The sequence below is a fragment of the Brassica napus genome, chromosome A6, assembly GCF_020379485.1.
Source record: "Brassica napus cultivar Da-Ae chromosome A6, Da-Ae, whole genome shotgun sequence".
NCBI classification, from domain to species: Eukaryota; Viridiplantae; Streptophyta; class Magnoliopsida; order Brassicales; family Brassicaceae; genus Brassica; species Brassica napus.
In genome coordinates this window covers 18,383,256-18,452,222 of record NC_063439.1, presented here as the reverse complement: position 1 = coordinate 18,452,222, position 68,967 = coordinate 18,383,256, and the positions used below count along the sequence as shown (strand labels likewise).

At 37.1% G+C, this 68,967-nt stretch overlaps 11 protein-coding genes, 1 long non-coding RNA gene and 1 pseudogene across 14 annotated transcripts in view; 8 read left to right on the top strand and 5 right to left on the bottom strand.

Annotated features, from left to right (window-relative positions):
• Nucleotides 1–791, top strand: part of LOC125610122 (uncharacterized protein At4g04775-like) — a 1,686-nt gene extending 895 nt beyond the window's left edge. Inside the window, exon 1 of the mRNA XM_048781906.1 lies at nt 1–791. This exon is cut by the window's left edge and continues 895 nt beyond it. Within this exon, the coding sequence (XP_048637863.1) occupies nt 1–401 (401 nt within the window). The 3' untranslated portion in view covers nt 402–791.
• Nucleotides 792–902: 111 nt separating this feature from the next.
• LOC125609979 (glutathione S-transferase T3-like) lies at nt 903–1,693 on the top strand. Its single transcript, XM_048781613.1, has 2 exons — nt 903–1,029; nt 1,137–1,693. Exons 1-2 carry the CDS (start codon nt 903–905, stop codon nt 1,691–1,693), a joined length of 684 nt encoding a protein of 227 aa, XP_048637570.1.
• Nucleotides 1,694–4,713: 3,020 nt separating this feature from the next.
• On the top strand, nt 4,714–5,938 carry LOC106347869 (glutaredoxin-C1). The gene is made up of 4 exons (XM_013787481.3): nt 4,714–4,989; nt 5,313–5,401; nt 5,496–5,594; nt 5,675–5,938. The coding sequence occupies exons 1-4, from the start codon at nt 4,886–4,888 to the stop codon at nt 5,743–5,745; spliced, it is 363 nt and encodes a 120-aa protein (XP_013642935.2). The 5' UTR covers nt 4,714–4,885; the 3' UTR covers nt 5,746–5,938.
• A 295-nt stretch (nt 5,939–6,233) lies between these two features.
• On the bottom strand, nt 6,234–7,554 carry LOC106347868 (diphthine methyltransferase homolog). The gene is made up of 2 exons (XM_013787480.3): nt 7,183–7,554; nt 6,234–7,102 (listed from the first exon to the last, which is right to left on the bottom strand). Exons 1-2 carry the CDS (start codon nt 7,487–7,489, stop codon nt 6,396–6,398), a joined length of 1,014 nt encoding a protein of 337 aa, XP_013642934.2. The 5' UTR covers nt 7,490–7,554; the 3' UTR covers nt 6,234–6,395.
• Nucleotides 7,555–7,652: 98 nt separating this feature from the next.
• On the top strand, nt 7,653–9,000 carry LOC106351852. Of its 2 annotated transcripts, none has more exons than XM_013791577.3 (5): nt 7,653–7,815; nt 7,962–8,066; nt 8,194–8,449; nt 8,555–8,632; nt 8,737–9,000. In XM_013791577.3, exons 1-5 carry the CDS (start codon nt 7,777–7,779, stop codon nt 8,862–8,864), a joined length of 606 nt encoding a protein of 201 aa, XP_013647031.2. In that variant the 5' UTR covers nt 7,653–7,776; the 3' UTR covers nt 8,865–9,000. The 2 variants fall into 2 exon arrangements, with proteins under 2 accessions (XP_013647031.2, XP_022543237.2); XM_022687516.2 differs by having other exon boundaries at nt 7,704–7,815; nt 7,921–8,066.
• A 135-nt stretch (nt 9,001–9,135) lies between these two features.
• LOC125609978 lies at nt 9,136–10,696 on the bottom strand (annotated as a pseudogene).
• Nucleotides 10,697–16,489: 5,793 nt separating this feature from the next.
• LOC106347866 lies at nt 16,490–21,608 on the bottom strand. 2 transcript variants are annotated; one of them, XM_022687515.2, is made up of 9 exons: nt 21,463–21,608; nt 17,931–18,288; nt 17,790–17,823; nt 17,504–17,695; nt 17,334–17,423; nt 17,176–17,241; nt 17,000–17,091; nt 16,871–16,918; nt 16,490–16,779 (listed from the first exon to the last, which is right to left on the bottom strand). In XM_022687515.2, exons 1-9 carry the CDS (start codon nt 21,467–21,469, stop codon nt 16,662–16,664), a joined length of 1,005 nt encoding a protein of 334 aa, XP_022543236.2. In that variant the 5' UTR covers nt 21,470–21,608; the 3' UTR covers nt 16,490–16,661. The 2 variants fall into 2 exon arrangements, with proteins under 2 accessions (XP_022543236.2, XP_013642932.2); XM_013787478.3 differs by lacking the exon at nt 21,463–21,608 and having other exon boundaries at nt 17,931–18,854.
• A 6,940-nt stretch (nt 21,609–28,548) lies between these two features.
• On the top strand, nt 28,549–30,420 carry LOC125609977. Its single transcript, XM_048781612.1, has 4 exons — nt 28,549–28,674; nt 28,741–29,591; nt 29,696–29,721; nt 29,783–30,420. The coding sequence occupies exons 1-4, from the start codon at nt 28,549–28,551 to the stop codon at nt 30,418–30,420; spliced, it is 1,641 nt and encodes a 546-aa protein (XP_048637569.1).
• Nucleotides 30,421–35,900: 5,480 nt separating this feature from the next.
• LOC125609976 (meiosis-specific protein ASY2-like) lies at nt 35,901–38,619 on the bottom strand. The gene is made up of 5 exons (XM_048781611.1): nt 37,659–38,619; nt 37,459–37,593; nt 37,023–37,379; nt 36,651–36,961; nt 35,901–36,452 (listed from the first exon to the last, which is right to left on the bottom strand). Exons 1-5 carry the CDS (start codon nt 38,617–38,619, stop codon nt 35,901–35,903), a joined length of 2,316 nt encoding a protein of 771 aa, XP_048637568.1.
• A 1,263-nt stretch (nt 38,620–39,882) lies between these two features.
• On the top strand, nt 39,883–40,475 carry LOC125610121. Its single transcript, XR_007340139.1, has 2 exons — nt 39,883–40,096; nt 40,174–40,475. It is a non-coding gene; the product is annotated as an uncharacterized LOC125610121 (long non-coding RNA).
• A 12,403-nt stretch (nt 40,476–52,878) lies between these two features.
• Nucleotides 52,879–54,962, top strand: LOC106424821 (dof zinc finger protein DOF5.6-like). The gene is made up of 2 exons (XM_013865570.3): nt 52,879–53,315; nt 53,705–54,962. The coding sequence occupies exons 1-2, from the start codon at nt 53,268–53,270 to the stop codon at nt 54,761–54,763; spliced, it is 1,107 nt and encodes a 368-aa protein (XP_013721024.2). The 5' UTR covers nt 52,879–53,267; the 3' UTR covers nt 54,764–54,962.
• A 5,008-nt stretch (nt 54,963–59,970) lies between these two features.
• On the bottom strand, nt 59,971–61,429 carry LOC111198931. Its single transcript, XM_048781905.1, has 2 exons — nt 61,081–61,429; nt 59,971–60,777 (listed from the first exon to the last, which is right to left on the bottom strand). Exon 2 carries the CDS (start codon nt 60,771–60,773, stop codon nt 60,207–60,209), a length of 567 nt encoding a protein of 188 aa, XP_048637862.1. The 5' UTR covers nt 60,774–60,777; nt 61,081–61,429; the 3' UTR covers nt 59,971–60,206.
• A 926-nt stretch (nt 61,430–62,355) lies between these two features.
• Nucleotides 62,356–63,851, top strand: LOC125610120 (GDSL esterase/lipase At5g62930-like). Its single transcript, XM_048781904.1, has 5 exons — nt 62,356–62,599; nt 62,872–63,012; nt 63,085–63,161; nt 63,241–63,405; nt 63,514–63,851. Exons 1-5 carry the CDS (start codon nt 62,420–62,422, stop codon nt 63,680–63,682), a joined length of 732 nt encoding a protein of 243 aa, XP_048637861.1. The 5' UTR covers nt 62,356–62,419; the 3' UTR covers nt 63,683–63,851.
• The last annotated feature ends 5,116 nt before the right edge of the window (nt 63,852–68,967 follow it).

The following is a 68,967-nucleotide window of genomic DNA, read 5'->3' as shown; positions in this document are numbered from 1 at the left end:
CCTCTTCATCATCAGACTCTCTGGACATAACCTCCCTTCTTGAAGCCGAAGCTCACATTTACGCGGATGAAACTGACAGTAGCAACCGCAATGCAATGCCGGTTCAGTACCCACGTCAACCAGAGGCTGATGATGGAATCCCCACGACATGCTACTGTGGAGCTCAGCCTGTTCTCGGCTGCTCTTACACTCCTAAAGACCCATACAGAAGGTACTTTACGTGCGATAATGCTGATGATGGAGACTGCCACGTTTGGAAATGGTGGGAAGTGGCAGTCATGGAGGAGATGAGGGAGTTTCAGAGGCAACTTAGTGATCTTAAGAAGACGGTAGATGAGAGTGTGCAGAAGCGCCTTAACCTTGAGAAGACGGTAGATGAGCTTTCAAAGAAGAAAGCATGAATTAAGCTAATGGTCTGTCTATTAGTCTTAATAGGTTTGGTGTTAGTGATTCTGCGAGGTTAGTTTATGTCCTCTTATTTAATTGCATATTCTTAGAGGCTTTTGTAAAACGTTTGAATGTTTATCTCATGTTTTTTCAGGAATTGTTGCAAAGGTTTCTAAGGAGAGTGGCGTTTGTCAGAATTATCTGTAATAATGTATTATTTCTTTTTAAAAATTAGTACTCTTGTTGTGTTTGAAATGAAGGTTAAAATTAGTACTCTAGTTGTGTTTGAAAAGAAATGGTGTCCGATGCTATTTGTTTGGTTTGTATTGGCATCATTTGATTGGCTTTTATTACTTAGTTTGATAGGTATTTACTCGGATTAGAATAGGTGTTAATGTAACTTATTTGCTTTCTATCTTCCCAACTGCTCTGATTTGATAGGCTTTAATTAGTTTAGAATTTGCTTACTTAAGTAGTAGTGTCGGTAGAATAATGTCACAACCCAACCTCTAACCATGCCTAACCCTTCTGGCTATGTAAACCTACTAAATAGTCAAAATCCCATTGACCTTGACTCACCCGAAGCTAATTGGTTCGCTAGCCAAGTTCCCGATGAGCCTTGTGTGAAGGAGAGGAGAAATGGTCTCCCACAGAGGATAAAATCCTTATTGGTGCGTGGCTTAACACCAGTAAGGACCCTGTGGTGAGCACTGAGCAAAAAGCTGATGCTTTCTGGAATTGTATTGTAGACTACTACAACGGAAGCCCTCACCTGGTTGGGACTACACCGAGGAAGCTTCGTCCTTGCAAGCAGAGGTGGGCTCGGATTAACGAGCAAGTATCCAAGTTTGCTGGTTGCTATGATGGGGCTCTGAGGGAGCAGAGGAGTGGGCAAAATGATGATGATCTCATGAAAGCAGCTTTAGACATTTTCTTCAGTAATAACGGCTACAAGTTCGCCCTGGATCACTGCTGGAGGGAGCTGAGGCATGACCAGAAATCGTGTGCAACTCATACGGCTAAGGACGGTGGAAATGAGAAGCGGAAACCACCTTCGGCGGGTGATAGAGAAGAAGGGGAAGACGGAGAACCAGAGGGTAGACCTCCCGGGGTAAAGGCTGCCAAAGCTGGATGTAAGAAGAAGAAGAGTGCTAGAGAGGAGGAGTTGACGAAGCTACAGGCTGTTTTAGAAACTAAAGAAAAAATCTCTAGACATAAACTCCTAGATCGTTTACTCGCGAAAACAGAGCCACTATTAGAGATGGAGACTACTCTAAAACTCAAACTAATGTCTGAAATGTTGTGATTTATTAGTCTTGATTGTAGGTATTAATTTTGTTTTGTGAAGTTGGGACTTTTAAATTGTTTTTTCTATCGTACTAACTGTTGTCTTATTTGATGTGTCAGGTCCGTGAAGCCATGTGAACCAAGTCACGGGTGCATTGGGAGGTCTGAAAGTCTTTTGGTCGTTAGCGGATGTGAAGCAAGTCACGGGTGCATTTTTATTCAAGTCTAGTATTATAAGTAGTTGTCTTTGTTGTATAATAAGTAGCAAGTCACAGATTCTCCACTTTCAAAACTTGTATCCTTTTGGTGCTTTATCTTTGTAAAAGAAGTAGAAGCAGTCGTTGTATCCTCTTGGTAGAAGAAGAAGTAGTCCTTGTATTCTCTTGGTGCCTTCTCTTTGTATCCACTCGGCATTAGGTAACACTTATCACTCTTGTTGCTCAAACTGAAACATGTGTTGCATTTTATGTTCTTTTGGTTCATTTTAGTTAAACTGAAACATGTGTTGAATATTTAAACTGAAACATGTGTTGCTTCATCTAATGATTTGGTTTGAAACCCGTTGCATGTGTTCGGCTGATTGACTAATAAAAGCTATTTACATTGTCATTAAGTATAAAAACATGTGTTGAAAATGTGAATAATCATACTAAAATTGGTTTAAAAAAAAGGAATTTTCTAATTTTTCAATTTTTTAAAAAAATTACTAAAATTTAAGTAACCAATAAGTAAAATTTTGGATTCAAGTAGGGATATCTAAAGATGTCATCATCCTCATCCGATAACGTTGATGAAAGATTGGAAGAAATTTTCGACGAAATTGTGGATGATACATACAATGACATTGTCGGGTCCCAACCCAATAAGCAGAAGAGGCGTGCTTATATAGAGCAAAACCGTGAAGTAGGACACAACCGTTTATGAAATGACTACTTCAGCGAACATTCAACATTCTCGGCCCATTTATTCAGACGCCGGTTCCGCATGAGTAAGGATTTATTCTTGCGTATAGTGGTGAGCCTCTCAGAGAACATTCGATTCTTTACACAAAGAAGAGATGCAACCGGGAGGTCTGGTCTTTCTCCACTATAAAAATGTACGGCGTCTATTCGTCAACTTGCTTACGGTTCAGCGGCTGACGCGGCAGACGAATATCTCCGACTTGGTGAAAGTACGGCACTTTCATGTTTACACCATTTCACTGACGGAATAATACAGTTATTTGGAAATGAGTATCTACGAATGCCCACAGCAGAGGATCTTCAACGGTTGCTCGATATTGGAGAGAAACGCGGGTTTCCTAGGATGGTTGGAAGCATTGACTGCATGCATTGGGAATGGAAAAATTGTCCAACCGCTTGGAAAGGACAGTACGCATGTGGCTCGGGAAAACCGACAATTGTCTTAGAGGCTGTGGTTTCACAAGATCTTTGGATATGGCACGCTTTCTTCCGTCCACCAGGTACTTTAAACGATATTAATGTCTTGGATCGGTCTCCTGTTTTTGATGACATTTTCGAAGGCCGAGCTCCCAAGGTAGAGTATGTGGTCAACGGACACAACTATAACTTGGCCTACTATCTCACTGACGGTATCTATCCCAAATGGGCAACCTTTATCCAATCTATCACAAGTCCTCAAGGTCTTAAGGCAGAATTATTTGCTAAAAAACAAGAAGTAACCCGCAAAGATGTGGAAATGGCTTTTGGAGTATTGCAATCTCGATTTGCGATTGTGAAGAACCCGACTCTTTCATTGGACAAACAGAAGATTAGGAAGATTATGAGAGCATGTATCATACTACTCAATATGATATTCGAGAATGAACGAGATGGATTCATTCGGTACGATGATTATGAATTTGAAGAGGAAGACGTCCCAAGAAGTTCACGGGTCGGTAACGACATGCCTACAAATATCCATAATATTATCGGCATTCGGGATGATGTTCACGATACCAAGGCACATCATCGATTGAAATATGATTTAATAGAAAATATTTGAAACAAATTTGGTGATTCATAATCATGTTGTATTTTTAAATTTAATCATCTTAAATATTTATAAGGCCTCATGTTGTATCTTTTTATTTAATCATCTTTTTATTTAATCATGTTTTATTTTTATTTTGCTTTCTAACATCAGACGACCAACAATACTGGTACATTATTTTGCTTTCTAACATCTATAATTATGTAGAAAAATATGCGAGTTAGATATATTATAGCATAGCAAACTTCTAAGATGTTTTTGACGTGGAAAATTGTTTTTTATATTTCAGGAGGAACATGGGCAATGTCTTCTTTCTCATTCGACTACTGTTTTTTGGCTGAGGTCACTGTTTCAAATCTACAAGAAGACAAACTTGTGAGTCAATTTAGTTAGTCAAATTAATTGTTTAATCTATTATGTGTCTTTACGTTATTTGTTTGCAGTATCTTTCTGTGGGAGCTACGAGTTCTACTGCTTTGAACAAACAATGCCAAGAGACGATACTGGTGAACAAAGAGGGAAATTCATGGAATGTGAGTTTGCGATTTACCGAATCATGCAGCAAGTTTTACATCACAAGAGGCTGGAGAAAGTTCTATCTCGATAACAGTTGCGAGATAGGAGACTTATTTGTGTTCAATGTGGTTGGAGATGGGAAAACTACTCCATTGATGTGTGTATGTCTGGAAAGAAAAGAGTGCTCTGAAATACTGAGTAAATACTTGAGCAGAAAGAGTGGTGAGTCTTCTCACAGATGAATTAGGAGAATGCTTAAGTCTTTTCCTCTGCTTTGACCGTGTGTTTAGCTACCGTTATATTTTATAAACCCTTATGTGTAATCTGTATATTTAATCATGTTTTTATTTAATCATGTTTTATTTAAATTTTTCTTTCTAAAATTATATTAAAAAAATAAATAATAATATTTATATACCTAAAATTCTGCAATGGAACTTACCATTTTGATTCGGATCCTTCATTATTTAAACAAAAACAAAACAAAAAAAAAATAATATTTAATTATATAAGTACTCCGGATGTTCTAAATAGGCACAAAAGTAAACGATTATTTCTTTCTTCTCACAAACTAGAAAAGTATACGATAAAATTCTTTGAACAGCCAGCAAGATTGGGAACGAAAGTCGAGTGAAAGGAATCTATAGGAGTTGTTCTGTCCGATTCCTTCAAAGAATATCTACTGTTTAGGTAAGAGGAAGAGATGGGTTCTATGTTCAGTGGAAATCGATTGAACAAGGAAGAGATGGAGGTTGTCGTGAACAAGGCCAAAGAGATCGTCTCCGCTCACCCGGTCGTTGTCTTCAGGTTGAAATTTCCCATCTTTTTTCGTTTTTTCATCTGTGATGCTCTGTTTGATAACTTGCGTATTTAAGTCTCTATCTCCATGTTTTTGGTTGATCAAGAGCTTCAGTCTTTTCGTTTGCTCTGAGTTTCTGCTTTTATATCATCGTTAATTGCTTTTGAAACTGATGTTATAGTGAAGCTTTTACAAACATAATGGATGCTGCTACTAAATGTTGATTGCGTAGGAGTCTCAAAGTTTTCCCCTTTGCTTTATTATGTCTACTAATTGATTCACATCTCGTTGTTATAATACTTCATCTCGTTGATCATGTTCACTATTGCAGCAAGACTTACTGTGGTTATTGCCAGAGGGTGAAACAGTTGTTGACACAGCTAGGTGCAACTTTTAAAGTACTTGAGCTCGATGAGATGAGTAAGAAACCCAAAATCTCTGTCAACCTGGATTATTATATGTTCCATGCTCTCCTAATTGACAACTAATCAACTAATTGCTCTACTTTTAACAGGTGATGGAGGTGAGATCCAATCAGCTTTATCTGAGTGGACTGGACAGAGCACTGTTCCTAATGTTTTCATCAAAGGCAAACATATCGGTGGATGCGATAGTAAGACAACAACACTGTACAAACTCTCTGCGCATTAATGGCCAGAAGAACTAACTAAAAACATTTGGGTGTATTTGCAGGAGTGATGGAGAGTAACAAGCAAGGCAAGCTTGTGCCTCTACTTACTGAAGCTGGTGCTATCTCCAATTAACTCTTCCCAGCTTGAGTGAAAACTCTGAAACTATAAACAGTGGAAATGAAGAAGAATGTTATATGTTACATATTGTCAAGTACCCAAATAAGGAAAGATACTTGTGGTTTTCACTTTGCTTTAAACAAAACATTAACACTGCTGTGCTGTTTGTGCTCTAGTTTGGTTAATGGAAAACTAATTTGAGTAAAAAGCTTCTTGGAGATTCTTTATAATTGAACCACTTGACATTGCTTTGTCCTGTTATACTGAGAGTACCGGAAAGGTAAGCTTGTATTTTTACGTACTCAAGTGGGTGTACTGATCAAAAGCTTTGATGAACTCTGAAACCTATGTCTTCAAATTGATAGATCGTGATTTCTCCCTTAAACCAAATAAAACGAAACACCCCTTCTCTTTGTCAGACAAAACATCCATAGTTTAGTTTGGTTAATGGAATTAAGGATTTGTGTAGCTTCCTTTTGCTGAATCACTGGAGACTGCAGGTATTGTGCTATAACGATAGTATTGCCTTCTGAAGTTGACAAAGTAAATTACGGACTCTGTGTTGGTTTAACCAGCACACAATCTTGAAGATCTTATTGAAAAAAGCATTGCAATTTGAAATTCAACAATCTAGGCAAACAATTAAAAAAAAGGATCAAGCAACTTCAAATCTCAAACGCAGTTTCAGGCTTCCATAAACGAAGAAGCTTATCATAGAACGAGCAAGTTGCCACAAGACTCCGCTTCTGATCTTTCCCCTTATACCAATCTGCTCCATAAGCAAGAGACTCATGCTTGCTGCAACTCTCCATCACTTCACCTTTCCCACCACCAACCTTAACTACAGCAAAACCATTATGCATACAAGCCACCAAAACAACACCACGCACAGACGGATGGTGCTTGATTCTCCACACTCCTCCACCCAAAGACACCGATACTTCATTCACAGGTCTGGAAACAGACCTCGTGTCCCAAACCCTCAAAGTCTCATCATAACTTCCAGTGAATACAGAGTAAGGCTCACTCGGACTCGGCGAAACGCAGCAAACACCCATTGTGTGAGCTTTCGAATTCTGAAAAACCCGATTGTCCCCTGGATTGTCTCTGATATCCCAGCAGCTGAACTTGCAATCATCTGATCCAGTGTAGACCAAACTAGGGTTGTTGAGATCGAACGAAGCTGTCCAAACCTCAAAGTCGTGTCCTTTCCATTCTTGGACTGTCTCTAGATTGGAATCAGTGAATGAAACAACAGAAGCAGAGCCATCGGATAAACCAACTACAATCGATGTTGATGATTGATCCCAATCGAGATAAAGACACATTGATGAACTGATTTTTTCACCAGCGACTTCTCTCAGACAATAACCTGTTGCAAAGCATAAGACTTTGTCTTAAGACCAAACCAACAAGTGTGTTCCTTTACTGCAATATCGATAAAGTCGTTACCTTTGTCTTCAGTGTCATCGACCTTGTAAACTCTCAAGCACCCATCAGCGTCAGCTTGAGCAAGCGCCAAGCTTTCGCCGCCACCGCGGCTCCAACGGATATCGAAGACTCCGGTGGTGTCGACTTTATGGAGGAGATTCAAACGAGAATGTTCGACGTCGAATAGATAGACGGAGCCGGATCGAGAGGGAAGATCTCCTTCTTGGAGTGTGTAAGTAGAAGCTGCAAGCAAGTTCGCGTGAGGCTCGTGAGGACAGAACTCTACTGCGTCTGCGTTTCCTTCGAGGTAGCAATGAGCTGCGTCCATGGCGACTCTCTCTGCTTTTCCCGGCGGCTAAACAACGAAGCAGAGGACAAAAGGCTAATAATAAAAAGATAACGAAAACGACGTCGTGCCGAAAGTAATAAATAATTTTGGTTTAATCCAACCGGGGAAAACAAATTCATCCGGTTAAATTAGACTTAACCGGTTAAGATTTATCGCCGACGATTAATGGAACTGTTCTGGTCGTCTTCAACAATTACAAAGCGATTGCGGCGGAGAGGAAGATCGGGGATTTATCTTTTTCTCGATACTGTAGTAAATTTTGATCTATGGAAGCGGTAGACAATCCAGAAGAAACCATCCCAGGCGTAAGCTTCTTTTGTTCGAATGCATAGATAAGGATCATTTCTTTGTGATAAGTTCCTTCTTTAGAGGCAATGCGTTGACGATTCGTTGTTTTCGAACAAAGGTAGGGTTTTGAAGTGGTTTATGGTTATTATTACATGAAACACAGAACTCTTCAAGATTAGCTGGGAATCCAAACTGGGGAACAGCAACTGTTGTTGGGATATTTGCTGGAATGTTATATGGAGGCAGCAAAGAGGCTTCTGCTTCTGTGGTATGTCTTCTTTCAATTTATAAAAGACCTAGTTGTTCCTTAATATTTATGTTTCGGTTCCTCTTATCTTTGTGTCTGCTTTGTATTAAACTCAACGCTAAAATTAGTGGCCGTGGTTTTGAAACAGAGCAAGGATGCAGAGGTGATGTTGAAGATGGGTAGTACACAGGACAAGCGAGAGCAACACAGATTGATGCGAGATGCTATGGAGAAACGATTCACCCGGGTCACTCGTGGCTCCCTCATTGGAGGGATGCGTCTCGGGATGTTCACCGCTTCATACTTCAGTCTACAGAACTTTTTAGCTGAGACGCGAGGAGTGCATGATGTTTTCAATTTCGTGGGAGCTGGTTCAGCTACTGCTGCCGTATTTGGCTTAATCAGTAACTTGATACATTCTCCTTTGCACTTATGACTCATTTAGATTCAGCATGCTCACTTCTGTGTCTCCTCCTAACCTCTCTTTATCTCTAATCACAATTGGGTAGTGCCGGGGTCTCTTGCTTGGCGTGCGCGGAATGTGATGCTCGGTTCAGTTCTTGGAGCTACAGTCTGCTTCCCTCTTGGTAACTAATTTGCATCTTGGAATTTACATTGCCCACAAGTCTTTTACCATGTGAAAGGAGTTATATTGGCTTAAACTTAAGTGCATGCCGTATTATTTCAACAGGTTGGTTACAACTGAAGCTCATGGAGAAGGCAAACGAAGGCAACAAACAAGACACGAGCCACATTGGCGAGGTCACAAGTGGTGTTGGTGCTGCTATTGAGAGACTCGAACAACAGTTAAGAAAATAAGAAAGGGAACGTTCACAGTTTTTTTTTGTATGCTAAATTTTCAAGCCGATGGAGAATAAGATAACGAACATAAACACTGTTCTTTTGTTGTTTCGTACAATTTTGTGAGTATACAATATGAAAACGTTGATGGTTATTCTACTCTTTTAGCAATTTACATCACCAGGATTCAATAACACACTCTTTACTTCTATCATTGCTCATACCAGAAGAAGAGAGCTTTCTACTCCAATATTCTACACTTTCACCACTACTAACCCATGCCTCCTCATCATCTTCTTCACTGAAATATTCCACACCTGAATCTATGGCTATAGCATCAGTGCTATCTACGCCATCACCAGCCGCTCCTTTGTTGTATTTGTAGCATCCATGCAGCGAAAGAAGCGAACATAGCTGTAGGTTTTGAGAAAGACTATTAAGGTTTCCTTCCTTTTTTTTTTTATGAACGCTAGACTTTTAATCCATAGTTTACAAATCTATACACTTTACATATGCATGTTTGGAGATATACCAACAAAAGACGATAGTCTTATCAATGCCTGCATCTCTGTTATCATCATTGCTATATTCCGCACCTTTCCTTGTCCGTTCACGTCTAATTCTATTTCCTTCTTGAACAAGATCTATCAATCGTTCTCTGATCAACAATGTGCCTTTTTGACTCACATAGAATAGCTCTGGATGTCTCACTATCAATGCTCTTAGCTTGTTTGGTAACGCAAACTCCTTCCTGAAATGTGTCAGATGGTCTATCCAAGTCCTTTTTTCGCTTCTCAGCCTCAATGGACTCGCTCACTAGACCTTCAGATGATGTCTTGTAAGACACACATCAGGTGATTCTCTGAACTTGATAAAGTAATCTTGGTGTCTCCTCTTCAAATTTAAGCCTTTCCGGAGGGAGATTCAAACGCTTGAACTTCAAAGGACGATCAACAATCAAACCTCTATAATCAACTTCAGGTGATGGCATTTGGTTGGCCAATTAGACAAGCTCCAGTGCTCTTCCATAGGAAGTATCCACAGTCTTGAACTTGTCCGGATGGTCATTGTACAATCGAGACCTGAAGTTAGGAGGGAAACCAAAATCCGGACCAATGTGAACCAGTAAGCAGCATGCGATGAGATGACAACATTGGCAGCTTCTGGAGTTTAGTAGCCAGTTTATCAGACTTGAGATTCAGTTCTTGCATGGCGAAGGTAGATGCAGCTGATTTCATACGGACACAGAGTGTAGATAAAGACTTAGTGGCGGCATTCATTGGCAAATGTGGTGTAGGTGTTGTAAACAGCTTGAAGATAGTGGGATAGCGACAGATCCTGGAGAGAATATAGTTCATGGGTTTTCGATGCCAAGATAATATCTGCATTTGTAGAGGATTTGAACCGAACTCTGTTGGGCTTCACCACATGCTTCTCTAGAGATGGACTCCGGACAATCTTGTGAGATGAACATGAGATGTCAAAAGACAAGCTTGCGATTTTATTTCGGCATGCTTCACCGCATGCTTGGACGAGGTTTTATTTTTTGAACACCAGACTATGAAGGTTTCCCTAGTTACAGATCTACACACTTTACACAATCAAAAATATTTTGTTTCAAGATACATAGAATTTATTAAAACAATATATAGTTGATTCAGTTCTTTTCTTTTAGTCGACTCATTTCCTTCTTTAAATTTTCAAAAACTTTAACTATTTTCAAAATAAAATAGAAATCAATAGTGATAAATTCAAATCACCATAAGAGGGGCACATGTAGCTTTCAAAAAAAAGATGGGTGCATGTATCAAAATATACTTACAGATGGACTGTGGGTATTGCATTATCATGGGGGGTATTGCATTATCATGGGGGGTATTGCATTATCATGGGGGTTAGTAAAAAATGTCTCTAAAGTGTTGTCCTGCGACAAACATAATTTTATTATGTTACATTTTACATGGATTAGATATATGTGAAAATTGTAGGAAATAAAACAAAAATGTGATGTATATAGAAATTAATATTAACGTGTAAACAAGTATTTTACAACGTTTGCTACATGCAGCTGTCACCAATGTTTGATGCAAGATTCAACCGACACTACAAGAAAACAGCGGTATTCTGACGGACATTCCGACGGAAAATGAAATCTTCGGAATATCCCGAGGACTTTCCGAGTATATTCCGAGGAAACACAAAATTTGGTTTCCTCAGAATTTCCTCGAAATATACCGACGGAACTCCGAGGAAATATCATTCCGTCGGAATATTTTTATGGAATACCGAGGAAAATTGTATTCCTCGGAAAAAACCGATGAATTCCGAGGAAATATTATAGACGTTAGAGAGCCGTTGGGGGATTTTAAAAATTCCAAGGAAATTCCGACGAACTAGCCGTTGGCATCGGAATTCCGTCGGAATTTCCTCGGTCTATCGGAAGGATTTTAACTATAAATACAAGCACCCCTCTTCCGCTCCATTCACTCCATATCTTCATCCTCCCTCTCACTCTCTTTACACACGATTTTGATTCATAAAAAAACATGTCTTCTTCAAATTATTTTCGTTCTTGTATCGATCGACCTCATTTGGATCCGAACACGAGATTGCTTACGGAAGAATACCAACGTGGTATAACCGAATTCATGGGGTTAGTTCACCGACAACCGGAAGCAAAAGCATGTATGTTAAGATGTCCTTGCTCTAATTGTAAAAATAAAAAGGTTATTAAAGAGTGGGATGTTTGGACTCATCTATATTTGAGTGGGTTTACACGAAGTTACAAAATTTGGTATCATCATGGGAAAACTGATTATGAACATGGTAGTACTAGCGAACCTCAGCCAGCGGTTAGATTAGAAGAACCAATTAGAACGGATGTAGATTATGGTGTAGGTACTGAGCAGATGGTAAATGATCATTTTAGAGGGGAAGATTTACCCAATGCAGAAGCTAGGAGATTTTATGATATGTTGGATGCTGGAAAGCAACCATTGTACGAAGGTTGCAGAGATGGTCATTCAGCTTTATCATCTGCTACAAGATTGATGGACATTAAAACGGATTATAATTTGGCTGAAGACTGTGTGGATGCGATTGCTGATTATATAAAAGGTATTGTACCCGAAGATAATGTAGCTCCTGGTTCATACTACGAGGTTCAGAAACTCGAAACTGGTCTTGGTTTATCGTATCAGGTAATAGATGTATGCAGAGATAACTGCATGATTTATTGGAGAGCGGATGAACAGCGGGTTTCATGCAAATTTTGTGGGAAGCCTCGTTATAAAGATACGAGTGGAAGAGATCCAGTGCCATATAAAAGGATGTGGTATTTGCCTTTGACGGAAAGGTTGCAGAGGTTGTATCTGTCTGAACGTACAGCGCAACCAATGAGATGGCATGCGGAGCACTCAACAGATAGTGAGATCAGACATCCTTCAGATGCAAATGCGTGGAAGTATTTCCAATCAAAGTATCCCGACTTTGCGTACTGATGGTTTCAGCCCGTTTGGCAAGAGTGGAAGACAGTATTCTCTAAGGCCAGTCATTCTTACACCATACAACCTACCCCCAAACTTGTGCTTGCGACGAGAGTTTTTGTTTCTCTCGATTCTCGTTCCCGGACCAGAGCATCCTAAGAGATCACTTGATGTATTTCTTCAGCCACTAATATATGAGTTGCAACAACTATGGGCTCAAGGTGCTGAAACATACGATGTTTCGTATAAAGAAAACTTTCAAATGCGGGCAGTACTAATGTGGACAATAAGTGATTTTCCAGCATATGGTATGTTATCTGGATGGACAACGCATGGAAGGCTATCATGTCCATATTGTCAAGATAACACTGATGCTTTCCAACTAAAACACGGAAGGAAAACGTGTTGGTTTGACTGTCACTGGAGATTCCTACCACCAGATCATCCATATCGTAGAAGTAGGAATTTGTTTACGAAGAACAAGAGGGTGTTTGACAGTCCACCTCCGGAAATTTGTGGGAAAGATTTGAAGACACAACTTAGGGATTTTGTTGCAGAAAGGACGCCAGACGTTGGTGGACATGAGCGTTTTCCGGTAGATGGTGTTGGAGACCTACATAACTGGCACAAAAAAAAGTATTTTCTGGGATCTGCCATACTGGGAGGATCATCTACTAAGGCATAATTTAGATGTCATGCATATTGAGAAGAACTTTTTTGACAATCTCATGAACACGATCCTTAATGTTCAAGGTAAAACAAAGGATAATTTGAAGTCAAGACTGGATTTAGTCGATATATGTGCTCGTTCAGAACTTCATGTTGATGAGAATGGTAGGGCTCCTTTTCCCATATACCGACTTGATGCAGCGGGAAAGGATGCGTTCTTTGATTGGATTTCAAACGATGTGGAATTTCCAGACGGTTACTCATCTAATTTGCGTAACTGTATCGACAAAAAGGAAGGAAAGTTTACTGGCTTGAAAAACCACGATTGCCATGTAATGATGCGGCGCCTCCTTCCGTTTGCCTTCAAAGAACTATTACCACGAAATGTTCATGAAGCAATTGCAGGGATAAGTGGTTTTTTTCAAAAACTCGGAATGTTTTATTTTTATTTGTACAACTTTGAATATTATCTAATATGTTTTCAATTTTAATTTTATATTTTCGAATTTAAATTTAAAAAATTTTAATTTTAAAAAAAATAAAAAAAAATTTCGAAAAAAATAATTTATTTTTAAAAAATAATTTTTTTTCGAAATTCCGAGGAAAAGCACCCTCGGAAATTTCCAACAAACTTTTCCTCGGAATAAGTCGTCGGAATATACCGAGGGACGGTTCCTCGGAAATTCCCGATGAAAATTCCGAGGAAGGTTTCGTCGGAACTTCCGAGGATTGGACCATCGGAAATTCCATCGAAATATTCCGAGGAAGACCTCCCTCGGTATATTCCGAGGAACTTTCCGACGAACTTATTGTCCTCGGAGTTTCTTCGGAAATTCATTTCCTCGGAATTCCGTCGGAAATTTCCGAGGGATTTCCGAGGAAAAATGAATTTCCGAAGAGTTATTTCCGAGGACTTTTTTCGTCGGTATGTCCTCGGAATAGCATTATTCCGACGACATACCGACGATTTTTTCGCTCAGTATGCCGCTGTTTTCTTGTAGTGCGACATTGCAGCAAAATTTATAGGCTGTTCTTCTTTTTCTTCCTCCCAACGAACTAAGTCTACACTAAATCCAGGGCCATCCCATAATTTTGAGTGGCCTAAAGTAAAAAAAAAACTTTTTGTGGCCTCTTATACAAATACCAACAATAAATAGTAACAAACAACCCATACAAAAGTACAGGGCCGGCTCAGTGGGGGGGGGGGGGGGACAAGCGGTGCGACCGCCCCGGACCCAAGCCCGTGTTCTTCGTATGATAATAATTAAGGGGTTTAATTTTTTTATAAATCTATATTTTTATATATAAAAAAATTATAAATATAATAAATCAAGATAAAAAGGGTCCAAAATTATTTGATATGTATATAGTTTTATTTTCATTACAAATATATACAAAATATTAAATATTAAATTTTATATATATTTTAAATATTATATGTATATAAATTTTAGAGGGTAAATTTTTTTTTTTTTTGCCCTAGGACCCTGCAAAAATATATAGAGTCATCGAATGGTAAAAAAATAAAACTATGTTGGAAAAAGGAAGATAGAACTACGATATGCTCAATTACAAGAAAAAAACTACGATCTTCTAACTCAAATTAAACTATTAAACCATCTGACCTAAACTAGTACTCAGTGACATGTGGCTTTAATGTTTTGTTTATATTTTGTGGCGTAAAGCAGATGCTTTAGTTGTCTTATAGCAGGGACGGGCCTGACTAAATCTCTAGCAAAGAATTAAGAATAGGAGAAAGGGAGGTTTGAAAGGTTAGATGATGTATGCTCTTAGTTCTTCAGATGCTTTGAAAAATGTAAATTTGATGTTTGTATCTCCAAATACACTCAAAGAATTGATAATGGAATCTAAGTTTCATTTAAGCTTTGATTAATACCTAGCACAATTGCTATATAATTACGTTTCCATTTATAATCTTGAGAAGATTACAACTGATTAGTTTTAAAAATCTATCTTTGATACTTAAGGAGAACCATATGCCTCTTTATCGTGGTAAGCATAAGATAATCATGAAGAGTGAAATAGAGGACACCTAAGTTAGACAGAGTCGAAAGAGATGATAACACTTCATAATTAATTAACTTATGAATTATAGTATGGTTTTGGACGGTGTAAAACACTTAAAATTAGTTCTCACAAGCAATGCTCTTAACTTGTTTGGTAATGCAAATTCCTTCATAAAATGTGTCAAATGGTTAATAAAATTCCTTTTCTGGATCCTTAACACAATACTTCTCTTACAACTGCTCACATTCGCTTCTCGCCTCAATTGACTCGCTCTCTAGACATTCAGATGACATATTGTAAGGACATACAGCAGGTGATTCTCTGAACTTGATCAAGTAATCTTGGTGTCTCCTCATCAAGTTTTTATTGTCCATGTGATCAGCGGATAATATATTGAGCTAAACAATAACCTTTTCTCTTATCACATGAAGAACTTTTTCATGTTTAGTGTGTTAAGATTAGATGGACAAAGAAATCAATTACCGCATTACTCTGAAATCTTTGGATTCAGCATCAGTAAGACAATAGGTACAACCAGTGATGAAACCTGTTACCAAGTCAGTAGTTCCTGGAAGCACTTATCTTTTCGTTTCTAGTCTATGTTTCAATTTAAAGCAGTATTTATTTTTGCTTGTTAAAACAATCGTATTATTCATTGTAATTTTAATTTATACGATGTTTTTAAAATTTATTAAATGTCATAATAGCAACGGTTTAGCTGTAGTATGTGGTTCAGCCCAATTCTCTTTAATCATTGGGCTAAATGCGACGGATCCAAGCTGATACATGTAGCACACAAGAGGAGCGTTTGTTCGCCAATTCGACCTACCAATTCTCTGACAACAGTATGCAACAGTGTATTGAACTTGTGTTGAAATCTTGTGTTATTTTGGGTTTTGTTATATTTGAACTCATGTTTGAATCAATGATATTTTCAGATGTTTGGTTATAATCGGTTTAATTTGATATTTTCCGTTTGTTTGGTTATATATGATTATATTTGGTTGTTAAAATCCAAAACTGGACCGGTCCCAAAGTATAATCGGTTTTTGTTTGTTTCAACCGAACCAATCCGAACCCGGTTGATTCCGAACTGATACCATACTGGAAATTTGAAAAAATCGAATGGTACTTGTACACTAAGATCCGAAAGTCTGAACACCCGATTCAACCGAACCTAAACCGATCGGTAGACCAAACGCCCAGTCTTAATACATAATTAAGATCATGAAAAAGTAAAATAAATAAATATTTGTTTTTGTTCATTTGTCTTTTATTCATTTTCTTCTCCTTCTCCCCAAAAATAGATGAATAATTACTGCATTTGGCTCTTTTAACATTTTTCTAATCTAGAGATTTGGCTCTTTTAACATTTTTCTATTTCTCTAAATTGTCAGATTCTTCAAACAAGCTTATACAGAAATGCATCTTGCACCTACGTCCGTGGAGATAGAATAATACTATATCACCTCTTATTTTGATATGAGAAAAGAATTAATCATATTTATAATTAAGCATGAGTTTGTTGCTTCACACTTTTTTTTGGTTTCCTTAATGTATCTTTTAAACAAAAAAAACCTCTGTCTACTTAAATTAATTTTCCAATCAAACGTGGTTGCTTTCTTGGAAGCTACTACCGAGGACTCTGGTAAGACTCAGGGAACCATCTCTGAAGAAGCCGATGTTTTAGCTTCACCAACAAGGCAAAGGCTCCGTAGCATGGCAAATGCATCACTGCAACTGAGAAATACCTGAAAAAAAGTTGCCGCGTCATTTGAATGTAATTAGCCCCAACGAAATAATGGAGAAAATTGAAAAACTATAGTAAAGCTTTTAAGTTACCATAGTGGAGCATAGTGTGATGATAAGTCCAGGAAGGGGTAAGGCCACCTATTGATAAACAGTAAGGAGTGATTATTACTGTTAAAAGATTACATTAAAAAAATCAGTGTAATTTGTACGAAGTGTTACCATATATGGACTAACGAGTGGAGAGTCCATTGGAATAAAACATAAGCTATAGTCCATGAGAAGAAGTAAGCAATTCTGAAGCATGGGAAGCTCTGTAATAATGAAAAATCAAGAATCAAATAAGAATCTATATAAATAAGAGTATAAAGAAACTACTGCAGGAATCTGAGATTTACCAAAGAATTCAAAGCAGCATCACCAAGCAAGAAAATGGCGTTAAGAGAATGCATGTTGATCACCAACTGCAATATTGAACATATACACTTTTATATTTTGAATTGATCATCAAATGTATTTGTATAATGAATTAAAAATGACTCATTAGATTACTTACAACATTAAGGCTATAATCATGAATCTCAAGGAAAGGAACAAGGATGAACCAGAACACACAGTCAGTGAGCAAAACTGCACCTGCATTCATCTGTTTCACACAATATCCAATCAAGAAATCATTTTAAAAAATCTGATAATCTCTTGTGCATTAATTTTGATTTAATTTACCTGAAAAATTATCTGGAAAACATATCCCCAAAAATTAGCTGGATTACTAGAGTATTGACTCTCTTGAAGAGTATTATCAGAGCCTTTGGATCTTGCTCTCTCCGAGTCTATGGCTTCAATGCTATCTACTCTATCGCCAGCAGCTCTTTTGTTGTATTTGTAGCATCCATGCAGCGAAAGAAGCGAACCTAGCTGTTAAAAGAATAAAAGACTAATGTAAGAAACTTGACTAATGTCACAAACAAGTTACTAACAAAGTAAACATGTTATGAGACAGTAACATTACTCCAAAATAGAGAGTGATCAAAGCAAAAGTCCACCTGCAAATCAAAACAAACAAACAAAAACATTAGAGACCACACAAAAAAAAAAAACAGAACAGAGATATTAGTTTTCTTATCTACTACCACAAGAGAGGATGGCTTACTGAGTATAGTAGAAGAAGATGGTAGGTCCATCAACAAGGCCAATAATGATCAGCATAATGAGAAGAACGAAGAAGGCAACAGCTCTAAAAGCAAGAAGCCAAGCCGGGTGAATATTGCGTAGACAAGGCCTCCAAGTCTCGTCTTCATATACATTCCCCGACCACTCTTTCTCCCCTCCGTCTCCGCCGTTTCCGGTTCGTTTCAGGCGAAAGCCTTCGTATTTGAATATGAGAAAAGCGGTGATCACCATCGCTAGAGCCATCCATACGCAGCAGATCGTAACCCTCCAGTTAAACCAGTAGCTTGATGATGTTGTGTCCACTGTTGTTGTTGATGGATGCCAAGCATCTTTTAACTCTGTGTATGAAGATGGTGATGATAATGCAGCCATTTTCAGATAAAGTTTCAGTCTTTAAAGAGAAAAGAGATAAGTTTTGTTTCAATGTTGAGAAGAAACAAATACAGAGTAAAAGACAGTGTTTAGAATAAATAAAAAGAAAGAGATTTTAAAACAATGTTTAGGGGAATTTGAAATCTTGAGTCACGAGGTGATTAAAGATGTGTGATGAAGGAAAGGGAGAGAGATTCGAAGCTTTTTAAAACATGTGTTCTTCTTGCTACATAAAAGATGTAGAAAACCATTACTTAAAAACAAAACTAGCTGATCAGGTTTGAAAGAACAATGTTTTAATAAAAGGAAAAGGAGAAAGAAAGTGAATAAAGAAGAAGAAGAGGGAGCTGAATTCGAAGCCAAGGAAAGAGATGATCCTTGTGATAAAAATGCATAAAGCCTGTGATTGTGTAAGAGGACACGATTCTTTGCTTCTCTGCTTTAGGAAAGACAAGTATATTTATACAGAGAGAGAGCAGCAAAGAAAGAGTTAAATAGTATTTACCATGAGTTATATAGTTTTTACCCTCTATATTTTCAACCATAAATAAATAAATAACGCATGAACAATGTAGCATAGTGTTTCACTATTGAAAAATGTATGCAGATTAATTTAATTTTTCACGTATTTAAAAAAATAAGGTAATGGATTCGAGACAATCGGGTGAGGATATATATGTCTTGAAGGAAAATGTTTATTTTTATTTTCTTTTTGGCATATACTCAAATTGATGCACTGGTACATGAGAATATATAAATACATCTACGTGGATAAATGGTTGAATATGTATATGGAGGTTTGTTTAGATGCTCAGAGGATAGAGAATCTATAAAGATGTAAATAAATATTAAGGCATCTCAATGTGGAGGAGTCTCAATCTTTTTGCAAATACCCAAAAAAGAGAGTATAAAAAGCTATAAACTCTCAAACAGACATCGGGACGTATGAATTGTTTATGTGTCCTTTCCCTTTCGTTATATATTTAATATACGCATGTATCTATATTGAATAGGTTGGGAGATTCCATGTGGGGAGGAGTCGCAGAAGTCGGAAATGCTTTGTGTTTAGTTAGGTTATATATCGTTGTAGTTATAATTCCACCACTCACAGAAAGAAAAGGGAATAAATATATTCAATATTAAAATTTAGTAAAATAAAGGATATGTTTGGGAGCTCTCAAAAGAATTGTGAATCGTTGGATTTTGACGATTTTGACGTATCATTGACAACTAGAAATTAACGAAGGGAACAGCTTTTGTTGTGGCTATTTTTTTTTACCAAGAGAAAAATGTAATGATATGTTGCTTTTGGTCAAAGGCAGAGACTGCGTGAGCAAGTGGGACCCATCGAACCCGAACCGACGACTTTAATGAGGTTTCAGTCTTACATGCAAAGACCAGAGCGTAGGGCCCGTTCTCGTTGTATGTTTTGAGAACAAATATTACGAGTTCGAAACTTGTATGGAAAGCTATTTGGAAATGGATCACGTGGTGTTACTGGTGTAGATACCGGCGATGAATGAACATTTGAGAATATGGCTAATGGCTAGTGTATTAAGCGTGATTTTGTATAGTTTGACACAATTATAAACTCAACATGAGAAAGAGAGAGTTTTTTAAAATTGAGAAAGAGGATACAGTTAATCACAGAGCGATAATATTTATACACAAGAAATGGTCTATACCAAAACACTAATTTCCGATGTAGGTGCATTGTGGTTCCTTATTACTATCCTGAACAAGAACGATGACCACTAGATGCTGAAATATTTGCTGTGTTGTGTTTTATGGAATACTCCATATATGTGATATATATATGGCTTACAAGTTACAACCTAATTAATTAATTTTTGGTTTAACAGGGATAGATTACTGTCTAATTGGTTTATACCTGCGCCTTCTAAATCATTCTAGATATGTAGAAGATCATTATTATAAAACATAAAATGTAATTTTCACAAAAGTTAGATATGTAAACACTGACTGATTTCTCAGTTTAATAGTGGAATATATTATCTATAATGTTTAAAATAAACTAAAAATATTGGAAAATACAGTGGCTATTTCTAGTGGGGTTTACTTGTTTTAGATTTTCCTGATGATAATAATGCATGACTTGCTGAATACGGTAAAAATCAGGTACAATTACATTAAGAAAAGTTGTCTATATTGAATAGGCGATCCATCATGAGGAATGCTTATTGGTAACTTTCAAACAACAATTTTTCAAAAAAAAAAAAACTTTCAAACAACAAGAAAGACAAATATCTGCAATAAAAAATTAAACCAAAACATACGATACTAGTGGGCCAACCTAGGGAAATGCTTATTGGTAATTCCAAAAGATTTTGATGCCTAATGTTGTAAGACTTTTATCCTTAACTTACAACAGCCAATGCAGTTTATGCATATAATTTGTTTGAAAAACATACTAATACATAGTAGAATGTGAAATTAGTAAATCCATAAGAAAAAAAAAATATATATATAGTTTTATGTTATTCTATAGTGTTATAAGAACGTGATAATAGGTGAGGCTACAGGTCAGTCACGTAGGTTAAAGAGAGGAACAGAGAATACATGTGTGACAGAGAGACAGCTGTGACAAACAGAACCAAAAGAGCGTGCGAGAGACGATAGCGACGCGTCTTGGCCACTATAAGTAAACGCGTTTGCAACAAAAACTACCGTTATTTTCACGTCGCTACTTATTACATTCCATTTTCAAAACGACAACACACACTACCAACAGTTTTTCTATCTCTTGTCTCTATTAATTGATGAACAAAGTCACAAGGTTTCTTCCACAATTTGTATTCTTTAAATACATACCACACATACGAAAACACATTCAAATAAATATAATTGTAAGCAAATGTATTTTTTCATTCCACTATTAATAAACAAAAATTGTCGACGACAGTAATGATAGCAGACTTAGCAGTACTGTATATAAGGATGAATACATGTACTGTACTTGGTAAAGAGATAGGCAGTGGGTTGGTATTTATACCGCACTATAATAGAATAAAATTTTATATAAAAACCGAAAATAACATTTTGAAGATTGACAAAAATGCGTCTCGATGGTTTCATGAGAAAATGCAAAATTAAGGATATTATAGAAGGATATTTGGTACCTTTCATTGATTCCAATTTTCTTGCAAGGTGGAAAAGAGAGAATGAATCGCCCAAAAGAAAAAAATATTGGAACAAACCAAAAGATGATGTTTATATAACCAACAAAAATATTGAAATGTGTAACAAACAAATTATGTAAATGAAATTTAAGAAAGGGTGGAAAGCATGAGGAGCTTTAAAGACAATGAGAGGAGCCTTGCCAGATTGGGGTTTACACAAGGTAGTTAGTTAGCTTAGCTTACATGTTTCAAGTGCTTTTGTTCTCCAAAGCAAGAATCATGTGTCCTAATTCCCTTTCTTTTTCTTAACAAACTCTAAGAAAATCAAGAGTTTTGTATATATTGTTATACATGTTTTTCGTCGAGACGCCGCATACAATTTTTTTTTGAACAACACAATATTATTTTTAAAAAGTTCAATTTCAAAGTTAATTAAACTCTTCATAGATTTTCACTTTGTCAAAATCATTTTTCATTTTTTTTATTTTAAACTTGCACCATGTTTACATTACATGTGAATCTAAATAATTTTTGTCTTAACATTCTAAAAATTAGAATGTTAACTTTTCTATAAAAAAAACTTTGCATTGTGTAAATGGAAAGTTAAACGCACAAAAATCATCTAAGTGTTTGCATAGTTTGTGTAAACAGAAATAATAATAGCTACTAGTGGGACATGTTATTGGGCTTGGACTGGTGAAATCTAAAGAGTTTGGACCTGAAGCAAAAGATATTATTATGTCATAAATACCGCGGGACTCAACGGACGCATCAGAAGGTTTTTGTCTCCTTCACTAAAATCAGTGTTAGGGTTAGAGGGAGCACTTTTTCTTTCGCTAACAAGCAAACACGACCAGAACGACATTTCGTAGAGCTTTCTCGATCATCATCAGAAAAACAAAACGCTCAACCTTAGAGATGAAAAACATAATGTATATATCTTCTGATCCATCTTCAATTATGTTTTACTTCTTTCTAAATCAAAATTAGATGTGGATGTTTGCAGAGTGAAGGCAAACACAGATGTGCTAACAAATTTCGAAGTGCTTGACTTAATAAATTCAAAACGTGCATCAAAGGACACTACAAGAGTTATAGCTGCAGTTGCTAGATCAGAATACAAGGTCTATTTTGACTTTAACCTTAAAATGGATTTAATGAAGGAGCTAAAGACTATTTTTTGTTTGCAAGTCAAATGTTCTTTCAGGTATGTGATTATTTGAATGAGACTGTTGCTTCCACTCAAACACTAGAGAGCGTTACAACATTCTCTAACAAGTGCAAAGATTTTAAACTCACAAAAGTTGAGATTCTCAATATAATCAATATCCGGCCATCTGTAGATTTCAAAGCCTTACTGGATCCGGTATGTGGTTTCTTTTTCTTGTTCTTACTATCTTCTTTACCAAATCTCGTCATCATATCTAACGTTACATATGTTTTTATTCTCTCTTACGGGTTTCATAGTGTTTTAACCTTTGCTGATTGTTACTTATTGTAGATCATTGCGGAGCCCAAAGAACGGGGGATCGATATAGATGGAATACTAGAGCTCGTGCAAGATTTGCTACCACCTCTTCATGTGGTGGAAACTTAAATGGAAAAAGACCAAGATGAAACAAACAACAGTGGAGAATCGTAACATGCAACTCCAATTTTTAATTTTTGAGTTTTTTTTTACAACAAAAGGCTAGTCAACCTAAGAAGATTCCAAATCCGTTAGCCATTTCGGAGGAACTGAATCAACATAAACCATAGCAGAAGGAATCTTTCGAGCACCACGTGCCAGCTTATCCATCATTTTGTTTTTCCCCTTAGGGTATGTTGGATAGAGAAAGTCTGAAAAAAATTCCTTACATCGCAAGAATTCGTCCATATGTGTAGAAAACGTCGGCCACTTTGTATAAGGAGATGCCATCTTCACCAGTTGAGAACAGTCAGTTGCGAACACCACCTCTGAGATATGAAGGGTCTTCATATACTTCATTGCCCAAATGAACGCTTCACATTCAGCATGTAAAGGTGACAGACTCATGCGTATGTTCATGGCTTCAATCATAGTGTTAGTAGATCATTCCTTCCTATAAAACAACCTTGTCCTGTAAAAATATCTTGTTCTTTCTATGCTTCATCAATGTAATACCAATTGGTGCCATTTAAAATTTGATTCCCAGGCAATTCCGAAAAGACTGAGTTGAGGGTTCTTTAATTTGAGGTTCAGCCCATAAAGCACCTTCAATCTATGCCTTTCTTAGAATATCATGTGGATCTTTGGTTTTTATTTTTAAAAATCTTATCATTACGATTTTTCCAAATATACCACAATATTCATGGAAAATAGCTTAAGTCTGGTTCTTTAGGTGGTCTCCAAAATAGATAATCTATATTGGTAAAACACTGATGGACTAGGAAAAATTTGTGGATGAGATAAAATATTTGAAATCGTTCAAATCTGAAGTGCTGGAAGACATTTAACGAGAATATCATTAATTGATTCTTTTTTAGTTTCATATATGTGATATTGCATGTCACATTCGATACCACGAAATTGTATATTTTTTGTAACTCGTAAGCTACCTGAGATGATCTTCCAAACAAAATCTCCGTGAATAGGCTAACAAAAATTTTGTATCTAGACCAAAAATATCCTTGCTGAGATCCTAAATCAGAATAAAGTTTTTCCACATAATGTCCTGATTTAACGATATATCTACCATTATTACAAGAAATATGAATATTGATAGTAGTTGGCTATAGCACGAATTTATCAACTACTACTAAAAATGCCAAAATTGGATTATAATTCTATTATAGCATTAAATTCACGCTAGGAAAGAATTTCATTAAGCTGAAAGCAAAATCAGGTTCGTAGCTAGAATGTCATTTTGGAAGCAAAATTTCACATTACACTTTTGAACTAAGAAACGCTCTTATATCTGAACGGGGCTATTGGCACCCAAAAACTGAGTTTTGGTAGAAATGGTTTTTTGTTTTCCAAAACATTTCCGTTTTACAAAGAAGAAGAAAAATCATTATCTCTATCTTCTTCTTCTTCATTGTTTACTTGAAGAAACACATATGGATTGGCCTTGTTCAAAGTCAAAACTCAGAACCCTAATCCGTCAAGCCGCTGGATTTCGTCGTCGACCTAGATCTGCTAAACAACAATCTCTAAGAAACAGAAGATGAATCCTCGGACAAGTATGGCTCAGCGTGAAGACATCATTAGAAGAACTGTCTGATATTGACCAACAGGTTTGTAAAAAGCTTCCACCTTTCTTCAATGGTTCACTTCCACAGACTTATGCTATCTTAATTTTTTTTGGGTTTAGGTCACTGAGGAGCAGCTTGATAGTTTGTTCATCGGCTTTGGGGAGGTCTAAGTCTCTTCTACAAGTTCATCTTTGTTTGTTTGTGGTGTCTTCTTTGTCATGACTGGTTTTGGTTTTTGACTGTTTCATCACATTCGAGCTCTGTCACAGCCAATCTAAGGCACTCTCTTAACTTGTTAAAAGCACGATTGAATTTAGATTCTCGCTAGGGGTAATTCTGTATCAGAGTCTCGAGATTTGTGGGGTTTGTTGAGTTGATGATGTGTGGTTGTACTTGTACGTTCGGTGATCATCTTGTAGACTCTACTAGTATGCTTTTATTTTGTTCGTTTGCGTAAAGCTGAGAGAACTTTAATTTGGTCCCTAGCCTTGTGTCGGCTTTTCTTACTATCTTACTATATAATATCTATGAAGAAAACATCTTGAACTACTAGTTAAGAACTGAGCTTGTCTTGTGTCTCAATCGCATTGTGCTGTCACTGTTATTGAAACTGCAGTTTGATAACTGTGTGTGGTGAGCTCTTATTTGGTCTTTCTATGATCTGATGAGACTTTGCGTGATTCTTCTTGAGTTTGGATTTCTTAGTTTTCTTTATGTGTGTTGTTGTTCATTCTTAACTCTCTATTTAACGTACTCTTTCGTAAGTGATCTATCTGTACTAGTAGAATATTCAATTGAGTTAGTGAAACAACAATAGAGAATGGGAAAGGAAACAAGCGAGTTTTGAGCTTGTTTTATTTTGTTGACACTGAAGTTTGATGGGTTTCTTCTTATTGCAGAACAGATATGGCGTTGTGGCAAATGCTTGGATGGTCAGAAGGAGAAAATGAGCTCTGATACAAAGCAATGCTTAAGGCTATATATAGAGATAGACTGCTGCTTGCTGTTTTCACTGTTGGTAGAGCTCTTTGGTCATGGTTTTTATGCAGATTTCACTATGGCAACAAGGATAACAATACCCAGGGCCTGACAATACCAGCCTAAAAATCTGAAGCTCCCTTAAACTATCAATTGGTATCATGAACAAAGCATTACATATGCTTCATCGGCCTCTTGAGCAAGGCTTGTGATAAGAAAAATAAAATGGTTAATGAAAATATATTTTAATTTATTTATTTATTTACTGATATACGTTAATATACTGATTTAAATATAACGCCAGATATGTAAAAATAGCAATCATAATTTAATTAATTATTAAGGGTATAATTACCCAACCCATTTTATTTTTTTATTAATAAATAATAAAAATAATTTAAATCAGTTATTTCAATAATGAAAATAATAACATCATTTATAAATTGATATAAACCAACATTCTAAACTCCAAACTCTATATTATAAATCCAAACTCCAAACTCTATATTATAATAATTTTTTTTTTGAGTCTCAAATCTTAAGTTTAAATTCAAATTCCTATATATTTAAAAAGTAAATAAATGAAATACTAAATCAAAACCTCAAACCCTAAAATATAAACCTCTATATATCATACCTCAAATTAATCATATACCCTAATCTGTAACTAAGAAAATGTAAACTCTAATCTTTTTATTATTTAACTTGAAATTTTAAATGTAATCTTAAAGTGTAATATTAAATCTTAAATGTAATCACAAAACACTATATTCCAAACCCTAAATTTAATCAATTCACAATTCACTCTCAAATCTTAAACTCACAAACTTCGAAACCATACTCCAAACTTAAACTTTACACCTCAAAGTCTCAAACCATAAAACCTAAACTTTAAAGTTTATATCTAATCTAAAACAATATACTTAATTCAAATATTCAAAACCATAATTCTATAGGCTAAACTCTATTTTCATAACCCATAATTCCAGTTCATATACCCCAAACATTAATAACAAAGTTTAAATTTTAAAAATTTAAAATTCAAATATAAAATTAAAATTTTCAAAATAGAAATTGTGAAATCTAAATCTTTGAATCTTGTCTCAAAATAATCTATGTGCATTACAATTCTACCATTAATACTTTGAGTATTAAAACAAAAATAGAAAAGTAATTATAAAAATTTGATTGGTCAAAACAAACGGACAAAATGATCTACTTCAAGTTTGCCCTAATATTCTCTCAACTTTATCACCGCCGTAAAAATTTGTGACCGAAGATCTCCGCCTCTCCGGTGGCTAGGCTTTCTGCCGCCGCCGGAGAAGGCTCTCTTTGTTGTTCTGCCTTTGCTTCTACGGATCTACTTCGTGAAATTTTCCTCATCTTCAAAAGTTTTTTCTTTCTTGAGGGTTTGGCGGATGAGACCTGCCAATCTTAAGTTCAGATTCCTGTCGGGTGTGTTTCTTTATGAAACTGTAGGAATGGAGTCGTCTCCTTTGTGGCTCCAATATTAGCTTTGTTTCTTCCTACGATTCTGGTTTCTTCTTGGTGCTATAGAGCGTTGTTCATGTTCTGGTTACTTCTTTGCGCTTGCCGGTTATGAGGTGGTGTTTGTAGTTTTTTTTTTGAGGTGTCATGCTCTCTCCAGTGTTTGGGTTTGTTAAGTGGTTGTCTCCAACAGTTGTTGTAGAATGGTGTATTGAACTTATGGCTTCGGCGAATCTCTGATTACTTTGGGACGAGGGTTAAGCAAGGGATCACCTTATCCTTTATCCAGGGGTGCTTTATCTGGTGTTTTTGACACTTATGTTGGGGTTTGCTATCTCCTTTCCTTCAATGTTGGTTTGCCGTGCTCCTATCACCAGTGTTGATGGAAAGATTGATTTTCTTAAATGAAAATTGCTGCCTATATTGTTGTAGTTTCTTTATTTCTCTTGTTTAGTTTCATGGCTTTGGAAAGGTGTCTTTGCCGGCCGTGTGTCTCCCGTATCTCTTTGGGGCTTTGTTCTAGATTCCTAAGCTTACTTCAGTTCAAGTTAATGCAATTCATAGACACAAAAAAACTAACAAATAAATCTCAAAGGCAAGGATCAGGCATTTTTAACCACAACCGTTGATTAACCTAAATCTAATAGACAAGATCTTGTCTCCCTAATATCTTCTCTTGTATTTCTTTCCGTCCCTTTCTCTTCTCTTTCGCTTTTACTTTTTTTTTTCTTCGTTAATCTCATGCTTCCTAATCTCACAGATCTTGTCTTTCTAGTCTATTTCTTCATCACCACTAAACCTTTGTCACAACCAGACCTCGTCTTCGTCTCCACCACAGTCTGTCGTCTTTACAGCAATAGCTCGCGTCGTCACCACCATAGCTTGGTGTAGGAGATGGATTACATCTCTCCACAAGGCCCATCAAATAACAGGCCCTAGCCCGGCAAGCTCGACTGAGTTTAGTCAGCTTAGCGGCTAAAGACGTCGGCTCGATCCCAGAGTACTTTTAGCCGATTAACTAAGCCGATTAAATGTACCCGGCTTAGAGAGAACAGTACCAAGGCCCGTGTACTCGGCCTTTCATAACAAGGCTCAAAGGACGACACTATTAGGGCATCAAGGATGAAGACACTATAAGAGGGGAGGAGAAGACAAGAAGAGGGGACTTTTGGACAACTTACAGACTAAGCAGCTAGATTTAGGGTTTCCTAATCATCTCTTTGATCCTGTTGCTTAAACCTTTGATCTTGTCTCCTTACTTCCCGTCAATCTTGTAACCTCTTGTTTGATTCTAATAAAAACGTCTTTAGTCACCCCATTCCTAAGTTCATCATTCTAATCAACTGAATTCTGTACAAACAATTGGCGTCCACCGTGGGGCTGACTAAAGCAACGTTCTAGATCTACATGGCTCAAGACGACGCCGCCTTCGGCGCTCCGGGCGTGGAACCGACACCCACACCTGCGGCCGCGCAGCCCATCACCTCAGATTTCATGAGCTCCGTCATGGCTCGACTCGCTCGCCAAGACGAAGTCCAAAAGACAACTAACGACTAACTCGCTGCGTTGGTCGCGGCGCTCACAGCTCCCGATGGACAGACGAGCCGTCCCCAGCAAATACGCCGCCGTCTCTTCAACACAAACCCTACGGCAACCGGAGTCGACCACATCTCCGATGACTCGGAGCCTAACGAAACCCTTCTCGCAGACGCTCCCCCAGCAGGTTCAGATCTCGCCACAATACACGAGATCACAGCGCTCAAACTCAGCCTTCAACAGATGAGCGAGAAGATCCATCAAGTAACCAGCGCGGCTCCACAAATCGAGAGTGTACTCGCCGTAACTTCGCGTACTCCTTTTACTCGCGCGCTAACTAGCGTGCAACTCGGAAAGATAGAGAAGCTGCACCTACCTGAGTATAAGCCCGGCGGAGACCCGGTAGAACATATGACAGCCTTCAATATCGCGATGGCGCGAGCTCAACTCCCTGACGATGAAAGGGATGCAGGTTACTGCCAACTGTTCGTTGAGACTTTCCACGAGCAAACCCTGAATTGGTTCTCCCAGTTGGAGGAGAACTCGATCGGATGTTTCCGCGACTTATCAGCAGCCTTTCTCAAGACATACATCATGTTCACAAAGCGCAGCGCCACCGCCTCCAGCTTATGGAACCTCAATCAGAAGAAAGACCAGAGCCTGCGTGAGTACATGGAGAAATTCAAAGCCGTGGTTTCAAAGATTGAAATCCCTGATGGGATCGCCATCGACGCTCTGCGCAATACCTTATGGGTTCACTCTAAGTTCCGAGAAGACCTATATCAGAACCCGACTACGTCGCTCCAAGACGCTATCGCGCGCTCCGATAACTTCATCCGAATGGAAGAAGACACCAATGCAATTCTCAGAAAGATGAGCACGCCCAAGGCTCCAGCGGCTAAAAACGCAAATACGTGACAAGAACCGCGCCAGCACGCTCCGCACGACAAAAATAGACGCAAAGACGGATACATGTATGTCGTCAATGAGAATAACGCGCCGATCTCTACTCTCGTAGTTCGCGGAGAAGGGTGGAACAAGTGGGTAAGAGAACTTGAGTTGCCCGACAAACCAGTCGATACCGTTTGAACCACCCAACCTACAGCGGGAGCCGGGTCAGCAGCGGGGCCTTCCAGGACCGTCGATCTCACCAAGCATTGCAAATATCACGACGTCAAGGGACATGATACCACAGAATGCAAATCACTCTACGCTCATTATCTCTCGTCCCTTGCGAGCGGCGAATTTAAGTTTGAACCTTTGAAACCTAAACCAAAGAACGGCAAGAGCTGGAGCAAGAACAAGGAAAGAAGAGCCCAGCGCAAAGCCACCGGCAAAGGCCGACAAAACGACGTTCAACGACGAGACGACGAGGAAGAAACCCCGAAGGATAACGGTGAGGGAGACTCCTCAGCCGACGAAGAGCATTCAGCTAACCGCAGACGCATCGAGGTTATACTCTCTCAGCAATCTTTGTCGTCTGACGACGATTACGAAGATGCGCCTGTACTCGGAGATCTGAGAGATGTCCTGAAACGGAAGTTCGAGTCCGAGAATGATAACAGTCCCAAGCACATCGATCTCCGGACGATGCTGGACACACGGAAGTCTCGACGTATCTCGACAAGCGGCGCTAACAGCAACAAAGGGCCAACTAGCGACCTCCGAGATAAACTCAACGCTGGCGTATGCGACCTTCGCATACAGCTCAACCGTTCAAAGCCAACGGACTTGCGACGATAGTTGGAGCGAGCTAAAGGTCATTCTCAACCTCCAGCGCATGATACCAGCATATCCGCAGACCTCCGCACTTTATTAGACTCTAAGCGAGTACAGACGGGACAGTCGTTAAATGTCATTATGGGTGGCTCCCCTCCTAGCGGAGACTCTGTCCGTTCTGTAAAAGACTATCGTCGACAAGTCGCGACTTCCCAAAAGTGGCCGACTAAAACGACAACTCATCCTCCCGTAACCTTCTCACCAGATGACGCTGAAGGAGTCCACGCTCCCCATAATGATCCTCTTCTCGTCGTCCTTGGAATTGGAGAGTATGATGTCACCAAGATCCTCATTGATACCGAAAGTTCCGTCGACCTCATCTTCCGAGGGACTCTGCAGAAGATGGGAGTCGACCTTGACGACATAAAAGCATCCTCCAGAACGTTAACCGGGTTCAATGGTTCCTCCGAAACTATCTTGGGAACGATCCACCTCCCGGTACGTGCGTGCGGCGTTACTCGAATGGTTAAGTTTGCCGTTGTAAGCACAAAAGCTCTGTATCACGCTATACTCGGCACCCCTTGGCTACACTCGATGCAAGCCGTTCCATCCACCTACCACCAGTGTTTCAAGTTCCCTGGTACGGACGGAAGGATAAAAACGTTGCGAGGGGATCAAAAGGCCGCTAGAGATCTCCTAGTCGCCACAGTCAAACTTCAACGGTCGTCTTTACCAGTTAATTTTGTGTCTCCCCCAACCTCAAAAGTCTGTTCCCAGGAAAGCGAGGTCCTCGAGCTACCTATAGACGACACCGATCAAAGTCGAACTGTAAGGGTTGGTGCATATCTTTCTGAGGAAATGCAGCAGTCAGTCCTGGAATTCCTCAGGAAGAACGTGTCCACATTCGCTTGGTCTATGGCAGACATGAAAGGTATTGACCCGACTATAACGACTCACGCGCTAAACGTCGACCCAACGTTCAAACCTATCCGCCAGAAGCGACGTAAGCTCGGCCCCGACAGGTCGAAGGCCGTAAACGAAGAAGTTGATAGGCTACTCGGTGCGGGCTCGATTGCCGAGGTCCGCTACCCCGAATGGCTGGCGAATCCAGTAGTCATCAAAAAGAAAAATGGCAAGTGGCGCGACTGCGTCGACTTCACCGATTTGAATAAAGCCTGCCCCAAGGATAGCTACCCTCTTCCCAACATCGACCGTCTAGTCGAGTCCACAGCCGGAAACGAGATGCTGATCTTCATGGATGCCTTTTCTGGATACAATCAAATAATGATGCACCCGGATGTTCGCGAGAAGACGGCCTTCATCACAGATAGAGGAACCTACTGCTATAAGGTCATGCCGTTCGGTTTGAAGAACGCTGGAGCAACCTACCAACGGCTTGTGAACAAGATGTTCGCAGATAAGCTGGGTATCACCATGGAAGTGTACATCGACGACATGCTCGTTAAGTCGCTCCACGCCACTGATCACCTCCGCCATCTACAAGAATGCTTCGAAACTCTCAACAAATACGGCATGAAACTGAACCCAGCAAAGTGCACGTTCGGAGTCTCTTCAGGCGAGTTCCTCGGTTACATTGTCACGCAGCGAGGAATTGAGGCGAACCCGAAGCAAATATCCACGGTCCTGAACCTCTCGAGTCCGAAAAACAGTAGAGAAGTACAGCGGCTCACGGGCAGGATAGCCGCTCTAAATCGTTTCATCTCTAGATCCACCAACAAGTGCCTGCCCTTCTACGATCTCTTGCGAGGAAACAAGAAATTCATTTGGGATGAGAAGTGCGAGGAGGCATTTACTCAACTCAAGCAGTATTTGACAACACCTCTAGTACTCGCTAAGCCGGACGTCGGTGATGTTCTATCTCTCTACGTCGCCGTATCACAAGCTGCAGTCAGCAGCGTTCTGATAAAGGAAGACCGCGGCGAACAAAAGCCCATCTTCTACACGAGCCGACGCATGACCGGGCCAGAGATGCGATACCCAACTCTGGAGAAGATGTCTTTAGCAGTCGTCGAAGCAGCAGAAAACTTCGACCGTATTTCCAGTCGCATTCAGTGGAGGTACTGACTGATCAGCCTCTCCGAACGATACTCCAAAACACCAACAGATCCGACAGACTCACAAAGTGGGCCATCGAACTCGGCGAGCTCGATATCACCTACAAGAACCGCACAGCAGCGAAATCCCAGGTCCTTGCGGACTTTTTGGTCGAACTGGCCCCAGAGTTGGAGCAAGATCTCACACTCCCAAGCTCGAACTGGACGCGGCACGTCGATGGATCGTCGACCAACAAGGGAGCAGGTGCCGGAGTACAGTTACAGTCCCCGACCGGAGAGCTAATCAGGCAGTCTTTCAGCTTTCGCTTTCCCGCATCAAACAACGAAGCAGAGTACGAATCTCTGATCGCCGGACTCCGCTTAGCAAAAGCCGTAAAAGCTAAACGACTAAGCACCTATTGCGACTCCCAGCTAGTCGCCAGTCAGTTCAGTGGCGACTACGATGCCCGCAACGATCGAATGGACGCCTATCTCAAAATAGTGCAAAGCCTGGCAGCAGAGTTCGAGTTCTTCGAACTCATCAAAGTTCCCAGAGGCGAAAACGTCCACGCCGACGCCCTCGCGGCCCTTGGCAGCAAGCTTCGTGATCAAGTTAAACGAACCATCCCGATACATCGTATCGAGAAACCAAGCATCGATATACTAACCGATCAAACCCTCGTCGCCCAGGTCGTCGAACCCGCTACTTCAGACGACGACGGATTTGGCCCAGATTGGAGAACCGAGTTCATCGACTACCTTTCGAAGGGGGAACTCCCAACAGAAAAATGGGCATCTCGCCGGCTAAAAACCTGCAGCGCCCATTACGCCGTTCTTGACGATGAACTACACAGATGGACTGCGAGTAATGTGCTCCTAAAATGCATCCATGGCGACGAGACAGCAAGGGTTATGGCAGAGACGCATGAAGGCGCTTGCAGAAATTATTCGGGGGGACGCGCGTTAGCAATCAAAGTAAAGAGCTTAGGGTTCTTCTGGCCAACAATGAACGCGGATTGCGAGTCTTACGCGAGAAGCTGCGACAAGTGCCAACGACACGCACCCAGCATCCATTGTCCAACCGAAATGTTGCGAACAACCACCGCTCCATACCCGTTCATGCGATGGGCGATGGACATCATAGGACCACTTCCCTGTTCCCGCCAAAGACGCTTCATCCTTGTCCTCACCGACTACTTCACCAAATGGATCGAAGCTGAAGCATACGCTCAAGTCACAGACAAAGAAGTCTGTGGTTTCGTCTGGAAAAACATTATATGCCGCCACGGTCTGCCTTATGAGATCATTACCGATAACGGATCGCAGTTCATGTCTGGCAACTTTAAGGAGTTCTGTGGCAAGTGGAACATTCGACTAAGTCCCTCCACTCCTCGTTACCCGCAAGGTAATGGCCAGGCAGAATCCTCCAACAAACTCATCATCGATGGCATTAAAAAGGGGCTGGACCTGAAAAAGGATCACTAGGCTGACGAACTCGACGGAGTCCTATGGAGCCATCGCACAACTCCGCGAGGATCGACTAAATCGACACCTTTCTCCCTCGCTTACGGCGTCGAAGCCATGGCTCCTGCTGAAGTTAACGTTTCAAGCCTCCGACGTTCCAAAATGCCTTAATACGTCGAGCTCAACAAGGAGATGCTACTCGATGCCCTCAATGAGATAGAAGAACGATGAGATCAAGCTCTGCTGCGCATCCAGAATTACCAACATCAGATTGAGAGCTACTATAACAAAAAGGTCCGTGCCCGACCTCTGGAACTCGGTGACCTCGTCATGCGCAAAGTGTTTGAGAACACTAAGGAGCTCAACGCCGGTAAACTCGGCGCCAGGTGGGAGGGACCATACAAAATCATCAAAGTCATTAAACCTGGCGTATACCGACTCCAAACATTGCGCGGCGAAGAAGTCCCACGATCATGGAACTCAATGCACCTACGACGCTTCTACCCGTAGGAATATTCCCGCTTTTCAAAAAAAAAAAAAAAAAAACCGAGTAGATGCACCCATGTGGTCACTTCTACTCGACCGAGTAAATGCGCTAACAACGACCACTTTTACTCGGGAAAACACGAACTACGAATGGCTTGATCCTCAACCGAGGTATGTAGGCAGCCTTAACAGGTCCAGCTATACAAAACCAAAGTTAAAACCTTGTTTAGACCTCAATCTAGTAAACAATGACTTTTGTACCTAACGGCTCCCAATCCTCCAGCAGAGGACACGCGGACGCTCACGCTCCTTTGTCTATAGCTATGTCCTGATCAGACACTTAGCTTAAGGACCATACGGTCGCGAGTCACCTATGCCCAAGAGCATTGACTGGCCAGACAGAGTGAATCTTCGCCTTTTCTCGACTAACGCGTAACGGACTAGCTACCCGGTTACTCGATCGTCACTAAGAAAACGGACGTAAGAAAACGGACGAAAGAACCTTCCACTCTTAGATTCAGTTCCTTGTTTTCGAAATTTGAATACTCGCTTAGACGTGACCTCAAATCGGAAATACAACAAGACCTGAACGAACCCTTTTTGGCGGTTTTGTTTCTTTATCTATTTGCAAAAGCTAAGGTTCAGAAATCTAACGTTTCTAGCCGAGTATATCGCGAAACGGTAAAGATAACTGAAACACTACTTAGACAAATTGCAAATACAGATAGGGAAACACGAGAAAACGCGATCTTAAGAGCACGCTTAATACAGCAACTCGCCGATTAAAACAAAAAATAAATATATGTCTAAGTCATACAACAACAAGGTCTATCAAGACCACAAATGATAGCATCCAAAAAACAAATACAACAAGAAAAAAAAATCAAGCGACCGTGTCTTGGTCATCCTTGTTCGACACAACCGGGTCAAGCGACTCGATGGTCTCTTCAGCGACGTGAGTGTTGAGGCCTTCAATCTGTGCAGGAGGGTCCGGGGCTGACGGGTTCAGAGCCGCTTCTTCGATAAGCGCCAGAGACGACATGTTCTCTTCTTGATCGCCCCCTCGTCGTCTTCTCGTTCTTCAGACGAGGAAACCAAGACCGGATCTTCAGCGGCTACGTCCCATGTTTCCTCTTGAATCGCGCTGCCGCCTACTTCGGGATCGTTCTTGTCAGGACACTCCTCGACCGCAGTTCCTTCAGGGACGGTGACGCGCTTTGACAAAGCAGAAGAAATATCAATCATTGGCTCGTCAATCGGGTCGTCAGCAGCCTCACGAGAAGTAATCAGTTGGGAAGCCGATTCATGGCCAATCAGACCAACATTCGACCCGTACGGATCAAGAATCCCCATCAATTCCTCGCTTACAGACCGAGAAGGGAGGTTGAGTGGAGAGAGGGCGAAATCTGCTTCTGAGAACGGATCGAGGCGAAGTTTAGCGACCTCAGCCTCGTGCAACTTCTCTTGCTCCGAGAAGATGTCTATCATTTCCTGCGGGATCTACGTCCCGCTATCTCTTATCATCTCAAGACACTTCTTGGTTCCTGAAGCTTGCCCATATAAACTCTTGGCCTTTTTCAACGCGTTAATATGGTCTAGATAGCCCTTTACTCGACCAAAGCAGCGAGTAGACTTGTCTGCCATAGCTGTCTGGACTCTGATTCTTTCGCGAGTAACCTCCTGAATCCTAGAGTTCCTCAAGCGTTCTCTCTCCTTGACCAGTGTTCCAACGACGGCATCCCTCTCCCCCTCTAACTCAGTTTTCTCCTTCTCAAGAGAAGCAACCAACCGCTCTAAACGAGCCTTCTCGCGTAGAGCATCCTTTTTTGCAAGACGATCAGACTTTAACTTGTCTTCTAGCTCTGCGAATTTGACCCGGAGGACTTCCTTCTCTTTGGCCTCTTTATCACTAGCCTTCTTGTTCTCCGTGCGCAACCTCACTATCACGCCTAGCCGGGTTCGCGCAAGTTTCTCCGACGCGCCTAGCTGGATCATCGTCTGCTTTAGAGTACTATCGTACTTCTCGACAAGATAGTTCATACTCTCGTCGCTCTGCATAAAGCAATAAAAGACTTAGAAAATTTTTGAGAAAGGAAAAGGGGAAATAAGGAAAAGCGAGTTTACACGTTTGCTCGCCATAGCTACATCATTGTACTCCTTCTTGAAGTACAAGTCGTCGATCGGCGGCAACTCTTTTGTCCCACCACGGATCTGACGGGTCAGTTACGCGCATCGAAGCGGATTTAGTACCAACGGAGTCGCCTCGTCGTATAAGAACTCTACGCGATCTGGAAATCCTCTTCCCGCCTTCTGCGGAAGCGAACCTCCGCTTTTAACACTCTTCTTCCTCGCAGAAGGAGAAAGGGCTCCCTTAGTCAACGGAGATTCATCCCGTGAGCCATCTCCGGTTTCAGTAACCGGTCCCCCGCTTTTAGAAGGGATCTCAGGAGCAGGAGTCCCATTGTCTTCTGCGGTCGTCTTCTTCGATTTCTTCTTGGGACGTTCTTCAGACGATCCCCGAGTAGAATCGGTTGGATCGTGTCTTCCCGCATCATCATCCCCTGCGGCAGTTGAGGTCTCCAAAACCTCAACAGAAGCCTCCTCACGAGACCTTTTTCTTGCTGTCCTTTTTCTTCTTCTTCTTTTTAGCCGCGACTTGAGAGGCATCAGCGGAGGATGGTGCCTCCTCCAAAGGAACACTCCTTTTCTTGGCCTTACTGGCCTTCTTCTTCGGAGAACTCTGAGCTGGCGGCTCAGAGTTCACATCTCCATCTGTGGGAACAGGCCTGACCTCTGAGGCACCGGCAGAAGACGACTTTGTTGAGAGGATTTGAAGCTTCCCTTTCAGCAGGGCACTCAAGTCGGGAATTCCCTCCATCTCTCTGGTTTTGTTGAGAAGCTTTTGTTGTTTCCGAGTAAACAAGGAGAGGAGTGATTTGCGGGGACCGAGTACACAAGGAAGTCTCGATTCCCAGTCAACTGTAAAAGCAAAAAGAAATCAGACATGAAAGTTACGAAAAGGTTCAAAGTATCTCCCTAAGGTGAACAGCAACTTTACCTCTAGCAATCCTAGCTTGCTGACGACGTATCCACTCCCGACTAAGATCCGGCCAACGGAGATGACTATGCGTCGCGATCAGTTGGGCGGTTTCGAAGAACTTCTCGGGATAGGCGATCGTGTTGGGATGACGAACTGCAAAAGAAAAGGGAAGCGTTAGAACCATCAATCGGAGTACGAGTAAACAGACAAATCTCTACCGAGTTGCTGATTCCATAAAACGCGATAATCGTCCCCCGGCGGCTCCTCGAAGGCGTGCTCGTCGGACTTGACGTAGAAGTATGCTCGTTGCCAATCCTGCGTCTTGTTTGGATGACCCGTCAAAACATTGTAACTCGCCCGCATCTTTATTGAAAAGATCCTGTTTGGCTCCGCCTTCATGAAAGTCAGCTCCTCGAACACCCTCACGCTCATCGAAATATCCATCTCCGCTGCCATAACCATTAACATGACGGCTATGCGCAGCGACCCGTTCAGCAGTTGAGAAATGGCGATGTCCCGACGAAACGCGTAAGACGTGATCAATCTGGGGATTGGGAACCAGAGCTTAGTCTGATCCTTGAAGTAAGACTCGTATACGCATTGGTAACCAACTGGTGGTGACCATGGGCGCTGCTCGGTAGACGGAATGAGGAAGGTGACTCCGGCGCCACCATTTTCCCTTAGCAAATTCTTCACGGTCTCGTTGGAAGAAAAGGAACTGAACACGTTTCCCCACGATTGAGCTCGCGGGTCACGTAACGCTTCGCGAGGGAGCGAAGGTAGTTCTTCGAAGATCCCCCCAGGATGGTATATCACAGGGCGGCAGTCTACCTCGTCGAAGGGGATACTCCTTGGTGCGGGAAGACGGTCTGACCGGTCGAAACGAGCCCTCCGTTGAGCCCGTCTCCTGGGCCTTACGACTTGGCTAGGCGCTTCAGAACCGCTTGCCTCTCCATCCTCATCCTCAGCGTTTTCTTCGACTTCTTCGCGAAATTGCCTGTGGGCCTCAGCGACCAAAAGACGCTGGGAAAGACTCATGTTTTCCGTATCCCGCAGAGCGTCACGATGGATTATGTCGAACTCCTCCAACGGACCGTCGTCCGCATCCCTAGCCGGGCTCGGCGAGGCAGCGATATCTTTTGCTTTTTCTTCACGCGATAATCGATTCCCTGAAGCCATATCCTTTCTATTCGGGGGGACGACTAAACCAGCTAGATCCTAAGTGGAAAACCCTATGCTACAGAAGGCTTATCTAGAGAGAGAAAATAAAAGTAGAGAGAAGGGAGAGAAAGTGGAATACCTGAGTCTGCAGAGAAGAATGACGAAAGCAAATGAGAGACGCCTATTTATAGCAAAAACGAAGGCACACTCTCCGAAGCGTAATCATTAGGTCTACAAAGGCCTAAATGGGCTTCAAAGGCCGCCTAAATGCCCAAAATCTTACTCGCGACGGTTCAGTTTCTCGCTCGAACCGGTTCCAATCGAGAAATTCAACCGAAACCAATCCCCGGTTTCGATCCGAACCGGTTTGCCGGAGTTAACCATCAAAAAACCACCCGAGCTCTTAGTTCGAGAAGTTCACCTCCCGATTAAAACACAACGCATCATGAAAGTCGCAGCTTGGAGCGACTAGATGCAGCGCGCGACTTAAATCACATACTGGCGAAACGAGCTGTCACCGGCATTAGGATCTGTTATACGAACGAACCTGGCCCACAAATTCACTGAGACCGACAAGCCGCTCACAAGTGAACTGAGGGGGGGACTTATTGTAGGAGATGGATTACATCCCTCCACAAGGCCCATCAAATAACAGGCCCTAGCCCGACAAGCTCGACTGAGTTTAGTCGGCTTAGCGGCTAAAGACGTCGGCTCGACCCCAGAGTACTTTTAGCCGATTAACTAAGCCGATTAAATGTACCCGGCTTAGAGAGAACAGTACCAAGGCCCGTGTACTCGGCCTTTCATAACAAGGCCCAATGTACAATACTATTAGGGCATCAAGGACGAAGGCACTATAAGAGGGGAGGAGAAGACAAGAAGAGGGGACTTTTGGACAACTTACAGACTAAGCAGCTAGATTTAGGGTTTCCTAATCATCTCTTTGATCTTGTTGCTTAAACCTTTGATCTTGTCTCCTTACTTCCCGTCAATCTTGTAATCTCTTGTTTGATTCTAATAAAAACGTCTTTAGTCACCCCATTCCTAAGTTCATCATTCTAATCAACTGAATCATGTACAAACACTTGGTAAAGTCACTTCCATCTGTTCTCTCTTTCTTTTCATCTTCCTTTTTATTTGTAATTAATTTTTGTTTTGGTTAAGACAATCTCCAATGGTTTACTCTATTTTTTTCCTAAAATAGAGTAACTCTCTATAATAGAGTTGGAGTTTGCTCCAATGATAGTAAAAAATAGAGTGATAAACAAAAAATAAATAAGTTATTATATTTGGAGTAAACCTAGTTTTCACTTTATTATAGAGTGAAAAATTAGTACGAGTATTTTCACTCTAAATTTTATGTTAGAGTTAAAAATAGAGGGGGCTGGAGATGCCCTACAGATCTAAGAAGGAACAGGGAAGGACAAGAAGTGGTGTTTTGGTTTTCTGTTCTTAGTTAAAAAATGCGGAGGATTTTGTTGCTAGCCACCTCGAGGTTTGTCTCATACCAATTCCCCAACCATTTCCATGTCTTTCAAAGAATATTGTTGAACACTTGTGTTTGGCTTGCAGTTATTTATGATAGAGGACAACTACATTCAAGTTAGGGAAGATGCACAGAAAATGGCTCGATCTCAGGATTAAAGAAGAGAACAGAGGCTTGAGGCGGATGCTCTGGAGGCTGGAGGCGGAGGACTACGGTTACAAAGCTGGAGGCGGGGGCTCTGGGAGCGGCTTAGGTTTTAGGTTTAGGACCTTAGGTTAATTACGTTTTGGTTTAATGTCTTGAATTAGTTTTTGGTTTAATATTTTCTTTAATTATCTGTATACTGAATACTGATTCTAATTAATAAATAAAATTAATTTTTAATTATGAATTAATTTGCGATTTTTAAATTATATTATTATATTATTAATTAATTAATTAATTTAATAAACTTAGTTATTTTTAACACTATAGCTTTATATTTATGTTTCTTATAAATTATTTTACAGCACCATGAAAAAGAAAAAGCATTGAAAAAATACATTATAGCACATATGAAATGATATTTACGATTATTGTACAGCCGAAGATTAGTGCTACAATATCTAGGGGTGGGCACTTTGGTTATTTTCTTGGTTCGGTTTGGTTAGTTTTGTTCTAGTATTTTTCCAACTGAAGTAAACCATAATTAGTTTGATTCGGTTTATGTTCGGTTTATATTCAGTTTGGTTTGTATTCGGTTCGGTTTGTATTCGGTGGCGTTTGTTTTTTTGGATCTTTTTAATTAGATCCTTCTTAATTTATTTTTTCTAAGAGAAATTATGTTTTACAGCATAAATTATGTAAACATAAATTATTTGAACTAAATTCAATATAAAACTGAAACAAAAACTTTTAAAAAGTCACAAAAGTATATATAAGAATTAAAAAAAAGAAAATTAACTAAACTAAAAAAAACCAACATCATTAGTAATGTCTCTTATATCATAAAAATTAAATAGCCTACAATGATTGAAATATTTTATATCAAATATTTTGATGATTACATATTAAATATTAGGTTAGAAGAATATATGTTAATGAATAAAAAGTGAAAAATATGTGCTTTAGTATTAGAATTTTAGTATATTGGTATTACTAATATTTTTAATTTAAATAATTACAAAAACACATCGGCTTCTCGGTTCGGTTCGGTGTCAAACAGAACCGAACCGAACCATTTGGGTTGGGGAAATCTTCAACTGAATGGTTTGAAATAGGCTTTGGTTCGGTATGAATCGGTTTCGGTTCGGTTGATTCGGTTTGACTCGGTTCGGTTCGGTTTTTTGCCCACCCCTAACAATATCTATAGTTATTATAGCTCATGAAAAAACGCTACGATAGGAGTGGATCTTACCATAGCTGCAGCAGACCTAGCGCTTGTGAAAAGTGAAAACGCTACGAAAACTTTATGGAAGCGTTATCGGCATGCTACTAATGCTGATATTTCTTGTAGTGCGCATGTTCAGTAAAATGCAATCCATATGAATCTTGTTTTAGATGTCAACTGAAAGCCATAGTCCGTATAATACTCACATCATTCTGGTGAATATATGCATTAAGCAAATTCAAATTCTAGGATAGATCAGTTGGATTAATTAAATCTTTTACTTTAAGTTACATGTTCAAGAATTGATTATGAGATTTTGGTAGTGCTGACCTCGGACGAGGAGCGGAGATCCATAGATCATTCCATAAAAAAATGCTTGAAAATTTTCTCACTCTTTTGATTAACCCTTTTTTAATCAAAGATCGAGCTGAAGTTATACTTCTCATTTTATGGATGGAGAGTAAAACTTAATTGGATACAAAGGAACTGATTTCCTAAAATTTTTTTCTTTAAAAGCATTTACGAATAAAGGTTCAGGTTTATCTATTACCTTCCATAATTGTTTTACCAAAAGAACAATATTAAAATTTTGTAGATCTTGAAAACCCAGCCTTTCTTCTCTTACACAATTTATCCCAGAAAAACAGTGCATACTTTTTTTTATTTCCATTACTACTCTACTAAAAGTGTGTAACTACACCTGTAAACTTCTTTGTAACTGTTTTCGGTAGACGAAAGCAAGACAAAACATGAATTGGCATAGCTAGAGAACATATTTTTGAGTTAATATCTTTGGTTAAGAACATATTTATTTTCAGTTCCTATTATACGAAGTTTATATGCATACGTTTCCCTCCATTCATTTTCGGTGAAAAAATGATTTATTTTAGCTGAAGTGTTTATTTTCCATTTCCATATATATAACAATGTTGTAAATATAAAATCATCTATGACGAAAAAAGAAGACCATATGTGCCTATGTGGTAACGTAATCTTTTGTGGTCTTTGGTAACGTAGGAAACATTTGTTGTGTAAGGTTTGAGTTCACATTGATTTTTAAGAAAAGTCAAATACAGTAGTGGTACGAAAGTTGTAACCAAACAAAACCAGATCTAGTTATGTATTTAAATTGCAATAAACAGTTTATAATTTCACTAAAACCAACAACTAAGAAAAACAGGACTGTAACAGAACATTAAATTAAATTACACAATGTAGATTTTTTATATCTTCAAACAATTAGGTCCCTTAGTTGATGATTTAAAAGGCATAGAGGTGCGACCCACACAAATATAGAGGAATATGTTCTCCAGTTATACTAAAAAAAAAGTAAGGCAACTTATTTAAATTCTTCTCGAATATTATTTCAAATTTCGTTGAATAAGCATAGGATTTGACAACTTGAAATAAACCAAATACAGTAGGTATAAGGCAACTTATTTAAATTCTTCTCGAATATTATTCAAATTTCTTTGGATAAGCATAAGGTTTGACAAGTTGAAATAAACCAAATAGGTATCTCAACTTTTATGAGAGCATATGCAATCCATTCATTTTCACGGATAAATACGTTACATTCCATTTTTAAAACGACATATATTAGTTAAAATATATAGTATACATTATCAGAATTTCCGTATACGTATTCGAATCACGTTATTGAAGGAAAGTCAATACCAAATACAGATCCAAGTTTGTTTATTTATATCATGGGGAGGTTTATATGTTCATGTATGAATGTGCTAGTGTAGTGGCGATCTTGCTTAAGGAAGATTATTGTGTTTCATCAACTGATCCGGAGATGATTTATTTTGGTTTGACTTAATTCCAGTTTCGTGGCTGATGTCTTATGTGCACGAAGTTGAGATCAACTTTTAAATGTTTTCAACTAACATCTATAGTATTTTTCAAAATAACAGGAAATTGAGAAACATGTTTTAAACAAATATCAATGTATAGTTTATTATCGCTAGCCTATTAGTGAAAATGAACTCGTACCAGAGTTGTGTAAGAGCATCCACAATGGTGATACCCATTGTGGAGTCCTTAGGATTAGATTAGTAATTTTTTTTTTTTTTTTTGAATAGTTAAGGACTCTTGTGAAAAATGTATGTACAATGATGATCCCAAAATTAGAATCCTTAGGAATTAAAAAATGGTTTTTTTAGTGAAATAAATTTTTCATATATTAGATGAATAAATACCATAAATTAACATAAAATACAATAATTAAACATAAAATACATTAATTAAACATAAAAATACAACAATTAAAGATAAAAACAATTATTTAACATAAATATAGAAAAATTTCTAATCTTCATCACCAAATTTATTCCAAATATTTTGAATTAAATCATTTTTCAATCGTTCATGCGTTTGCCTATCACGTAGATCATTCCGCGTGGGAAATATATTATTCATATTAGTTGGCATCTCGGTTTCCACCTGTGAAGTACTCTCCATCGTCGACGTTGTTGCAGGAGAAGTACCTCCTGTATGGATTTTTTGGAGTGTACGACGTTTTAACTACAGGCTCACTACCGCAATAGCATGTCATTGGGATCCCTTCATCGGCCTCAGGTGCAGCTGCGTACTGATACTCCTGTGAAATTGTGAAGTTATTACTCTCAACTTCATTGGCGTAGAGTTCACCTTCTGCTACAATTAAAGAGGTGATGTCTAACTCCTCTGACGAAGAAGAAGGCTGACTGTAGCTATAGTCTTGGCCCATGGTTCGTTCACCTGCAGAAAATATGGTAAGAGAAACTATGTTAGCGAATAAGAAAAAAAAATATTAAAAACAAAACGCAACAACAGAGACTAATGAGGGATCTAGTTAAGTAGTTTTCGAACTAAGCAGAAAATAAGATAAGCTCAAAACAATACAAGTAACCTATCTATACATGGAAGCTAAACAATACAAAGAAAACAAATAGATGACAAAATCTTCCCTGAAAACAATTGGTGTTTTGAAACCCAAAACGAATTGAAACCCAAACTACAAACAAAATGATCCCCAATTGAACATAAACGAATTCAAAACAAATTCCAAAATCGAAACTTTTAGAAACCCTAAATCGAAGAAATCCCCAATTCGATTCGACGGAAATAGGAACCAAAGAGGGTCACGAGAACAACAACGAAGCTAACCTATGCTTAAATCTAACGCAGAGAAACGGGATTTGCCTTTGAAGATAACGGAAGCCGACGATCGACGACGGAGAGAAATCGCCTCTTCACTTGAGCTCTGAATTTTTTTTTCTCGGGTTCAAACACGAATGAATTTTTTTTTCACCTAAACGGAACACAAAAGTATCCAAGGCCCAACCATCTCATGACACGTGTACACGAAGGACTCAATCCTTGGATCCCTTATTAACGGATTGATCCGTACAGGTCCGTCTAAAAACAAGCCCATTTCACAATATCTTAATTCAAATATCCTAAGGACTTCGTCTATGGACTCATGACGGACTCCCGTTGCAGCCGCTCTAATAGTTTCGACTCATTTACATGCATGTACGTATCCCATCTTCCAAACGTTCCATATCACAGTATTTCCTTGTTCGACTGATAATAGCATGATGATATGATGATGTAAGTAAGGGCAAATAATGAGTGATGGTAATGGAACAAATATACGCTGGACGGATACACCTTGGTAACTTTAAAAGTTGGGTCTCGCTAAATTAGATATATTTACATGTGTCAAAGAAACTGTCTTCGTCACGCTTAGCTTATCTTGTGTGGTTTATATTCTTATATGCGCCATTTTCGATGCCCCTTTATTCTTTTCTTTCTTTCCTTCAGGTTTTAGTTTTGTTCTTTTGTAAAAAAATACTACGTGAACCAAGGGTGAAGTATTCTCCCTAGATCCTTACAATCTTCAGCTTCCTAGTTGTCCCATATAGTTATGAAGCTTTCCCTTTAAACCATTTAATTTCGGGCTCATGAATTATTGTTCCTCCATTTTTAAAGATAATATTTTTTAATATTTTCACACATATTTTTTTGCTAAACTGTAAGTATCATTAGAACGAAAGTTTTACGTTTATTTTTACATAATCATATTTTTGTGAAACCTTGGCAAAAAGAAAATAAAAAACAAAGTTGACACGCATGATTAAATCAATGAACATGTACATTGAATCCAAACCTTCATAAGAGAAGGGAACTTTCTCCTATATCTTATCGCATTGATAACGTTGTGGATGTCCCTGTTGATGAGGTTGAACGTCGTCTCCAGTGGGGCGAATCCGTTGAGGTGGAGGGCTCAGTTGCATTGTCTCCATGTGTTGTTTAGCAGTGATTGAGTGGCCAGCTTCTTAACGGTGGACGGCGCTGAAGTAACAGAAACTCTGATCCATGACGTGAGCTTGCTCCATGAAATGAAGGGAGTGTGGTGACGGTCAAGACTAGCGAAGGTCGGCCTCCAAAGTGATGCCGTGTAAGAACAGGAAAGGAGCAAGTGGTCTCTTGACTTTCCATGATTGTTGCAGAAACAGTAGGCAGTTTGAACGTTGAGGCCCCAAGAAGACATCCTCACTTTAGTTGGCAACTTGTTAAGATTAGCAAGCCACATGATGAAAGCTTGTCATGGGATAGCGCCAGAGAACAAGATTGATTTGGACCAGTCAAAGGACCTTCCAAGTTCTTGATGAAGAGAAACCCTTGCTATCATTACCATCAATAACCCAATGGTATGAATTCTGGTCACTGAGTTGCAGCGGGCCGGTGATGGTAGTAAGATGAATATGAAGCTGCAAAGCGTTTTCAGAGTAGGGTTGAGGCAAGAGACAACCCGAAGCTGTTTTTGCATCTTTGACATGCGCTGATCGGCACTCTCAGGTCTCTTGCTCCATTCAATCCTAAAAATTTGATGAGTTGGGCAAATGGTGTCCAACTGTCATACCAAAACCAACTAATCTCTCCATTGTGGACTTTACACATGATGAAGTTCTCTGCCAACAGTCTGAGAGAGAGAGTAGAATTCCAAGACACAAAGTTGGTATTTTTCTTTTCCAGTGCCCATAAGCTTTTATTTTGGAGGTGATGGTGCTTTTGCCATTGGACCTATAGCGAGTTGGATTATAAGAACAACAGCCAGATGAATCTGAGACACAGAACCTTGTTATATTCGCTAAACTTCCTCAAGCCGAGACCCCCCTCTGATTTCGGTAGATAGACTTGAGTACAGTGTACCTTTGCTGATGCCTTTGTTTCTATGCTACCAGACCAGAGAAATCTTGAGTACATAGATTCAATCTTTTTTAAACATCTTTTAGGCAATATAAAAGTTGACATCCAGAATTTTACTGTCCCATTTATGACCGAAGATATCAACTGGAGTCGTCCAACATAGCTTAGCATTTTTACAGCCCAAGACCTGATATCCTAAGCTGTCTATGCATTAGAGGTAATCCCAAATATCTTATAGGTACTTTTATAATGGGGTCTAGACCAACCGACAAATTCCTTCAGAGTTTCAGTGATTGCGTGTAGGGAAGCACTTCCACCATCAAAATATATCATCACATCATCAGCGAAAATCAAATGTGAAAGTCCCACTTCCTCAGCTCTTGGGTGGTAGGTTATCCTGAGCTAAACCTCGAGTGTAATAACCAGGGCCAACTTAAACATTTAGTAGGCCCTGGGAGAAACAAAAAAAGACCCCTAACGCTTAAGTTTGTCACAAATTTACGTGAAACACATTTTTGTGTGACTGAAAAACAGTTCAAGTAAAAGAAAAAATAAGATATGATTCATGAATAGGAACATGAATATCCGTCGGTCAAAAAAAAAAAGTCGTTCAAAAAAAAAGAACATGAATGTCCAAAATATAAATGCAAACTTGAAAAGATTAGAAAATAAAAATTGAACTGTAATTACGAAAAATATCTTAAAATAATAGAAACTGTTAACAAATACATTCACAAAAGCTTTTGATTTTATAGAGTCTATTCTAATGGGTTTCTTCTTGATCAAATAACTATAATAATATGGTTCTAGTTTGTTCTATAGTAAATTCCAAAACTACTCGATAAAATCCAAAGGTACAAGCATTAAACTTGTGATTTTATAAACTCTATTATAATGGGTTACTCTTGATCAAATAACAATAATCATAATATGGTCCGGGTTTGTTTTATGTCAACAACAGTAAATATAACTTAAGTTAAAAAAAACAGCGAATATAATTTAAAATGTTTTCTAAAAAAAAAAAGAATAGAACTTAAAATGTTAACAAATTGCAAAAACTAAAAATATAGTGGGCCTCCTTTTGCCTATGGGCCATGGGCGATCGCCCTGTCCACCCCTGCAACTAAGCTGGCTCTGGTAATAAACTGGAGAAAACCTTCATTGCTAATACAAATAGGAAAGGAGACAGTAGGTCTCCTTGCAAAAGTCCTTTAGTGCTTTTGAAGAAATCTCATGCCATACCATTAACCGAAACAGAGAAGGTAGGGGTTGTAATGCACTCCTCAATCCATTTTATAATTTGCGAGGAACATTAATAGCTTGGAGGGTTGACAGAATGAAATCCCACCATATAGAATCAAAGGTTTTCATGAGATATACTTTGAGCATGCCCCTCGTAGAGATATTTTGCCTATTATAACCGTGGACCATTTCAGTAGCAAGGAGAACTTTCTCCGCTAGGAGACTCCCTTTTATGAATGCCGACTATGAAGGCAAGATAACATGAAAGAAAATCTTCTGCAACCTCTTTGTCAACAATCTGGATATGACTTTGTATAGAGTGTTTACACAGGAGATATGCCTGAAATCCTTTGTCTTGTCTGCATTTTGGGTCTTTGGAATGAGGATCAATGAAGTTGAGCTCTACTGCTTCAGCAGTTTGCCGGATCGGAAGAATTCGAGGACGGCATCAGTGGCTTCAGGTCCAAATATATTCCAAGCACCCGTGAAGAACTCCGCTGGGTAACCATCAGGACCACTAGTTTTATTTGCAGGTAGTTCAAAGAAGGCATCTCTGATGTCCTGCCTAGTGAAATCTTTTGTAAGATCAGTTAACTCGGACTCCAAGCATCTAAATGGCATTAGAAGGGTAAGATCTTGCGGGTCAAGGAGTGCGACTTGATCAGAACCCAACAAATTTGAGAAATATTCGATGCACATGTTCTGAACTGCTTGCTGTCTTTCAACTCTAATACCTTGATTGTTGATAAGGAAGTGGATGTGATTGAAAGATTTTCTCGTTGCAATCAGTCGATTATAATAGGATGAGTTGCAGTCCCCTCCCTGAGTCCAGTTTATATGAGATCGCTGGAATAGAAAACGTTCCTCTTCTTTGGCTAGCACCAACCATGATTTGTGCGCTAAGCTTTCAGCTATGACGTTAATAACAGACGGAGCAATGAGGAGGCTATGCTGGGCTGATAGAAGAATGACGTGAGCTTCCTCAGCTCTCTTTTCCAGATTTGAGTAATTATCTCTGCTGAGAGTTCTGACCCCATTTTTGATCATTTTGAGCTTTCTGGAGATGATGTACACCGCATAGCCAGTGGCATCGACAGAATACCATAGTTCCATTAGAAACTCCAAGAATTTCTCATTGTGCAGCAGATAATTGTAAAATCGAAAATGTCTCTTTTCCCTGACTAATGAAGGTTTCAAGATCATTCTGCATACCGCATGATCTGAGAAGGCTGATTCACCAAAGGAAGTGACAGAATCAGGAAACAAACTTAGCCATTCATCGTTAACTAGCACTCTGTCAAGATTCTTGGCTATAAGGTTCGTTTTGATTTTGTTTGTCCATGTGAACTTCGAACCCTTGTAGGCTAAGTCACCCAAGTCTGCTTCAGTAAGAGTTTCCCTGAACAATCTCATTTTGGCATCAATGTTGAGCGACATCGGCCTTGAGCGCTGCTCAGGGTGGAGAGTTTGGTTGAAATCTCCCAAAACAATCCAGGGACTGTTAACAATTTTAAGGTCATCTTTAAGACTGATAAGCTCCTTCCACAACTCCAACCTCTGATCATCATCATTACAAGCATAGCCAATAGTAATAATAAGGGTTCCAGGTTGATTAGGAATTTGAACCTAAGAGGTGATTGATTGCAGCGTGGTATGCATCACTGTGGTGATGATTGAAGGGTGCCACACCACCCAAAATTTTCCTAGATCAGAGAAGATATAAATTTCTGAAAAATTCCAATCAGAAAGAATACCATTGATGAACTTCTGGACCTTCGGTTGTTTGATATGGGTTTTTATAATACCCCCGAAAAGTGGCTTGTTTAACTTCTACCATTTTTTAAATCTGCTGTGATGACTATATACATTGAACCACGTACATTCCAGCAAAAAAATCACTATATAAGAGGAACTATTTGTGTGAGGGTTTTAACCCTCGGTTTCTCTTCTTGCTTCTCCTTAATATGATTGTGGTAAAGTTTAGATGATCATCGTGATAGCCATCAGACTCAGCAGAGTAGATGTTCGATGTGTCATGTTCCAGCTCCAATGATATGTCTTCCTCAGAGCCATTTGGTGGATAAGCCATGTTTTCAGTATCAGTTTTCTTTTCACCGAGGGAGAATCCACTGCTTTCACCTACTAGAGGAAATACAGTTTTATCTGGTGGCTCGAAAGAAGAAAGAGTCGCTCAGACTTGCCACTGTTTAGTTGGAGGTTTGGCTTTGTTCCTTCGTGAAGGCATTTTTTTGTCATCGATCTTTTTAATCTGGTTTTCTTTTTTTTGCTCAAAGAAGGTTTCTGGGTGGTTTTTTCTTCCCCATGAGGAAGGGAAAAACTAAGAAGGTGGAAAACATTTTGGGCCGACGTCTTGAATGACGCGGGAAGATGACAGACAAGGCAATCAGCTTGACGACAGAACCAAATCTTAATAGCCTTTTGAAAGGTGCGCGTGAGGCGCGTGTCAAAGTTGGAGATCTGTTGTGACTTGATCTTCATACATATTAATTAAGATGATACATGAATTTTTTTATCAGATATTGCATAATTTGTTTTTTCATTTATAAGTTTATAATATTTTTAAACCAAGAATAGATCAACAAACTCAATTACTTTCTTAAAATTAATAATTTTTATTATTAACTAATTAAAAATTTGGAAAAAACATAAAATCTATCCACCATAACTATATGTATTTTGGAAGAGTTGTGACCTTAGCCTATTGATTTTCCTAGCCAAGATGACCATGACAACTGATGCTACTAAATACAACCCAAGGGAATCATTTTCAAGGGCTTCCTTGTTACCATACTAGAACTTGATTTGCATGTATCGTATAACATATATAAACAAGATCCTCCCACTGTACTAAATGTAATTCCCACCAGAAATTTGATTTTCTCCAATTAGTTAACTATCACCGCGGTGCCACCAAATATAGATAAGAACCAACCCACAAAGAACATCAAACCTGAGTATAAGCTTTTGATATACTCAAAAAAAAAAAAAGCTTTTGATATTGTTTCTTCTTAGGGGTCTTCTTCTTAGTTTTGTTTGCCAAAAAGACAGACACGGCTGAGTCAAAGATGACCAATACAAACAGCAGAAGAGAGATGTTTAGATGAGTTTTCTTAATTTTCTATTGAGTTGTGAGCGTTGAGAAAGGCAGCTTGTCCGTTTGATTGTTCATTTTTGGTGATATACAGACACTAGCAAATCAAGATTCGTAAAAATGAAAATTTAATAAAAGACTAATACAACTTATAGTGTCATTTAAATGTATTATATAATCAATCGCTCATGTAACTATGTAGCCATGAATTAAGGGAAATACTTTATCGACAAGAATGCTCGTCAACTATTTTTAACATTTTGCTAGATATAGTTTTCTGAATATTTAATATAGGGGATGACTGGTAATGTGTGCGAGTGTTCTACGAAGTCTCAATTCTCTATATAAAAGTAAAATAAAAATAATCAAATTTTAGTAAGGAAATCCAAAGGTATAATCCAAAATCTTAAAAATAAATATGTATATAGAAATTAGTTTTTTACAAATTTATGTTTAATGTTTTTAAAAATTTAAAATAATTTTACGACAATATAATCTAAAGCTAAAAGTCTAAAACCATAAAATCTACAACTTAAATCTTAAAAAAAAAAACTCAAAGCTACAGTTTTTATCAACCAAGTCCACAATTCAATAGATTACAAAAATTAATTTTAAATATAGACTGGTTTTATTTTGGCGGTCGAGTGAATATCTTTATGACATTTTGTTTTGAGTGAAAATTGATCAGCATGAAAAATATCAAGCCAGATGATAACTTAACTAACTCCATGTACTTAATCGGTTTTAGTTTATTCTTTTAGTCAAATTTGAATAGAAATTACTTTCAAAAATATATTTTGAATTTTTAGATCTGCTACCATACAATTTAGAATCTAAAACTTATTTTAAAGTTTATTTTAACGTTTAACCAAAATAATCAAAAAGTTTAATTCACATACATATATAGATAATTAGATCCCTCAACTTTTCTGTGTTCTTCTTTTTTCATCGATCAAGCTCTTTAACTTTTAATTCGATAAAAAATAATCTAGAAAGTATCCAAAGTAATTTATTTTGAATAATGTTCTAATGATTTGGGAAGTAACTAACAAAAAATGAAAAAACTGTAACAGGTTGCCACATGTAGAACAAGTGACAGGTGACAAGAGAATAGATACTTTGCTTGAGCAGAGCGAGCGAGTGGAGCCCATGAATATGGGCCTACCAAAGTTCTTCTTCCTCTTTATCGTAAGTTTCAAAACGCAAAAACATAGACAAAACTTCGAAAAAGATATTCTCCTCTCACTTTTGTCTCTGTTGTGTGACGATCAAGCCGCTATCTCTGAACTCATCTGACGTCTTATATTATTCATCCAGACCCGATAGGTTAATCATAGCCGTCGGATAGATAAAGATGTTTGGTCAAGTTGTCGTGGACCCACAAAAGGTAATGTGGGTCCAAGGATTTTGGAACCACCGACGCTTTCTTTTTTCCGTATATAGTCCACCTATACACTTATTTAATTACATAGAGATCAATTTACAAATAAATCGTAATGAAAGTTTTCACTTTTATCATGATCACCAAAGCAACGCGTATTAACTTTTCAAAAATCAAATTTTCTTTTAGAGTTTAAACTGGAAGCAAAACATATTGATTGAGTAATTTTCTGAACAATTTTTAAAAATGTAAGAAATTAGGGAATATAGATGAGTCATGAGACTTAGAATTACCCACCATATCGGCATATCTTACATTCATTCCAGATAGAACATTCAAAGAAAGCTCCGCGGTTAAGCTTTATTGCCCATAGAAAAGTAAGAGTTACAAATAGTCACAAAGAAGAAAAACAAAAAAACAAAAACATGAAAACAATTTAATAAAACTATTGAATTACAATTTTACGTACATTAGTACGTGGGTTTAGAACTTTAGATAAGACACCTGAGTTATGGGAGAGCAAAATGAATGATTAAAGTTCATATAGATAAAATGAACAAGGTTTATGAAATTATTTGTTAAGTTGAAATGATATTTTCTTATTGGAAATAGTAGTGTTAAACTAAAAATAAAAAGTAAAAACCAATTTGTAAGTGTGAACTTAACTAAGTACAGTAGAAGTGGTTTTGAGTGGAGACAGCAATCCCGAGGCGAAGGGTCCTCTTCTTGCTTCCTTCTTATTCACACCCCAACCCCCAAACTCTTCATTGCCTAATCTCCTCTCTTTCTTCTCTCTCTCTAGATTTTGTTCATGTATGAACTTGTCTTAAAATTCTGACTCTCCCCAACTAAACAAAACAAAACAAAACACAATATGGGTCTCACTTCTCTTCAAGTTTGCATGGATTCTGACTGGCTCCAGGTATCTCCAGTTAGGCCTAGATTATATGTATTTGCGTTTGCATTTACGTTTAAACTTAGTATATTTCTTTCAAAGAACATAAAATTCAAACTTTTAACAGAATTGTTTTGTTAATTGTAATTTGTAAAGGTTAAAAACATTTACGTTTGACATTTTTGTTTACACAGCTGAAAAGCAGATGTGATTTTTGTTTCTTATGATTTTGTTTTTGTCTCATGCAAACACATGCAAATGTCTCATGTGCAAAAAAATGGTATGAAACAGTTTTTAGACCTCACTCATCTCGAACCATCGTTCTAATTTGGCGTGCGAAACTTTAAAGGAAAACAATTATATTGATCTTATACTGTTAACACATTTTGATATGGTTATGTGAATCTTAATATTAGGAAGCTGAGTCATCAGGAGGAAGCATGTTAGACTCTACATCGACTTCTCCATCACCAGCCGACATACTAGCTGCTTGCAGCACTAGACCACAAGCCTCGGCCATGGCTGTAGCCGCGGCTGCTCTGATGGACGGTGGAAGGAGGCTGCGTCCACCTCACGACCATCCTCAGAAGTGCCCTCGTTGCGAGTCAACACATACTAAGTTCTGTTACTACAATAACTATAGTCTCTCTCAGCCTCGTTACTTCTGCAAGACTTGTCGCCGTTACTGGACCAAAGGCGGCACTCTAAGGAATATTCCGGTCGGTGGTGGCTGCCGGAAAAACAAGAAACCCTCTGCATCTAATTCTTCATCCTCCACGTCTTCCGGAAAAAAGCCATCCCACATTGTTACCACTAATACCAGTGACCTTATGGCTTTAGCACATTCTCATCAGAACTACCAAAATGACTCTCTCGGGTTTTCACATTTTGGTGCGAATGGGATGATGGGGTCTTCCACAGCTCTCGGCCATAGTAACGTTGGTTTCTTGGAGAGCAAGTATGGCGGTTTGCTTTCACCGATCCCTAGACCTATTGAGTTTTTGGACAGTAAGTTTGATCTCATGGGAGTGAACAATGACAATCTAGTCATGGTTGATCCTGGAAGTAACGGTGATCATCATCAACATCACATGGGTCTAAATCACGGATTAGGTCTTAACAACAACAACAACAATGATGGGTTTCACGGGTTTTGTCCGGCAAGCAACGGAAATGGTGGTGGTGGTCTCATGGATATCTCTACATCCCAAAGACTTATGCTATCTAATTATGACCATCATCATTATAATCATCATGAAGATAATCAAAGGGTAACATCAATAATGGATGTGAAGCCAAGTCCAAAGCTGTTATCGCTTGATTGGCAACAATGTCAAGGCAACTCCAATGGTAGCGGAGGAAAATCTGACGGTGGTGGATACGTAGGTGGCAGCTATATTAGCGGCTTAGGTTCGTCGTGGAATGGTTTGATGAGTGGCTATGGTTCGTCCACTAAAACAAACTACTTGGTTTAATAAACTAGTATCTAACCTTTTTTCTTGTCGTTATCAAAGTAGAGAAGGGGTTGCTTTGATTAGTAATTTTCAGATATATTTTTCGTTTTGTGTGTGGTATTGTGATGCCTTCTTTTCTGTTTGCTATTTTATCCTGATGCTATTTTCTGTATTTTCTGTTTGTTAATCAAATCAGGATCTTCATCCCATAATTAATCAAGCACTTACGTAACGGGGACAGGGATAAATTTTGCTATATAAAGCGGTTAGTTGTTATGACAAAAGTGATCACATTTGTGACAATGTGGCCAGATAGTGGTACTTTTACCAATTGCAGCCATGGATGATACATATCAAGAAAGGTTTTATGGAATGGCTTCTTTTGTATACAATACGATGTTTCCAGCAATCACGATGATGAGACAATCACACACCTATACTTGCAAACCTAAGCAAGTATATATAATCGTCCACCATTCAGATATAATGGTATATATATATATACATATGGAAGCTAAAGTTTAACATTTATTGAAAGTTGTTTTATTAGATCTTGAAACACTTGCTAAAACCAAAACATAATACAACTTGGTAGAAGTCAAAATTAAGCAATTTAAAATTTGTGAAAAGAAAGAAGTTGAACAAAAACAAAAAACAAAAAAACTATGGGCCACCCTTAAAGCTGGCAAAGATGGCATTAAGAGCATGTTTATTGTAGTACCTTAAGTATGTTGCTTAGGATAATTTAGGAAAAGAAGAGAAGGGGTGTTGCTTAATTAAGCACTAGAAGGGTCGTTGCTTCTGTTGTTTTTCTTCTTTTGTTTCTATCTCTCTCTCTTTCTGTTTCTGTTCTTTCTGACCCACTTAATTTTCTTTTCAGTGTGGCCCACTTAAGAGATCCTTAAAAGATTTTAGCAATAAACATGCTCTAATATGCTTGCAGTTGGAGTTTTCGAGTGTTTTCTCGAGTGCTTTGAGATCCTCTTGAAAAATCGCACACCGATCCACTCCACAGCCGCATATGCAGCTTTTGAGGTTATCCGAAGATTTTTTGCCGTAGCATCGATTTTCCACATCTTCGAGAATTTGTTCACGACGTTTGACCAGAATTTGTTCATCTGTTAGTAAGCCAATGAAAATGAACAATAGAATGGCCATCACCAACAAACAGTCCTCCAGTTCATCCGCGCTCACCGTCAACGCCATATTCACAACCAATAAAAATTCTAGCTATTTAGGGCTTCTCAAAGTCAAGTAACTATTTGAAGAAAGAAGATATTAAAAAGAAAAATCTAATTAAGATACTTAGACTTAAAAGATTCAGAAAGTTATAGATGTATATATAAAAAAAATTAAGATTTGGATGTCTTTGAATTTCTCTTAATCCTCTATCTATTAAAAGAGAAGCATTATCATTTAATATTTTCACATTACATTGGACACATGGCAACCTCACATCGATTTCAATTTGAGTATACTGACGTGTCAGCTTCACAATCATTTAACAATTAATGCATTCATACACAATTTTTTAACTCCACCGCAGACAATTTAATGTATTCATACTAATTTTTTTTAATCAGTTCATGTTTAGTTTCTCCATTTTTAACCTTTGTATTAGTGAAATGAAATTTTCTATGTACAACTAATGAATAATATCATTTTGAAAGAAATAAATTACAAAATCATTAAGATCCGCAACTAAAATGTTGGAATGAGAATGTTTTTAGAAATTGAAAATTTTGTATCTTGCCGAACTTAGCCATGATTGAGGTTTCTATGTACTAAGACAATAAATAATTGTGATTGCTTATGAATTAAAAAAAATTGAGGTAAAAACACCATACACAAAGTCGGATCTTTAGTTCAGCCAAGTATTGCTTTTATTTATGGAGTTTTCATATCATATCATGAATTAGAAACATAATCAGATTGTTAGAAAAAATCAGAAATCACAAAAGCTTTAAAAGAAAAAAGTTCATGAAATCGATTGAAAAAAGAGAATTCAGGTGCCCACTCAAAAAAATCAAATTATTTTCCACGCAACTCTAACACCCTTCACTCGATTGTATCGTGTTTTTACTATATTTACAAAAACAATTATAAGAAAATACATATTATTGGTTATAATCTACGTCAGTTTTGCAACATGCCCATCAATATTGACGCGGCACCCAATCATTTTTATTGGTATTCTTAAGGTATGGTCCAATAATTATGTATGTTAAATAAGCCTAGAATGTTTGTATTAAATTTATTTTATATTGTTAAAGTAAGTTTGGGTAAAATATCTGGATCTGAAGAACCAAACCGAAGTACATTTGCAAATAATACTAAACAAAAACTAAAACTGATTAAATACTCAGATGGATCTAAAGTAATAATATCCAAATAACCAGATCCGAATCTAATCCAAACTAAAATATATTGGATACCAAAAATATCTAAATCACCACAATATTCTTAAATATGTTAATTATTTTAAATTTTATATCTATTAAATATTCAAAAATACGAAAATATCTAAAAATTATCAGTATAGTCACAAGTAAATATCTGGAAATAACAGAAAAATGTTCAAAATACTGAAAATGTCTATTTGTTGTCCATCCAAATATTTAAATTGAACTAATTTTTATGTAAATTTAAAAATTTAGTCTTATATTATTCAATTTTTATGTTTTATATTATTTTATTTTTTGGATTTTGAGGATTTAAGTATGTTTGGAATTTTGTTAAAAATAAATAATTAAGATGGATACCCGAACTCGAACCCGAACCCGCAATGATTCAAACCAAACCGAAACCAAAATTTGTAAATATCCAAATACGATTGAAATTTCTAATTCTAAAAATCTGAAATCTGAATAAATCAACTAAATCAGAACGGATATACGAATGCACATTTTTAGGAAAAGCTATACAACGAATCTTTTAGTACAACATACAATATATAATATAATAAATTATTTCCGCGCGGATTACTACTAATACTGTTTTGGATTGATCTTTTCCTGATTTAAATTACGATCATATAGTATCTTATAATATCTGCACCCTACCTCCGAAATAACATAACTCGTGTATTGCCGACCAAGAAGAAAATAACTTTAATTAAAGGATATAGATCATCGCGCGCGGACCAATTAATTAATGATATTCTACTATTCTGTTAAGTTATTAGCTATGCTTCGCACACGGGATAATAACAAAACTATACATTCAATTATATCTCTATAAATAACTGAAATTATTATACTTGTGAAAATATGTTGATAATAACTAAATGTAAGTTTAAGAAGAAAAAAAAAACATTATCACTGGCCTGTGATTTAGCATACAACAAGTCGTTTGCTTAAAAGTTAAAAAGGATATTGGTTTTCAAATTGCAAAATTGAATTCTTATCTAAACTATTAAAACTGAAGTACAAATAAATCTTAACCCTAATTTTTTCTCAATAATTACCATCCAATGCCACTGACCTTAAAAATAGCAATTTCCATCAAAATTATTATGAAATTGCCTAATATTTAGCTACCTAATAAATTTAGAAGATATGCAATCATTCATTTATTTAAAAAATTAAAAAATCAATTTTACAATCCATAAAAAACTATAAAATAGATTAAATGATCAGATTAATTTATTGATTTATTAAAAATTAAATTAATCAAAATCGTTTAAAATTTTCAGAATAATAAAATAAACTCGGTTATATTAAATTAATTAGCATCTTCTAATTTAATTAATATAATAATGTATGTATTTAATTTTTAAACGTATATAAAAATTAAAAACAAATACCCGTGCGGAAGCACGGGTCAAGATCTAGTATATCGAGAGCCGCACATGACGTTTTGTTAATCATTTTTTGACTAAATTTTATATTATTTAATTAAAGAATGGATGGCCATTTACAAATGATTTGGTTTGTAATCTATATAGTGCCAACAGGCATAGAAGATGAGAGCAAATGAATAAACAAAATCCTATGTCTTCGACATCAAATCAGCATGAGATAGAGTTGATGTATGAAACACCAGACGAAGGATCGAGTATTATAACCTGTTTACTTCCCTTTGAAGTTAAACGTGTGAGAAAAGATATTAGTTTGGTCTGGAGGAAACAGAAAAAAAAAAAATTTTGAAGTCTTAAATTGTTAGATAATGGAATGAAGCCCTATACATAAATTCTTCCATTGTTATAAGTTTTAGAAACCAGGAGGATTCAACCCTCTCTGAGCATGCATAAATTCAAGTAGTAACTAAAGATATATTAAAAAAAAAAAAGATACTCAAGCATGCAATATAGTAATTACAAACCATATGTAGAAGGAAAAAAAAAAGGTGCAGGTTGTCTGACTGAGATGTGTACTGAGTATAAGAAGAATCAAACTACATGAAATGTGTTGGTGACTGTGATCTCCCGCCTTTCATTTCATTGGTTGGTTGGTTGGTTTTGTTGCTCCTCAAGAAGGAAAGTTAAAGCTGCCTGTGAGTTGTTGGCTATATGATCATAGTGGCAAAGTCGTCGTCTTCTTCTTCTGCATCCGTTTACCTTAGAGGTATTGAGAGCTGGATTTGCGAATGTTATTCACTGATCAAATACTACTTACTATATCGACAGTGAGATAATCATCATAATCATATTCTTCTGTTTAATTCTGTTTTTCTTCTGCAGGAATGGGCAACAAGCAGTAGATAACGAAATTACCAAGCAGGTTGTGGTCCTTCTCTTCTCTTAGGTCAATCAATCAACAAGTAACAGACAGACGGAAAAGGACACTCTTACAGCTCATGCTGCCTGAGAAGAAAAATGACAAACAGAAGAAGAAGCCCGTCGTTTAAAAGTTATATGTTTGACAGGTTGTGAAAGGGGTAGTAAGGAAGATAGGAAGTATTTATTTATTTATGCGCGTACAGAGATGATGAATTGCTGAAACTCGTTGAAGAGAATCAGGTTCTTCTTGTGATTGAATTTGTAGGGGAGACAGCCTCAGGCAGGGTTGACAACCATTCACATTTGGACGCAGTTGTTGGTGATGGTCAAAAGGAAGGAAGAGAAATCAAAAGGAGTTGTGAGCTAGCTAGTTAATAGAGTTTGGACAGGTGACCTTTTTAAAACAACACGTTTGTTGTATTACTGTTTGCCTACTAGTTTATTTTGTGTTCTGCTGTAAAAACAAACTCTTTGTAGATTATCAATCAGTCTACTTGCGTAACAGATAAGTCAAAGATCAAATGAAAGATTTATTTACAAACTAATCAAAACCCACAACATTGTGTAAGAGCAAACAACAAGGTGAGATGATGTATTTAAAGTTTCCAAAGGAACCAAGCTCATATGTACATGAAGAAAATCAAATGAGGAAGCGAGTATAATATGTCCATGTGAAAAATGAAGAATATCACCACCATACCCCAAAGCCAAAGATCCATCTTACTACTCGTTATGTAGTGTGTATCAGAAGAGCTTGTATGTAGGATTGTACCTACCGCAGCCGTATGTGTCTTTGAAAAGCTCCGACCTTAAGCCGTTGATCTTAGCAGCGAATAGGACCACCAAAACAGATCCTACCATGCCAACGGAGAATACAAGCCAAGGGAAAGGGCGTTGCTCAGCACCTTGTGGGATCAGTGGGATCATCTTCCTATCCCTCATCACGAGATAAACAACTAGGATGGCTCCGACCATGACAAATGTAACCCCCAGTAGAAACTGTATCCTATCAAATCGCTCTGGTAAGACTGCAATGAACAGCAGAGGTATGATGCCACCACAAAAGAACACTGCAGCAGACGACGACGCATCACCCACGCATCTTCTCCAAGCTCTTCCTCTGAGACCACTAGCAAGGAAAGAAGACAACGCAGCGCTCAGCATGGACAAGCTCAAAAGCCACATCGAGAGGCGTAGGTTAACTGGCATGTCTGCTGGGTTGGCCATGAAAGATGCGACCAGTATGGCGCCATTCAAAGCACTTACGAACAGAGGGATTCTATCCACTGGGTCGTTCCTTTGCATCTCCATTATGCTGAAAAAGAAAGAGGGACTCAAGGATGAGATAAGAAGCAGTCATGCGCAAACAAGTCTCAGAGTAAATCAACAAGAACAATGGCATTATACATCCCAATCACAAAACAAGAATGTGAAAAGACTCAATCTTTCCAAAGGAGAATCATAAACCCAGCAAGAAAGTGATCGGCTTTAGGCCTTTAGCGAACGTGCACGAAAGAGACAAAAAGAGCTAAGCTAAAAGATACAGAGAACCGTATGAGTACTGAGAGAATCTCAGAGGCGTAGCGTACAAGAGACAAGAGACTCTGAGTCTACTTACCGAGGAAGAGCGATGGAAGAAGGAAGGTAAGTGCGAGCTTCTCAGAGGAAGACGAAGATGAATCAGAGACTTGAGAGATAATAATCAACGTTTCTTTTCTTTTTGGCGCTTTCGTTTCTGTTTTATACCGTGGAAAACGCCGACTTGGAAACTGCGATTGCAACAGAAAAAAAAACTGCCTTTGACGTTTTAAAATTAGATTTTAATTTGCTTTAATCCGGGTTGATCAGGATTTGTACGGTTAACCCGGTTCAATCATTTTCAGCCCATACTTATCTACAATGACGGACTGATTTATGTCGAATGGTAATAACTGCATGAAACTTGTTCACCAAAATTATAAAACTATTATACTAATATGATATTCCCCTCACTTTTTTTTAATGTAGTTTTCATAGTATATATTTGTTTAAATGTCAAAAAATTATCAACATGTGATGTGCTAATATCAACATTTTTATAATTAAAAAATATGTAAATTTAAATAATCTATTTATTCAAAGTAAAGCATCCAATATCTAATGAACACAGCAAAAAATGTATATTTCTTTTTCTCTTTTTGGTATTCAAATTTATGTTCTAGTGTATTCAAAATGAAGCAAAACCATCAGGGGGTGAAGTCTGAAGAATGCAAACAACATACCCACATGAAATGTATAGATCACATATATAAATGATGAAATAGATAAGTTATTCTCCATCTCTCTTTCTTAAGGTCCATTCTTTATATGTGTTTGTGCATGTATATGTGAAGGTGGCACATTTGCATAGGGTCCAATTCATTTTGTTAAAATTTCTAACTATTTAGCTAGTAAAAAGGATTCACATATTTTCATGGTCCAAATTTTTGAAACTTTTTCTTGTATATACTATACTCAATATCAACAAAACACCAAAATTATGTTTACCATTTTCTAAAATATCAAAAGATTATTGTACACTTAATTACAACTGGATTTTGAAGGATATATTTTTGTTGACTATTTTGATATAATTTGATATTATGCATGTGCTTTTCTCGGGTTTTCACAATTTGGTGAGAATGGGATGATGGGGTCTTACACAGCTCACAACCATCCTTGGAAGCAGGGGCGAAGCTACGTTAAGCTTTCAAAAAATGTTTCAAAAAATACGGGTTTTAATGCGGGTTGAGTTGATTACTCTGGCTTAGCACTTCTACTAATCATCGTCTTCATATACTATTTTTGTTGTTAAATAACCAGTATCATCATACCAATTAAAACCCGGTTAGCTTATTTTTCTTTAAGAAATTAAATCCAACCCGGTTTATAGGGGTTAGTTCAAATTTGACGCGAAGAAAAGGAGAAGCAGTTTGGTGATGATGAGGCCGCAGATAGTTCTGTTCGGCGATTCAATAACGGCGCAGTCGTTCAGATCCGGCGGATGGGGATCTGCTCTCGCAGACGCGTACTCTCGCAAAGCTGATGTCGTTGTGCGTGGCTATGGAGGCTACAACACCAGATGGGCTCTCTTCTTGCTTCATCACATTTTCCCTCTCGTCAGATCTCTCTCTCGAATCCATTTTTGATATTTTTATTTCTTCAAAATTGCCAATTGAGATCTGATCAACACACAATAATCGTTTATGAAAATTAAAGAAGTGATTCTTGTTTGAAAAAGGACAAATTTATGTTTAAGAGATCTGACAAAACTCTTGTCATAACCAATGTATGTGTCTGCTGATGGAGTTTGGTGCTTGAATCTCAGTGTCTCTCTCTCTCTCTCTCTCTCTCTCTCTCTCTCTCTCTCTCTCTCTGTCTCTTTGATTAGGGATCTTTAACTCCACCTGTTGCTACGACCATATTCTTTGGTGCAAACGATGCAGCTCTCAAAGGAAGGACCAGTGATAGGCAACATGTGCCAGTGGAAGAGTACAAGGACAACATCAGAACAATGGTTCAGCATCTCAAGGTGCTCTACTATCTAACGCTCTTAAACTGCATTTCAATTTGTTATTACTCTCTAATGACACTCTGTTTGCAGAAATGTTCACCTACCATGCTAATTGTGCTCGTCACTCCACCACCAATTGATGAATCTGGACGCCAGAGCTATGCAGAGTAAGTTAGGCTTTTACTTCATTCCTATTTTTGGTTCTTCAAAACATTTATAGTTACTGACTGTGTGTTGTTACTTCAGATCAATCTATGGTGATAAAGCTATGAAGGAGCCTGAGAGAACAAACGAAACCACAGGAATCTACGCACAACATTGTGTTGCGTTAGCCGAGGAACTCGGTCTGCGATCTGTCAACCTTTGGTCCAAAATGCAGGAAACCAATGATTGGCAGAGAAAATACCTAAGGTAGGTCCGCATCCATTTATTGATTCGTAGAAACACTCATCTCCTCGATCATTGTCATTTTTGTTTATAAATGGCTCTTCTTGCTCCTTGTTTCTTGGATGTAAGCAGTGATGGACTCCATCTCACGCCTGAAGGCAATGGAGTAGTTTATGAAGAAATTTCAAGAGTCTTCAGAGAAGCTTGGCTCTCTCCTGATGAAATGCCGTTCGATTTCCCTCACCATTCTCAGATCGATGGTGATAACCCATCCAAAGCTTTCCAAGAGCGTTGCTTATAAGGATTTGATCGATTGCAGCTTTCTTTGAGTTTTTATGCCATGTTTTATAACCGACACATTTATAACTCTCTGTTTCAAAATATCCACATTTTAGAAAAAAAATTGTTTGAAAAATATCATTAATGCATTTTTATTAAATAATAATGGTAAATTGTATGTATGAAATAAATTAATTTTGTTTATTTAATTTTGATTAGATAAAAATCTGGAAAATAGTTGATCACAAAAAAGTATTTATAATTAAAATTTATTTATTTTTAAATATAAAAACTTTAAAATATACATTATTTTGAATCGGAGAGTAAACATTAATGATCTTGTGATATACCATACTTAATAACTAAGATTTGTAGGGGGTGATTGGAATGAACTTTAGCTTTAAATTTTTTGCAGTAGAATTTAAGCTCTAGATTTATTTGTTGTAGCTTTGTAAATCACTATTTTTTGCTCTGAAAATAAAGCTCTCTACAACCATATTTTAGTTTTGTAGAGATTTTTTTGCAGTGAAATTTTTAAGGAAATGAAAGCTCGATTGGTTGACAAATATGATTTTAGATTAAATTTTGATTGTCTAGAGCATCTACAGCCGCAACCAATCACCCCCATAGCCTAGAATGATATATGTATTTCATAGAATGCTAGGCAACCTACTTGGCTTTGGGGATTAGATATGGCTAAAGTGATCTCTCATTGATGGTTCAATAATTTTCTTCAATGTTAGGTTTAGTCTTGGACATTTCGGGTTTCGGTTCGGTTCGGTTCGGTTCGGATATTTCGAATATCAGGTAGTTCGGGTAGGAGGTTAGAAGATCCATTACTACTTAACATATTTTCGGTTCGGTTCGGTTCGGATAGTTTTGGGTTCGGTTCGGTTCAGATAGTAAAACTAGGAACTGGAAAAACCTGAAAAAAAATTGGTTACCATTTGGTTCTGATTCCAGTTCGGATAGTTCGGGTAAAATATCGGTTATTTAGGGTAAAATATCAAAAAATTAGAATGATTTAGATAACAATTTAGGATATTTCAGATTACTTTGGATATTTCAGATAATATTATCCAGATAGTTTTAGATACTTTTGGGTAGTTCTGATACTTTATAATAATTTAGTTATTTTCAAATATGTTTTGGTACTTTTAATAGATTTTTAAATTATAAATATATATTTAGCTATGTTATATGTATATATAATTTATATTCTTATATATTCGGGTACCTGTCAGTTTTCGGTTCGATTCCAGTTCGGTTTGGTTATTTCGAATATAGAAATATAGGAACCGTTCGGATATTTAAGGGTCTCGGTCCGGTTCTGGTTTCGGGTATTTTCGGTTCCGGTTCGGTTATTCAGTTCTGGTATTTTTGCTCAGGCCTTAGGTTGTCTTAGGTCTTAAATAGGCCATAAAAGTCGGTTGCTTTCATAATTCTTTTTACTTTTCCTTTAGGGAAATTTCACTTTTAGCTCATACTAGATTTGGATTCGTGCCTTGCACGGGTTCTTCGATATTTAATTTTGAAATGATATAGTATTTAAGGACTTAACTATCTTTTTATATAATTTATAGATAGTTCAATTTTATTTAAACTAAAAATAATATTAATGGTATGTTTAATTAAAACATATAGAAAAAAATTGTTGTAAATCCTCCATATTGTTTTTAGGGTTTAAATCAAATTAAAAGCAACACAGTTCACAATAGGCAATGTTACACAACAACAGAATTAAAATATAAACTGAGCATAAAAATGTGATTTTCTGAAGATTCTCACATGTTTTACTTTAAATTTGTTATCATCATTCTTTGCGTTTGTTTTTACAATTCTTGTCCACAAAATTGATTAAATATAAATAAATTGAAATTGAAATATTAAGTTTAGTAAAATATAAAATCTATAATATGTAGTATATTTACCTTTATGTGTTTATGAATCTTTGAAACTGCAAATTTTAAAATTAAAAATCTAATTCTTTGATTTTTATTTGAAATAATTAATTTTCACCAACATTTAAATGTACAAATTTGACAATATTTTTCAATTCTTTTAAAATGACATTGTAGCTAATTATATATTGTCTATGCATATAAACACATAGACATAATATGGTGACATGAGCTCATTCACAACGGCATCATAATATTTTATGGCAGTTGTAACATCATCATAAAATGTCAAAAATATAATAGTAAAGAAATTTAGAGTTGTATGAAAAAAAAATTATAATAGTTTTTTTGTATCTCCTATTATGTACGGTGAAAAATAAGAGAGAACATAATCATATATACAAATATGATTATTGTGATCTTTTAAACACAAATATTTATTATTAAACATGAAATTTTGTTATTTATAAGAAAATATTTGATAACCTTGTTTTAAAAATCAATTTTGTTTACGATTTGAAAAACAAATTCAATCAAATACTCTTGAAAATTAAAATTTTCTTTTGTTTAGGATTTTCTGAAAAGAAAGGCTCCTAGCAACTAATTTCATCTATAAACTTTTAGAATTATCTTTTATTCAAAAATTTAGAAAAGGAAAAATACTATCAATAACAATTTCCAATTATAATTAAATAACTTTTAAAATTACTGTTTTAATAATTCATTTTTGTTTCTATTTCTGATATCATTTTATTCATCAAATTCATATAAAGGTCAAATTATTATCAACTAACTCATTTTAATTTTTTTTATTATAGATTTTTTTAAAAGAAAACTATTATCGAACAATTTATTTTAAATAATTAATATATATTTATAAAAACTTAACACATGTCAATATCTTAATTTTTTATTGTCAAGTATCACAATAATGTTAATTAGAAACTTTAAAATAATAATTATAAACTAATCTTTATAATAATCTTCTGTTTAGGTTTTAGAAAAGTGAAATTACTATCAAATAATTATTTTCAGTCCTAACTAATAGTGGTCTGACTGGTTTACCCGCTACCACCTGCAAACGCAATTTTTTCGGTTGGTAGCGGTTGACAGTGTTTCGAAAAAATCATAAAAATCGCTTCAAACCAATCTGAACCTCTTAAAATCAAAAGTTAGTTTCAGCTAGCGTTTGGTTGCGGGCGGTTGCAGATGGATAAATAAATATAAAATTATTTTCAAAAGTATTTTAAAAATTTAAATTAAAAATTAAAAATGAAAATATTATATATAAAATTATATACATGTTTTATATATTAATTTAAATTCACAAACTGTATCATAATTTGTTTTATAAAAACTTTAACAATTAATATACATACATATATAAAGATATACACATATATAAAACGAAACAAAATCTTCTTTTAAAAGTTTTAATATAAATGTTCAAATAAAATTTATTAAAATTATAACTTCCAAATAATTTAAAAAATTAAATAAATAAAAATTAAATTATTATTAATCATATAATATTAATAATTATTAATTTTTATTACAATAATATGTTTTTATGTTTTATAATTTTATAATTTTATAATATGTAAATATTGATAATTTATTATTAAACCGCTGCAATATCTTATAATCAATCAGTCACAAATATCCTGCAAACACAACAATTTTTAAACGTTATGCGAGTCATACAAAACACTTAATAACGCTTGAAACTGCAACCACCCGCATAAAAAATCTCCCGCATCCACAACCACAATTGTTGCGTTTGAACCAGTCGAGCCCTAAGTTTTCCACATTACTATTTTTACAATTTGTTTCTCATTATGTTAATATAAAAAAAATTCTCAAAATGTTTTTTTTAAAGAAAATCACTTTCTATAATTTTCAACCTTTCTTTTTTTAGGAACTGTTACAAAAATAAAACTAACTATCTTATACTTTATTTTAAATAATAATTATATATATATATATTTAATTATATTTCATTTTGGATTTAAAAAAAAAAGGAAATTGCTATCAAATACTTTATGTTAGGTATCTATAAGAAAATTTGGAATCCCTTATATATTATTTGAGAAGCATTGCAACATTTTTTTGTAGCCACGTGTCATCACTAGAATGATTTTTAGAATCCTTAGAGAAAATAATTACTATAAAATAATAGTTTATGGTTATTTGGTTTATGATTTATGAACAGGAAAATTACTTTCAAATAATTATTTCGGTTACATTTAATTTTTTTTTGTGCGACACATTTAAATATTTTTATAGTTACTATTTTTACAATTTATTTATGCCACCATCTTAGTAGGGATTATTGGTTGTTGAATTTTAATGGATTTGAAAATCCTAACTAAATCTAATGTTATTGGTTCTATAATTTTCAAATATGTATTAAAATCATGTGTTATTGGTTTAATGATTCATAAATTCTATATCAAATCAAGTGTTATTCAATCGTACGGATTTCCTAATATATTTGATTTTATAATAGATTTGAATAGATTTTTTTAGTTAAAAATACAAAGACTGAAATCTGAGGGAAAACCCATGTTTTACTTGGATTTATAAATACTATATGGATTTATAAATCAATCAAAATATATAAACCAATAACACCTAAATATAATGTTTTCATGAAGTTGTTTTTAAAAGGAAAAATTACTTCAAAAACTTTCCAATTTTCTTTTAATTAGGATTTATAAAAAAAGAAAATTAGTACTAAATACTTTATTTTAGATAACTATAATTATATATTTTCAGTTATATTTTGTTTTGAATTAAAAAAAATATTATCAAATATTTTATTTACAAAAAGTTAATATTTTTAACACATGTCACAATATTATATTTTAGTCGCCATGTTTCACGATTATGTTAATTGTCAACTTTTAATAACCAAGCTTTATATAATAAGAAAATAATAATTATATACATATTTTATTATCCTTCATTTTGGATTTTTTTTAAAAAGGAAATTACTATCAAATACTTCATGTTAGGTATCTATAACGAAAATTTGGAATAATTACTATAAAACAATAGTTTACAGTTATATTTGGTTTATGATTTATGAAAAGGAAAATTATTTTCAAATAATTATTTTCGGTTCCCATTAAATATTTTATAGTTACCAGTTTTACAATTTATTTATGCCACCATTTAATATAATGTGTTTGTGAAGTTATTTTTAAAAGGAAAAATTACTTTTAAATAAACTTTCCAAGTTTATTTTAATTAGAATTTATAAAAAAAAAAAATTATTATTAAATACTTTATTTTAGATAACTATAATTATATATTTTCAATTATATTTTGTTTTGAATTAAAAAAACTATTATCAAATATTTTATTTTCAAAAAGTTAATATTTTTAACACATGTCACAATCT

Coding starts and splice junctions, on each gene's coding strand:
- LOC106347866 (XM_013787478.3), bottom strand. CDS start 18,322: ATGGCTGCATTATCATCACCATCTTCATACACAGAGTTAAAAGATGCT. Junction 17,696..17,789: donor TGATCACTCTCTATTTTGGA/GTAATGTTACTG, acceptor TTCTTTTAACAG/CTAGGTTCGCTTCTTTCGCT. Junction 16,919..16,999: donor CACTCGTTAGTCCATATATG/GTAACACTTCGT, acceptor GTTTATCAATAG/GTGGCCTTACCCCTTCCTGG.
- LOC106347868 (XM_013787480.3), bottom strand. CDS start 7,489: ATGGACGCAGCTCATTGCTACCTCGAAGGAAACGCAGACGCAGTAGAG. Junction 7,103..7,182: donor CGATGACACTGAAGACAAAG/GTAACGACTTTA, acceptor GCTTTGCAACAG/GTTATTGTCTGAGAGAAGTC.
- LOC125609977 (XM_048781612.1), top strand. CDS start 28,549: ATGGCTCAAGACGACGCCGCCTTCGGCGCTCCGGGCGTGGAACCGACA. Junction 29,592..29,695: donor GCGGCTAAAAACGCAAATAC/GTGACAAGAACC, acceptor CTACTCTCGTAG/TTCGCGGAGAAGGGTGGAAC. Junction 29,722..29,782: donor GAGAAGGGTGGAACAAGTGG/GTAAGAGAACTT, acceptor CCCAACCTACAG/CGGGAGCCGGGTCAGCAGCG.
- LOC106351852 (XM_013791577.3), top strand. CDS start 7,777: ATGGAAGCGGTAGACAATCCAGAAGAAACCATCCCAGGC. Junction 7,816..7,961: donor CAGAAGAAACCATCCCAGGC/GTAAGCTTCTTT, acceptor CATGAAACACAG/AACTCTTCAAGATTAGCTGG. Junction 8,633..8,736: donor TACAGTCTGCTTCCCTCTTG/GTAACTAATTTG, acceptor TTATTTCAACAG/GTTGGTTACAACTGAAGCTC.
- LOC125609976 (XM_048781611.1), bottom strand. CDS start 38,619: ATGGCTTCAGGGAATCGATTATCGCGTGAAGAAAAAGCAAAAGATATC. Junction 37,594..37,658: donor TTTATGGAATCAGCAACTCG/GTAGAGATTTGT, acceptor TTTCTTTTGCAG/TTCGTCATCCCAACACGATC. Junction 36,962..37,022: donor GAAGAAGAAGAAAAAGGACA/GCAAGAAAAAGG, acceptor CAACTGCCGCAG/GGGATGATGATGCGGGAAGA.
- LOC106424821 (XM_013865570.3), top strand. CDS start 53,268: ATGGGTCTCACTTCTCTTCAAGTTTGCATGGATTCTGACTGGCTCCAG. Junction 53,316..53,704: donor TGGATTCTGACTGGCTCCAG/GTATCTCCAGTT, acceptor TCTTAATATTAG/GAAGCTGAGTCATCAGGAGG.
- LOC125609979 (XM_048781613.1), top strand. CDS start 903: ATGCCTAACCCTTCTGGCTATGTAAACCTACTAAATAGTCAAAATCCC. Junction 1,030..1,136: donor TGTGAAGGAGAGGAGAAATG/GTCTCCCACAGA, acceptor ATTGTATTGTAG/ACTACTACAACGGAAGCCCT.
- LOC111198931 (XM_048781905.1), bottom strand. CDS start 60,773: ATGGAGATGCAAAGGAACGACCCAGTGGATAGAATCCCTCTGTTCGTA.
- LOC106347869 (XM_013787481.3), top strand. CDS start 4,886: ATGGGTTCTATGTTCAGTGGAAATCGATTGAACAAGGAAGAGATGGAG. Junction 4,990..5,312: donor CACCCGGTCGTTGTCTTCAG/GTTGAAATTTCC, acceptor TCACTATTGCAG/CAAGACTTACTGTGGTTATT. Junction 5,595..5,674: donor ACATATCGGTGGATGCGATA/GTAAGACAACAA, acceptor GTGTATTTGCAG/GAGTGATGGAGAGTAACAAG.
- LOC125610120 (XM_048781904.1), top strand. CDS start 62,420: ATGATGAGGCCGCAGATAGTTCTGTTCGGCGATTCAATAACGGCGCAG. Junction 63,013..63,084: donor CAATGGTTCAGCATCTCAAG/GTGCTCTACTAT, acceptor CTCTGTTTGCAG/AAATGTTCACCTACCATGCT. Junction 63,162..63,240: donor GGACGCCAGAGCTATGCAGA/GTAAGTTAGGCT, acceptor TTGTTACTTCAG/ATCAATCTATGGTGATAAAG.